Source organism: Erithacus rubecula (assembly GCF_903797595.1).
Source record: "Erithacus rubecula genome assembly, chromosome: 1".
NCBI lineage: Eukaryota > Metazoa > Chordata > Aves > Passeriformes > Muscicapidae > Erithacus > Erithacus rubecula.
Window position 1 is genome coordinate 109,697,169 of NC_136658.1, and position 72,089 is coordinate 109,769,257.

A 72,089-nucleotide genomic window follows, 5' to 3' on the forward strand; every position below is an offset into this window, starting at 1 on the left:
TGACTGATCAACCAGAAACTACTACTTGAAACCATGAAGAAGAAGGAAGAAAGATAAACAAAGAGACAACACCCGAAAACTTTCATGTTGTCCTTTACCTGTTACTATACTGTAAAAACATCTAGTTCAAAACCTATCACCTTGTGAAAGCACACACTTTTAATTCACTACACACCAGTGGTTTTTATTTTATCATTTATATTTAGAAGCCATCTCCAAGGCTTCAGGTGAAAAGCAGTGTTCTCTAGGGGGTCTGTGCCTGAAAGCACAGAAAGCTCAAAATCTCCTGGTTTCTGAGATCCAACAGAATGTCACCCAAACTATTGGAGTCAGTGAGTCAGGGATCCCTCTGGATTCTTCAGAGAGAAATCAGAGTGCAGGGATTGAATCAAAGCCTTTGGATGGATTGAAGTACATTAATCCACTCACATATAAAGCAGACATTTAAGTAGGTTAGTAAGTTTTAGGGTGAGTTCTAATGCTTTTAGTAAGTGAAAGGTTTCAAATGCCAGAGTAGCAGAGTGAGTTCTAGTGAAGGTTGAAACATACTGATACCTTCAATAGAGACTCCAGGCCCACAGTGGTAGACAGGATTTAGACATAATAGAGCTGTAGTAAGAATATTGCTGACATTTTTCAGGTAGAATAAGATAGGGTGTATGTGCAGCTCTCTATGTAACCTGCTGTGCTAAGAAACCAGAATTCTAATAGGTTAAGGAGTGGTGGTCTGAGTTTGCACCTTAGCTTGTTGAAAAAATCCTATATAAGAAAATGAATTGGGGAGAGTTGGTGCTTTTAGCCTTTGGCTTGTGCCAGGGCTTTTAGCCATTCACTTATTGCCACTGCATTTGCCATTACTGCTGCTTTGCCATTGCCTGTTGAGACTGATGTGCTCTGTAATAAATAGCCTTTTAAACTATTACCTGCTTTGCTTATTTAAAATAACCCAACAAATAGGAGCCAAGAGCTCAGGGTAGGAGCCAAGAGCTCTGGAGTTGGTGCCTAGAGCAGTAGAGGTCTGAGAACCTCACACCAAACTGCCCAAAATAGCTCCTCTCCACTCAAGAGTTTCCCAACGCCAGCTGTCCCCTGCCAGTGGCAGGAAATGCTTCCTCCTGAGGGACTGCGAGCTCCCAAACGTGCCATTGTGCAGAGCAGGGATTCAATACACAAAAGGCTAAAAACTGCACAGCATCCTGTGCTTGCTGTTCCACAGCAGAGCCCTTCTCTCCCTCTGGAGGTGCTGAGGGTGCAGGTGCCTGTGCCAGTCACATCCCTGAGGATGAGTCCTGCACCTGAGGTGGAGAACAGAGCAGCTCAGTGTGAATGAACAGGGAAAAATTCCTCCCTGCCCAGGAATGGGAAATGGGATATTGTGAGGTTCTCTGACCTCCAGTGCTCTAGGCACCTGCTTCATTGGGTTATCTTAAATAAGCAAGCAGCTAATAGTTGAAAAGGTTATTTATTACAAAGCACATCAGTCTCAACAGGCAATGGCAAAGCAGCAGCAATGGCAAATGCAGTGGCAATAAGGGAATGACTAAAAGCCCTGGCACAAGCCAAAGGCTAAAAGCACCAACTCTCCCCAATACAAACTCTTATATAGGATTTTTTCAACAAGCTAAGGTGCAAACTCAGACGACCACTCCTTAACCTAATAAAATTCTGGTTTCTTAACACACATAACAGGTTACATATAGAACTACACATACAACTTATCTTGTTCTATCTAAGAAATGTAAGCAGCATTCTTACTAGAGCTCTATTATGCCTAAATCCTGTCTACCACTGTGGGCCTGGAGTCTCTATTGAAGATATCAGTATGTTTCAACCTTCACTAGAACTCATACTGCCACCATGGCATTTGAAACCTTTCACTTAGTAAAAGTGTTAGAACTCACCCTAAAACTTACTAACTTACTTTTGCTTAAATGTCTATTTAATGTTTGAGTGGCTTAATGTACTTCAGTCCATCCAAAGGCTTTAATTCAACCCCTGCACTCTGATTTTTCTCTGAAGAATCCAGAGGGATCCCTGACTCACTGACTCCAGCAGGATGTTGGGTGATTTCCTCGCTGAGCTGAAGGGGAGAGAGATGCTGCTGATTTATGATAATGCCTCCCCAGCCTTCCAATAAAACCACACTGCCCTTCCCTGTGCAGGCTCTGCTGGCATCCTGCTCTAGGTTTGGTGTGGTTTTCAGTGTCCAGCCCTTTTGGAGGAAGGGGCAGAGGTGTGAGCTGCACAAACGCAGCGGAGTCACCGGGAGCGCGAGCGGTGAAAATGCCAGGAAACGTCCTGCTGCTGCTTATATTTAGTTACTGATAAGGCTGTGCCGACCCAGAGCCTGCTGTGCCCTCTCCTGTGCCTTTCCTGCCTGCTGAGCAGCCAGGGGAGGCTTGTGCAAAGGTTTCACTGATGAAAGAGGAAATCATTTCTTGCTGCACGCCAAGGTTATAATCCTTGGGGTGCGGGGATTTGCGCAACTGGGAAGAACCTAGAGTTTTCTTCATCTCTCCTGAGGAAATTGAGAAGCTCCATTGCCAAATATCTGTTGGGAGAATGGAGAGGAAGCAGAGGTGTTTATGCTCTGAGGAAGTGGGAGGGCTGGGGGGCTGCAGCAGTGACATTATCTCAGTGCAGGGCATGCCTGGGGCCGTGCTGGGACTCTCATCCTGTTGCCTTGGAGGAGCAGGAAGCTTCCATCCCTGAGTCCTCTCTCCTGCTGGTGCCCGTGGTGCACGGGGCCTCTGGGAGGTCAGAAACCCCGTGGGATCTTTTATTTTAACCTCTGCTTCAAAGCCCATGTGTTTAACTGTGAGTCTGTGTGTGTGACTTGCTTCTCAGCCATGCCCTCCGTGCCCCCCTCATTCAGCTTTTCCTGTTGACCAAAGGTTTGATTTCTCTCTGAATGAAAAAAAACTCAACAAAAACACCAACCCAGAAACACCTCTCTGTGTATCTCACCCAATCCTACTTCAGCTTAATGGAAATTACTCTGGATTTAGACAACAGTTCTGTTCAGGCTGTTCTGCTATCCATAGTTTGGGGATTATTCTTATTATCCTCCTTGTATCTGCTCAGGAGCCATATGTGGCTCCAGAAGAATATTATATCACATAATTAGCATTGGGGCATTGTGGTTTGGCAAACCTTTCCCAGAGGAAAAATGACTTGTGCGGTGTTGTGTGTTGATTTAGCACTTTTGGGGTTTTCAGGATTCACTTTGGGTTTTTTTAATAATCCTCATTCCTCTTGGTGTGTGTATTAGAGGGTGACAAGGGCCCACAGCTCCTGTGGGCAGATGATTTCATGGTGCAGGACCAGCTCCCAAAGTTCCATTTTCTGTTGAATAGAGGAATATTAAATTTATGGAGGAAGTTATTGGCAACAGTGAGGTTGTTCTTCACCTCAAAATTTGAGGTAGAATTCAGAAATGCTGGGCTAAGACCTGTGACAAGTCTGTGGTCCCCAAAATTGCAAAGCAGATCTGCCACAGCTTTCTCTTGCAGCATGGGCTTGATGGTTTTCACAGGATCACAGATTTCAGAGGTTTACACTGAGTGTTTTGTGTTGGAAGGGACCTTAAAAATCATCCAGTGTCACCCCTGCCATGGCAGGGACACCTTTCACTGTCCCAGGCTGCACCAACCCCAGTGTCCAGCCTGGAATTGAACATTCCAGGGATCCAGGGGCAGCCACAGCTGCTCTGGGAATCTGGGATCCAGGGTCTCACTGCCATCACAAGGAAGAATTCTCACCTTAGATCCAATCTAACCTTGCCCTCTGCCAGTTTGAAGCCATCTCCCCTTGCTCTGTCATTCCATCCTCTTGTAAATATCTGGAGCTTTGTCTGAAATCCCCACAAATGCCACAGACTGCCCCTGGAGGTGCTACAACCCCTTATGGGGCTTGGAACAATCTGGTTTAATGGAAGGTGTCCCTGCCCATGGCAGGGGATGGAATGGGATGATCTGTAAGGCCCCTTCCAACCCAAACCCTTCTGTGATGGGTCACAAACCTGTGCTCACTTTGCCCCCTGTCAGCTCTGCCAGCTCCTACAGAGCCTTTCTAGGGGAACTGAACAGGCTTTTAAAGCATCTGCCCATTTACACATAAAACCAAATTACATAATTGCAGCTCCTCTCAGAGTCCAGGGAACACATCCACAGAGCAGCACGATTTGGCCTTTAAACAGGAGCACTTTCACTAAATTGAACGATGCTGCAGTGGCAAAATCTGCTGTAAATAATTAATTTCACTTGTGTAAGCAGGAGAAAGCAGAGCAAGAAGGAAAGGGCACCTGCATTTGCAGCCAGCCAGATTGGCATCAGCCCTGGAAATGGATCTGGGCAGGGATCAGAATAAAACTGACAAAGCTTGTCCATTGTGTGTGACCTGCAATGACTGAAAACGGGTGTAAATGCCATCCAAAATAAACAGCAAAGCTTCTTCTCCCTTCAGAGGCAGCTCATGGTGAGGAGAGGGGCACTGGGGAAGCTCTGGGGCTGGGACAGGGCACAGGGTGGCAGGGACAGTGCTTTGGCCCATGACAACCATCCACAAGAGGAATATTTTCCAGCAGAGCCCCATTGCTGGCAGAGTTGGCAAATGACGAACCTCTCTGACCCAGGGAGATACAAACCCTCTCTGGATCCCTCTTGTACTCTGGTCCCCCCAGCTCCCTGTGCTGGGGGAGGCATCTTACAGCTCCCTCAGATCCCTCCAGCTCCCTCCAGCTCCTCTGGGTCCCCCCAGCTCCCCCATCTCCCCCATCTCCCCCATCTCCCCCAGCTCCCCCAGCTCCCCCATCTCCTCCAGCTCCCATCTCCCCCATCTCCCCCATCTCCCCCATCTCCCCCATCTCCTCCAGCTTCCCCATCTCCTCCAGCTCCCCCATCTCCCCCAGCTCCCAGCTCCCCCAGCTCATCCAGTTCATCCAGTTCCCCCAGCTCCTCCAGCTCCCCCAGCTCCCCCAGCTCCTCCAGCTCCCCCAGCTCATCCAGTTCATCCAGTTCCCCCAGCTCCTCCAGCTCCCCCAGGTTCCCTCAGGTTCCCCAGCTCCCTCCAGCTCCCCCAGCTCCTCCAGGTCCCCAGGCACTGCCAGCTGCAGCTCCAGGCATGTTCTGCATGTTCCCATCCCTGGACTCAGCTGGGAATGTTCTGTGCCAGCCACTCTGACCTCATCATCAGCAGGCACAGTCTTCAGAGACAACAACTTTTCCTTAAATCAAATCCAAGGAAAGAAACAGCAGGGACCCTAATTCTAGCCCCTTCCTAAAGCCTGACCCTTCCCTGCTGCTGGGGAGGCTCATCCCATGCTCTTGGCAAAATCAAACCCATTCCCTGCTTATGCTGGCCCATCCTCACCTCACAGCTGAAAGGTGTTTTGGTTCCATAATCCTTTGATCCCAAACTCCACTGATATCTAATTTTCAATGCACTGGAGGCAAGACCTCTGAACCCAACAGCATTGTTTATTATGTACTCTTAAATCCCCTTATCCAGAAAACTGGAAGGTTACTTCCCTCTTTTTATTTTCCCCAGAATAATTGAAATTAAAGGATGAAATACCTATCCCTGGAGTCAGATACAGTTTATACAGTTACTCCTAATAACCCTCATAAAATCATTATGTTCATTACCTGATAATATATAGTTGAGAGTAATAAAGTTTATTTGCATTTGATAGTTTGCAGGTGTGTGGAAAGCAGCTCAGTTCTGACAATCAAAAAAACACCTTAAAATTAAGGAACTTGATCAGCACACCGATATTTTTTTTTTAATATTTAATGATGTTTCTGCCAGGTCTGGGATATTTCTCTGTGCTCTGTTGACTTCCAGGAGCAGTGTACTTTGTTCCTTTGTTCCCTTCATGCTACAGTAAGCAAAGCCCTTGATGTTTTCTTTCCTCTTGGGCCAGAAGGAGCCACCTGAGAGCTGCCCATGGTTTGAGAGGAGGCTGGGGGTGACACACAGCACTGTTTGTATGTGCCAGGGGTGTCACAGGTGATGTGCCAGGGGCTGTGCTATCCTCCAGGGACATCCAGAGGGACCTGTCCTTGTCCCAGCAGGGTGTGACACGTCCCTGACACAGCCCTGGTGCTGTTGGGTCACCTCAGGCTGCTGATCCCATTGCTCTGGCTCTGGTTTGATGGGAAGGATTTGCAAATAAGGCAAAGCTGCCTGGAAATAGGCACCAGGGCTCTGTTCTGGGCTGTGCCACAGACTTCCTGAGGCAGTGTGGGAAAGGCAAATCCATCTCCTCTGCTGGCATGGGCAGCAGAGGGAATCTCTCAATTCTTCCTCCTTTTGTTCAGCTCATCCTTTAAGGCTTCTCAATGAATGAGTATCCTGAGTTTGGCCACAGCCCGTAGGTTTTACTCTAAAATAGACAATGAATAGTGATTAAAGTAGCCATGAAACTGCTATCACCAGATAGGAATAAAAAAGAAATGAAATAAATGGCATGCAGCTGAATTTTGGTAGCTCTCTAGGTTATGTGGAACTCTTATGGCAGGAAAAGTGTGGCAGGTTCTTGTAATGGCAATGAAAGTCTCACCAGTATTTGGGTTTTTTGAAAACTTCATGTCCCAGAGTCAGGTGGTTATAGCTGAGTCTCACTTCCACTGAAAAACAAGTTTTTCTGCTTTTAGTGGTCCAGAGAAAAGCTTTAGAATGTTATTCCTGGAGGAAGGGAGAGAGGTGGAGAATGAGAGGGAAAGGAAAGGAAGGCAGAGGAAGAGAGAGAAAAGAGGAAGAAAAGAAAGAAAGAAAGAAAGAAAGAAAGAAAGAAAGAAAGAAAGAAAGAAAGAAAGAAAGAAAGAAAGAAAGAAAGAAAGAAAAAGAAAGAAAGAAAGAAAGAAAGAAAGAAAGAAAGAAAGAAGAAAGAGAAATAAGAAAGAAAGAAAGAAGAGAAATGAGAAGAGATAGAAAAGAAAAGAAAAGAAAAGAAAGAAAAGAAAAGAAAAGAAAAAAAAAGAAAAGAACAGACAAGAAGAAAAAGAAGAGAAAGAAAGAAAAAGAAAAGAAAAGAAAGAAAGAGAAAAGAAAAGAAAAGAAAAGAAAAGAAAAGAAAGAAAGAAAAGAAAAAAAAGAAGAAGAAAAGAAAAGAAAAGAAAAGAAAAGAAAAGAAAAGAAAAGAAAAGAAAAGAAAAGAAAAGAAAAGAAAAGAAAAGAAAAGAAAAGAAAAGAAAAGAAAAATTGTTTTGTCAGGTCTCATGATGTTTATGCCAGCCCTGAGAAGTTCAGAGGGCTGATTTGTGGTTTCTCAATGGATATCTTTGGCAGCACAGGAATCTTACTTAAGACTCTGAACAATTATGTTCTCAGGGTCTCCAAATAAAACGCTTGGGCTTGAACAACAGTGGAAAAGTGAAAGGTTTGGCTTCTTTCCCTTTTGGATTAACAATGGCATGAATGGAAAACTGGTGCTGTGTGCTGCACTGATAAAAAGAGCAAACAGATTTGTTTCTTGCAGTGCTGGAGCTCATCAGCCACGAGGACCTGGGGCAGATTTCATCTGACCCTGCTGGCCTGGGGACAGCTTGTGCTGTTCTTGCCACCAAGTGTTTCTTCTCTAAGCTAAGACATGCCACCCTCATCAGTTTTGGAGACCTCCTCTCCTTTTAGAGTGTGTGCAGTGGAAGATCACTGTCCCCCAGCTAGACTGGGAAAAATCCCAGCCCAGGGCATAGTTTAGGTAACACAGAGGCAAAAAGTCACAATAACTGTTAAATACCCAGGGCTTTGCTCCCCACAAGCAAACCCACTCAGTGTGTCCTGTTCAGCATAAGAACGAGAAAATCAGAAGCCTCACACTGTTCTAAGGCTTAATCCAAGGTCTTCTGGCCATCCCATGGAATCAATGGATGTTGAGGGGATATTCCATGTCCTGCTCTGCTTCCCCTGTGCCCCAAATCTGAAGGGAGCAGCTCTTTCCCTAAGATCCCCCATCAGGCAAACCCACGAGTTCTCCACTCCTCAATTACAACCATGAACTCCAGTCTCAGGTCAGCTGCGAGCCACAAACCAAATCTAAACTTAATCTGGATGCAGCCCCAGCCCCTTCCCCCTGCTCAGAGCACGCAGGAATTCTGCAGGGGAGTTTTAGAATTTTCCATGGTCTCTGATTGTCCCTGTGGAGCAGCAGTGTGGGCAAAGCAAGCACGGCAGGAACGGGGGCTGTGGTCAGACCCTGGGAGCCCACCAGGCTGAAATTTAGGTAAAACAGGGGAAATCAGTGGTGGAATCTGTGTCTGATGTGGGGACAAAGGACTTTTGGGCAGCAAATTCATATGATTATGTAGAAGATGATTTGCTTTTAACTTTATTTGTACATTTTCAAGCTACTGTTAATTTTTTGACCAGTGCCTTTATTTTGTCCACATGTTTTGTAGGTAAGATGGATGGTTGCAGTTTAGAGCATCACTGCCCATTTTTATTTTGGTTTTTTTTTTTTTTTAACTTTGGTATTTTGTTTTTCAGCTTTTTCCTTTTTGATTTAGCACAGTTTATGTTTTAGCAGTTTTGAAGAGTTCTGGACAGTTTGACAGACTGCAGAAAAACACTCAAAAATGGCTCATTTAGTGCACTTGTTATAAACAATGGTCTAAACTAAAAAATACATAGAAAAACAGTTAAATATGTAGAAAAACCAGCTAAATACAGTTTGGCTGGTGCACTTTATACCTATTATGGCCTAGATTGTTCAGACACATTGCTACAGTCTGTGACATCCTGGGTTCAGCAAATGAGGCAGAGCTGGAAGGGAGCACCAGAGGGGCTGTGCTAAGACCCATAAATGTTCTGTTTTCTTCATGTTTGCAACCTTAGGGAGGAAAAAGAAAAGGGAATGCCAGCAGTTTCTGCCTCATGTTTCCATCTTTTGGATCGTCTGCCTCTGGGATATTCTGCCCTGTGAATATTTTAAGTGGAGCAAAATATTCCCAGTGTGTGGAAACTCAGCCCTGTCCAGAGCTTACACAAAAGGCTTTCCCCAGCTCCTGGAGCTCAGCAAATCCCTGTGCTGAGCCTTTCCAGGTGGGCTGAGTGACAGAAATGCCTCTTTTACCAGGAATTCTCAGCTCCTTGTAACCTAAATGGCCCTTGGAGTGTTTTTTCTGGACATATTTTGCAAACTTCAGATGTGGAAGCACATACAAAACCCAGTGGTGGGGTTGGTTTGGGAAGCCCTGGGTGACTCTGCCCAGACATATATTCCAATTAAACAGCACAAATGTTCAAATTCCTTGGCTGCTTTCTGGAGTCCTTACCTTGCCTTCAGATCTGGATCAGACCAGAACTGCCTGGGAGTGATTTTCCTTTATCAGCTCCTTTACATGTAATTTACCAGCAGTCCAAGCTGCATATTTACTCTGAAGAGAAGAAATTCCATCTTTCAGATAAGATTACTCTCCACCCAGTAAATATTGGGCAGAGCACGAGGAAGGGATAAAAACTGCAGACAAAATGGAAAGGAAATGGCTGATCAGGTTGTTAGAGAGTTAGTTCAGGATGAAGTACTTTTGGAACTGGTCAGAAAGGAGATTAGAGGGGAAAGCAGTTCATGTCTTTGTAGGACCAAGGGCAATGCTCTGCATTAGCCTGTGATCCTTTCACAGTGTTCACCTGCCAAGATTGGGAGATTCAGACACTGAGAGTTAATTTGGGAAGAGTCTGGAGAGCTGTAGAAATACTCTTGAGCTAAATGTGCCTGCTTGCTGTGGCATCCAAAGCCACCCCAACTGCTGAACAGAAAAATCAAAGCTTTGAAATCTTTTACTCTGTGGAGGGGATGCTGCTGTGCAGGGGGGCAGACACCAGGTTTGCCCACAGGGGAACTTTTGGAGGGGCAAACTCTCATTTTATCTTTTTTTTTGCCAGGGTTGGGATTAAATGCTTGAGATGGTATTTCTTGTTTGGACTCAGATGTTTATTAATTCTTATCTATATTACAAACTGTGAGTTCTACAGCACTTCAAGATAAACTAGAAATGGAGCTCTATCTCTCTCTCTACATGGCCTTTTAAGAGTAAATTGTCCAACTAAGAAATGCCACCTAAATTATTTCTACTTTTAACCCAATAACCAACCACCCATGGCATGAAATGTGGATTTTTCTATCCACTTAAACAAGATCCCACTTAGACTCATGAAGAAGAAGGTGAAGAAGGACAAAACCTGAACCCTCCATCTTGCTTTATATATTACTATATTCTAAAACCTTAAATTCTAAGTTTTCCACCCTGTGATATCACACACTTCTATTCAAACTGCACACCATGGTCCCAGTTCTATCATTCCATTTTGGAAGCTTCTCCACAGCCTCAGGTCAAATGCAGAGTTCTGCTGGGGGTCAGTGCCTGCCAGCACAGAAAGTCTCAAATTCTCAGTGACCAAGGGTCCAACAGCAAAGGTTTGTAACCTCCTCCTGTTTGGAGGAAGAACTCCAGGGCGTGGAACCTGTGAGAGACACAAAAGGCTGATGAGCTGCATCAGCTGCAAACCTGAGTGCTGCTTTTCCTTGAGCTGCTGGGCTCCCCTGGTGACAGACACGTTATAAATACCCCAAGACAGCCCCATTTCACAGGGGTGTCTGCAGCTGTGGGGGAGCTGCAGATTGGAAATTCCAGCTGACTTGTCATAGGCATGAAAAATATTTCCCAAAGCTGCTCTGTGCTCGGGGGGCTTTTCTTGAGCAGAGGCTGCACTGGTCTCATCACCCTGCTGTTGGAAAGGTTTGTGGGGGCTGCATTCAGCCCAAAAACTAATTAGTGCTGGAGACAAAGCCAGGGTGATGTGAGGCTTGCCCTTGGAGCAAAATAACCAGACTGGTGGAGAATTGATGGTGGTTAAAGAGGTGTTTGGTGCTATCATGGGAAATGGGGGTGAGTAGCACAGAATCACAGAATGTCCTGAGCTGGAACAAAACCCCAGTCCCACCCCTGTCCCCAACAATCCCAGCCTGCCCCTCTGTCCTGGTTTCAAGGACAGGTGTCTGCCAATAAAGGCAGGAGCTTCTCTTTGAAATGGAGAATGTAAACACCCTCCCTCCAAATTATTATCATTTTGAAATTAAGGGGCTTTCAGGCAAAGAGATGGGAATTAGCAATAACAATTCTTTACTAGGACAATTAAAATAGAAATGCAGCATTACACAGAACAATCCCAACCCTGCCAGAGTCAGAATCCAAGCTGGCACAGTCAGTCAGTCAGGGTGGTGGCACAGTCCCATTCCATGGTGCTGCATCCTCCTGCAGGGGCAGATGTGGCTCAGCTGGAGCAGTGCTCCTGGAGAAGGGGCAGTTTCTTCTGAAGCTCCAGGGATGATGTGGAAGGGTCTGGTTTTCCTCTGGAATCCAGTGGGAAGAAGGTCCTTTGGTGTCCAAATCTCAGTTTTTCTCTGGGTAGGAAAGGCTTGGCTCCTGCCCTGGCTGGAGCATCTCCCAGTGGGATGATGGAATTTTCTCAGCCATGCCCTGGGACTCAGTGGCCATGAACAGGAGATATCTCCTGGAGGGAGGATGGGCTGTGGGAAGATAAAGATGATTGCCCAGCTGGTTTAAAGATGGCCCATGAGCAGAGAATATGTGCCAGGAGATCAGGGTCAGCAGATGGGGACAGAACACACATTGTTGGTCATGTCCTGTATTGCAACCCAAGGCAGCATCCCTGGCAGCTCCTGGAGCTCTGGCAGCCTCAGGGCAGTGCCCAGCACCCTCTGGGGGAAGAACCTTTCCCTAAACCCCAACCTAAAGCTCCCCAGACACAGCTCCAGCTGCTCCCTCAGCTCCTGTCACTGTCACAGAGAGCAGATCAGTGCCTGCCCCTCCTCCTGCTGTCCTGAGGATGTTGTGGGATGTGATGAGCACCCTGTGCACTTCCCCAAATGTGTTTGTAGGACTGAATACACCCATGTGACAGCAGAACAGTGCAGGTGGACACTCCCTGGAGGTGCCCAAGGCCAGCTGGGATGTGGCTCTGAGCTGCCTGCTCTGTTGGAAGTTATCCCTACCCATGGCAGGGGAAGGAATTGGATTGTCCTTGAGGTTCCTTCCAACCCCAACCATTCTAGGACAGCAAGATTTTATCAGTTCCCCTATCCCAGCCTCTAATCAGGGAGAATTCCACCCTCAGTAGCATGATTTAGATCACACCCAGTGCCATGTCTGAACCATCCCCACACATTTGTTCCTGTGCTTTGTGCTCCTGAAGGAGTGACCATCCCCCCAAACCTGTCCATGTCCATCCCTGCCTCATGGGTGACAGAAATGTGAGACAGATTTCACCCTGAACTGTGACTCTCCCCACCCTAAAAACCTTTCTGGGGCACTCTGACATTACCACAAATGCAGCTGTGAAGGCTCATAACAGCCTGGAAGCATTTTCATTTTGGAGAGAGGAGGATTTATCACCCTGGTGTTCCAGCAAGCTCAGTTCCAGGCAGTGCAATACCCAGGACACCCTCAGAGGCTGATTGTGCAAACAATGGCAAGAAAAGGAAATGATGCTGCAGTTTGTGCCTTCCCCTGCATGAAGACATGAATGAGAAATTGCAAGGCTGAATCATTCCTTTCTGATAAACCACTCTGTATTAATTAAACCTAATCACTCTAGCATGGCTCCTGACACTGATGGTAAATTGTTACCAGCTTGCTGATGATGGTGTTTACGAAAGAGAAATCACATTTTTATTGGGGTTATCAGAGATTTCCACCCATCACTACCTTGTTCCTTCCTCCACCATGAATCCCTCTCATGTGCCAAGTGCCACATTAACTGTTTATGTTGCCTGATGGGGAAGAAATCTCAAAAAAAAAATCTGTATTGCTGGGTATTCAACCTTAACACAAAATTAGAAGTGCTTTAAAAATTATGTTGGAACTTTTGGGGAAGATATCTTTCTTTACAGAATTTAAAAATAACTTGTTTACAGAAGAAAGGAGGCTTAGTAAGTGTTTTTAACAGGGTTTTTCCTCCTAGTTGAGCACTGGTGGTGTTTATAAAAAACAAGAATGATATGGTGCAATATTCCTTTGCTTCCATTTTTCTGCACTACCACAGAATTCCTCCTGCCCAGACACACATTACCATAAGGTCTGCTAGTGCTCTTGGGGCCCTGATTACATTCACTGCCTGTTCTTGCCAAAATGTAAAGTAAATTATTTTCATATATATTTTATGTGTTCATAAAAAGCTATACTTTACTTGACATCTGTTGTCTGGATTAAGGCTTTTTATTCAGCTGGCCAAAAAGAGATGGAAGTCTGTGGAGCATTTGATTCACCACAATCCACAGATGATGGTCATTTGTTGGGATGCTAATCTGAAAAAAAAATCCAATAAAACAAGCAATCAGCCTTTGGACTTAAATAAAACAACAGAAAGAGGAAGAAATACCAGGCCCTCTTCCATAATGCTCTCCCATTTATTATTTTTATCTGTGTGGTCTTATGATCATAAATGTTGCCATTACAGTCTCCATTACTTTCTTGCATTTATCACTAAGAAAAAGCAAAGTAAAGAGAAAGCAAAATGCAGTTTTTTGAAGGTCCCCTCTGAATTCAAATGCCTGAACTGAAAATGAGCATTGAGCCAGCTCAGAATTGCTGCTACATTTACTAGAACCAGTAATGTCCAGAGTTATTTCCACCCTGCTCTTTTACAAGTCATGTGATCCCATTTCTCCTCCACCAACACTCTGGATAAATGAAAACCAGGCTCATAATCATACATTCAATTTTATTACCTTGCCACTGTGTGAACAGGAAGGCTTCAGAGATTAAATGGCATTTTAGATAAGGAGAGTGAGCAAACCATGACAGCTTCAACAGCACCAGCAAGGAAGAGGGAGCATTTAAATAAATGATTGATTGATACAGTCAGAACATAATTTGGTCCATACCATGGCTGATACACTGATGGCCATGAAAATTTAATTACTTAAGAGCCACTGAATGACTTATGCAGTCTCTGATGACTGCAGAATAAAGTTTATAGACCAGATTCACTGCTGGCACAAGTAAATGTATCTACATTGGCTTCCATGGAGTTGCCATCCTTTGTTCCAGCAGTGAGCTTGGCTCTCCATCATTCCAGCATGGATCCAGAGCCCCTTCAAGTCAGCAGCTGCATCAGTCCCAGCACAGATCACCATGTACACACACTCAGGGTGGTGGCACGTAGAGACCCAGGGCTGGGACTGGAAATGCATCCCCAGCAGCAATCACTCTATTTCTGTAACCCAAACCCACATTTGGAGCTGGTCTCCTCACATTTAGAACATTTCCACTCAGTGCCAGCCCCTCATTTGTTTGTAGTTTAAATCCTTGGAGAATGTTGTTCCATCATCCCCCTCAAATCTCTCAGTAGCTGCCTGGAAATTGAAACTATTTTGGATGGAGCTTCATCAGAAAAGATATGGTTATAAATGAACATATTCTTGCCCTGCACCAGCTGTCTGTTCCCTAAGCCTAAGTGGGAACACAATATTCCCAGGAAAGATCTCTGGCACAAGTTAGGAAGGAGAAGGATGATGGAGGAACAAGATCACACATTTTTATGGCTGGTTGGTAGAAGGAAGCTGCTGAGCTTGCTTGACTCAAACTGGACATCAAATTTCATCCTCAAATACTGTCCAGCCTTAGAGAGGATCCATCTGAGCAATGCAGTGCCTCCAGTCACCATTTAAGCAAAAAAATCCAAAGGAAATCCAACAAAGTGATGGTGAGGACCTGGCACAGGGTGCCCAGAGCAGCTGTGGCTGCCCCTGGATCCCAGGAATGTTCAGTTCCAGGTTAGACATTGGGGTTTGGAGCAGCCTGGGACAGGGAAAGGTGTCCCTGCCCAGGGGGTTGGGAACTAAATTATCTATGAGGCACCTGGAAGAGATAAAAGATCTCACACACACCTCTCAGGTAGCACCAAATATATTAAAAATGCCTAATTTGACCTAACTGTGACCTCACAGAACTAAAACTCAGCTTTGACACCTGGTGTGGACACCCCCAGCTTTGATCTGCTGAGTTACCCTGATGGGTTTTTTTGCTCTTGTGTGCCACAGCTTCCCAGCTATGAAGAGGAATGGCAATAAATCACCTTGACTGCCTTAATGAAGCACTAAAACCCTCCTGTTCCAAAGGGCAGCAAAAGCAAAACCAGGCAGAGCTGCTGTTGTTTAGCAGCTGTGCTCAGGTATGAGGTGACTCTTTGGTAATGGGACGGTGGTGTCACAATGCAGGTTTAAAAATAGACACTTCCAGAATATAAAAGTCCACAGACAAACTTGTGAAATACCAGTTCAATCACTGGCCATGGATTAGCAGTGAAGTCTAAGTTCAAATTCCAGCTAAAAAGCCAAATTTAGGGCTGTAAAATATAATGTTTAAGCAAACCTGATCTGATCATCACCAAACAGAATTAAAGCTGGCTGAAATTCTTCTGGGTTAGCATGAAACTACTGGAAGTTTAAAGCTTTTTCAGGTTTTTGGTTTTTTTGGTTTTTTTGGGTTTTTTTTGTTGGGTTTCTTTTTTTGGGTTTTTTTTGGGGGGGGGGGGGGTTGGGGTTTTTTTGTCACAATCTCGATAATGGGCTTATTAAGGGAGTAGTAAAATTTCATTGCAGCTCATTCGTCTCTTGAACAAAATGAAGCTCATTTTTCCAGTGGAAACAGCCTGGTCTTGATGAACCTTCCCTCTGTGCCAGAGAAAAGGTTCAGCTGGCTTTTTGGATCAGTTTTACAGCCTCTTTGCAAAGCCAGGATGCTGCAGAGAAGGGGAACCATGGAGCCAAGAATTTGGCCTCTGGATTTCAGTGACATTAACACCCAGAAAGAATTCCTGGGAAGGACCACTTCCATGAGGGAAGCTGGATCAGTTCCTCACAGTCTGGGGCTTGTCTGCACATGCAAATAAACGCATCTGGAATAAGAGCAGCCGTAAATTCAGAGTGTGAGAGTGGTAAAATGGAGCGAGCCATGTGGCAATGTGATTTTATTTCTTTTATTTCTGCTGGAATTGCTCAGTGAAGTTGAGGCAGGGAAAGGCAGCCACATTCCAACCCCCCAAAATCCATAGGCATTGCCACTGTGGGCTGAGTTAGAGTTGTTAAATGGTTGTGCTGGAATAACTCCATGTGAATACAAGCTCTCATTTTGCTGTTGAAGTGGGGAATGGAAGAAGCCTATCAGGGAATAAACTCAGCTTGGTTATTTCCTCTCACAGTGAAAGATTTGCCCAGGTTTGTGAGGTTTGTATAAATAGAATTGCCTGGGTAAAGCAATCAGTGTTTCATTAATGGGCATTTCACAGCTGAGTAAACTTTTTTTCCAATGTATCAGAAGGCTCAACCATTTCTGGGTTTGTAAACATTGGTTTGGAGTGTCTGTTCTGGCTTTCAAACACTCTGATTGCAGGAGAAAAGATCAGCTGTCCTATTTACCCAGGAAAAAAAAAAAAAAACAAAAACTTTAGGACAATTTTCTAGAAAGAAAACACAACTCCTTATATTTAGGTGCAGTTTGTATGGAGTGGAATGCAAGTCTCAGTTCTGAAGTGCTCCACACTTTGGGAAGATATTTATTTCTCCCCCTCTTCATTGTCTGTCTTTCGGAAATCATTTTCCTGACTTTTTCAGCCATAAACTCTCATATTATACACTCAAATCTGCAGTTTTAGAGATGTTTCATGCTCATGCAGAGCTCATGGGGCTCCCATTTGTTGTTCACTGCTTTTTCAGGCACTTGGGGCACAGAAGAGCTCTGAGTCCATGGAAAAGAGCAGAAGGGAGAGGGAGGGATGAAGAAATTGGGAATCTCTTTAGGAATTACACAACCTCCACTCTGACCTTCCCCAGAGCCCTGATGGTGCTGCACAGAAACCAGAGTGGCTCTGACACACAAATATCAGCTGGACACCCTTTGGGAAGCCAGCATTCCCCAAAACCTGTGCTCCTGACAGTGTTTGTCTGCAGCTCCCCACTGGAAAACCCTCCTGACTTCCAGCAAGCACCTTTTGGAGGCATTTATGGTTCCTGAGCTTTTTCTGCCATCAGGGCAGCATTTAGGATTTTTTTTTTTTTTTCTGAAAATAACCATCTGGGTCTTTTTTTTTTCAATAACTGGCAAGATCAGTCACTTAGCATGAATCACCTAATTCATCCCAGATTTTGGACTTTGGTATTTATTTTGAGATATTTCTTATTTTGGAGCACAGCAAAGGGTACATTTCTCAGACCATTTTACCCATTTCATCCTGTAAAGAATGAATAACAATTACCTAACTTGAAGATTGTTGCTTAACCACAGTTGTTGAGTGAAATCATACTCTGCTCATGGTTCAAGTATACATCTTTGAAAAGGAAATATAAATAAATTATGATCCTAACCAACATTGGATAATTAGATGCCGAATATGGGCAGGAGAAGAGAAAAAACATTGAAATTGGTCTATAGGAGTGAACAATTTGTACTGCAAAAACCAGTAGTGAGTCCTGGAGCCATCTAACCTGTGTTAAACCCTTTTTAATGCACAAAAACTCAACATTTTGGTCTGAGCTTGGTGTGTTCCCAACAGAGAGTAGATATCCAGGGAGGGTGGCCAACAAAACTTTCATATGGCTGCACCCATTGGACACTTTTTTTTTTTTTTTTTTTTCAGGAAAATCAGCAGATCATTTCCAGAGTGCAGGATCTCAGCACCAGCAAACCTCCATGAGCTGCTTTTGGTTCCTTCAGAGCCTTTCAGACACTTTTGGAGCTTTGGGAGTGCCAGGAATTGTCCCATTGTGATGCTGGTCCTGAGGATGCTGATCCTGAGCAGAGCAGAGCAGTCAGGTAGAGCAGGGATGGGTTTTTTCCACAGGGAATAATTGATGGCAAGATGTCTTTTGTGCTCATATTTCCCTAAAAACTTTCCTCCTCTCAGTGTAATTAGTGCCAGCCATCATGTCATAGTTTGTGTGGAGAAATGTTTTCAGGGAATGGCAAAGAAGGAATGAAATCCATTCTGTGATCTGGTGAAGGGCACATCCAGCACTGAGGAATTCAAAATTTCAGGGTGTGAAGAAATCCCATTTCCCTGTGTGTACAAGATCATGAATGTGCCTAAAAAGTGACAAGTAAAATGTTGAGAAGAGATGCAAAAACCCCCTGCAAGGAGATGCAAAAATCCCCTGCCTAAAAAGTGACAAATTAAATATTGGGAGGAGATGCAAAAACCCCCTGCAAGCTGGTGGAATTGCCTTCCCTCTGTGCCCTGGACAGAGCAGCCCTGGATGGGAATTTGTGACATCCTGGAAATGTCCCTTTCAGGCCACAGGGGTACAGGATGTTCAGGCAGCACCTGAAAGGACTCTGCTCTGGTAATTTAATATTTGCAGGGAGTTTCTGCTGAGCTGGTGAGGCAGGGGAAGATTCCTTTACTCACATAATCCCAGCAGCAGGACACAGCCCAGCAGGACAATGACAATGGAAAAGTGACAGCTGGAGCACACACTGAGCTTTTTAAAGCTCCTCCCCATCCTGGGTTTTCAGAGTCATCACAGAGTCTTACCTGTTCCCTCAGGAGCTCAGGCTGTCATCAGGCTGACACTGAGCAAACACACTCCCAAGGCATCAGGAACATTTGCTCAAATACAGGACTTGCAATTCACTTTTCCCAGAGCTTTGAGTCATCTCAGCAAATCTGGGAGTTGATTTTTCTTGGGTTTTTAATTTTTTTTTTTTTTTTTTTAACCTGGCATCCTATGGAAGCAGCAAATGTTCATTCATATGGACGTGTGTAAGTGTGTTTGGGGTTTTTTTTTTCCCTCTGTTTTTCCATCCCTCCCCAGTGTATTTTACACCTAATGGCTGTTTTGCATCCTAATTCTAGCCAGAAAAATAGAGAACCATCTTTTACTGGAAACCACTCTGTTCCCCTCTCAAATCCTTGGCTTCCCACAGACATTGTCACCCCTTTGGAAGATGAAACATCAGAGAGGGATGGTGGATCTGACTCTGGCACACTCATCTTCTGCAAGGAAGCAACACAAGTGAAACTATGCTTATTCAATCACCTACAGAGAAAAAGTAAATAAATTAAAAAAAAAAAAAAAAAAAAAAGAACAATGAATTATTGAAGCCAAAGCCAAAGCAAATAGTTCAGAGACAGACCATGAGGTGAAATAAGTTCTCACTCATTTGTGGGCTGTAAAGTCCAAACAAAACAGCTACTCTAAAAATGTTCTGCTCACTGATAGCTCATAAATAAAAGAAACATAAGTTTGTCATATTCCTCACTAAATTTTTAAAAAGTGACTTTTAAATAGTGTCTGGAATGGAAGATTTACTTTTTAGACACATTCATGCTTTTGTTCACACAAGGAAATGGGATTCCCCTGCTTTCTTTAGACCCTGAAATTTTAAATTCAGATTCAACAGTGCTCGTGACTGAGGCAGCTTTGGATTGCTCACCAAAGTTTTTCTTTTTTTTTATGTCCCCATCCTGCTCCCTCTCAGGCAAATCCCCAGAGCTGAGGTTGTCACAGGCAGTGAGAGGAGATGGTTTGCTGCTGGTTCCTATCAGATCCACGTGTCCTGACTTTTCCCACTGCTGCTGCCTGTCCTGCCCCCCTGCTGGGCTTGACCAGGGCAGTGCAAATTGCACCTGCACAACAGCAGGAGGCAAAATACCAGCTTGTTCCAGAGCAAGGCTCCTTTCTCAAGCTGAACTCAATAAATATTATTTTAATGTACTTATACAACACTGCTGTGTGGACTGTCACCACCCAATGAAGATTTGTCTTGATTTTTAAAAGATTTCCATTGTTTTCACAGGATTATCAACATTGGACCTTTCCTTTCCTTTCCTTTCCTTTCCTTTCCTTTCCTTTCCTTTCCTTTCCTTTCCTTTCCTTTCCTTTCCTTTCCTTTCCTTTCCTTTCCTTTCCTTTCCTTTCCTTTCCTTTCCTTTCCTTTCCTTTCCTTTCCTTTCCTTTCCTTTCCTTTCCTTTCCTTTCCTTTCCTTTCCTTTCCTTTCCTTTCCTTTCCTTTCCTTTCCTTTCCTTTCCTTTCCTTTTTCTCTTTCTTTCTTCTCTTTCTTTCTCTCTCTTTTTTCTTCCAGGATAATCTGATGACTGGAATGGCCTAGAGAACAGAGTGACTGAACTTTGGGATTGGAATACAAAGGGATCAGGTCATCACCAGATGTTTCTGGAGAAGAACCAGCTCATTTGCTCTTGGTGAAGCTGTTTTATAGTCAATACACAGCTGTGACAATTATTTTAGGAATTACCTGAGTCCTTATCTGGATTTAATAATAATAATAATAATAATAATAATAATAATATTATTAATAGGGGTGCTTGTTTGATTATCAAAACATGCATGTGATAAACAAGAAATCTGGAAAAGCAATGGAATATTTGAAATTAACAATCTGTAATTAAAACACTTATATCCTCTACATGGGATTACAAACCTGTGTTAAAGCACAGCATAAAACAAACTGGAAATTCTTTCCACAAATGCCAGGCAGACCCTGCCTACAGTGGTTTGAGGGAACTTGTTAAGTCTGTAGTGGATAGAGAAACTCTGTGGAGTGAAGTTTCTCCTTTCAAACAAGTACCTGGATGCTGCCAGAGCAGCTGTGGCTGCCCTGGATCCCTGGAAGAGTCCAAGGCAGCTTGGATGGGACCTGGAGCAACCTGGGACAGTGGAAGATGATCACTTCCAATCCAAACCATCCCACAATTCTATGATTTTATGTATCACTTGCCCCTCAGGGGAGCTAAAAATGTACATTAATGAGCAGTTGAGAGCCTCTCATGCCCCTCCTCACCACCACCATCCTGCCCCACTCACAGACACCCCACAGGTGTGCAGGGTGTGCTCCTTTCCTCCTGACATCCACTCCTGGTGCCCCCTCTGTGCTCAGCTTGCTGTCTGCCTCTTTAGGCTGCAAACTTTTTTGTTTCTTTTCACTTATTTATTTATTTATTTATTTATTTATTTATTTTAAATATATATTTTATTTGTTTGCTTTATAAAATATTGTGTGGCAGACTGCAGCACTGCATTCCACCAGGCCACATGGTGCTGGGAAATTCAGCACAGCACTGGCAAATAAATAAATAAATAAATAAATAAATAAATAGATAAATAAATAAATAAAGGGAAACTATACCAAAAGTCACAGAATCACAGAAAGCTTGAAAAGGACCTTAAAGATCATCTGGTTCCAACCCCCCCCCCCCCCAGCCCCTGACCCTCAAGCCAGACCCATTTAAAACATCTTTTCCTTGCCAAAGCTTCAGAGGACCAGAATTTCTAGAACTCAGAGAGCTGACAAAGTGACATGAGTAAGAAATAATTTCAAATTCCCTTAAAAAAAGAGGAATATATATATAACAGAGATGCTGTGTGGACACTACCTGGTTTGCTACCTGTCCTGTGGCCACTGCAGTGACCTGCAGCATTCCCAGGAATCTGTGCCAGAGCCCAATCCCTGCTCCAAGCACTCAGCTCTTCCAACATCTCTGCGATGCTTCACCCTCTCCCCATGCCACAAAGAGATCAGGAACTGCTCAAATTAAATTCATTTATTAATGGAATGGTTTTAGTAGACCAAAAATTGATTTGGATGAAAGGAATGCTTGTCCTTTACAGCTGCCAGAAAAAGTAAATGTTGCCTACAGACATTACACAGTTTCTTTCAACCAAAATTAAATACGGTCCGGAGCAAAGCAAGCAATCTGTAGAATTGTATTGTTATGCTGCTGTTACAAACTATTTACACTGGATAAAGAACAGGTGTCTCAAAGCCAGCTATAACCTCAGTTGATTATTGTTGTGATCCTGTGTGTGTCTCGCCCTCATCTCTGCTTTTTGTTATCAGATAGAAATCAGGCATTAGCAAGGTTAAAAAAGTGAGTGATCCTAAAACAACCACAAAACGAGCTGTGAGCAGCAGAGACAGAGAGTGAGTTCCCTTCCCCACCACCCAGCACTGCTCTGTCACACTCCCTGGAGATTTAGGAAGGAGTTTAACCCCTCCCTGAAGCTCTTCCCACATCCAACCATCTGTCTCTTCCATCAACTTACTTTCAGTGCCAGGAATCCCCACGCAGGTGATCCCTGGTACGAGAATATAAATTTTAAAGATACATATTTCAAAGGAGCACGTTTTCCTGCTGCAGTGCTGTGTGCTGTCCCTGCATGTTCACAGTAAAACCACGTCAAATAAATATCTGAGGGAATCAGCACAGTCCAGTTTCACTTTCCAAACGGAAAGCGCCTTGTCTGCTTTCAGTGGTGGCATAAGGCAGAGGTTTAACACAAACCCAATTTTGCTAAGTCATGATAAGGAACAAAGAAATCCTGCCTAATTACAAAATACTTGATTAACAACTCAGCCAAAGGGGTAGATTTACTGTATACCAAAGCTATATGTTGAAGTAGGACTGAAAAGGAAATAATCCTGAAAAGGACTTCACTTCTGGTTTCACAGCAGACAAACAGCACAGAAAATATGTTTGTTTTCAGTTTGCAGTAAAAGGATTATTCAGAATAGTTCGTCCATCCAATCAAACATTACTCTGCTGTAACAACATTGTTCTCAGTTCTCTGTCTCTTTGGTCCTCCTGCCTGTATTTCTCCTCCAGCTTTTGCTTCTCAGAGTCCATACTGTAAAAAGTAGAATCTGTGCTTCTCCTAATCTTCTCAAACTGACTGAAATCAGCCACGTACTTTCCATTTGGAGAGAGGGAAACCACAGGCACGAACTCATATCCCCAGTGGATCTCCTCAGGGATGTAGGAAGTCCTGCTCTGGCAGACAGCACTGGTGGACTCCACCGTGGCATTCAGGAGCACCACGAGCTCAAAGTCCTTCTCCTTGAGGTTCTGAGGTGTGAGGTCTCTCAGAGGGCTGCTTTCATCCAAAATGTGGTAGAATGTTAAAGGCAAAATGAGAAAGGGACTCTCCGAAGAGGAGTCGACGTTGAATTTGACGCTGGCTTGGTTCAGCAGAATCCTCTCCCCTTCCTTGGTTTCGTAGGTCTGAAGAAGCTTCCCAGACAGCTGGCACTGTATCAGGAGGCTCTTCCTCATGTTTGCCACTCTGATCACCAGGCAAAGCTCCCCGTTGTGTTTGGTGATGACAGCACAGTGGCTGAATTTAATCGTCTCTGCCCTTTTCTTGGGCCTGGCGATCTTGGCCAGGAAGGTCCCCGTGATGAAGATCTCGATCAGGGTGGTGATGACCAGCTGGGCCACGAGCAAGAAAATGGCATGGGGGCACTCCTCTGTGATGAAACGAAACCCATAGCCAATGGTTGTCTGGGACTCCAGGGAGAAGAGGAACGCCCCAGTCAGGGAATCCACGTTCTTCACGCACGGCTCCCGCTTTGGGGAGAACTTGCCCATCTCCAAGTCGCCGTGGAGGAAAGCGATGGCGTAGTAGATCACCCCGAAGAGGAACCAGGTCATGACAAAAGTAGCAGCAAACAGGGTGAGTTTGTACCTCCACTTCATGTCTATGACCGTGGTCCACAGGTCCTGCAGGTAGAGCAGGTAGATGCCATCGACCTTGTCGATCCTGACGTTGCTGTGGCCGCTCTTGGACATGACGCGGGGTTTGTGCGCCTTGAGCACGGCACTGTCCATGGCCCCGCTGACCAGGGGCACCCGGGACATGTTGATCTTGGTGGGCTCCATCCTCACTGCTTCAGTCCTGGGGAGAGAAGGGAAGAAAGCTGTTACTGCATGGAGCCGGCTCTGAGGAGTGTTTGAAGATGTTGATGGGGAGAGGCACAAACAAAATCTAAACAGCTGGAATATAAAGTTACTACCATAGAGTATCTGACATTACAAATAATTTGATATTCTTTTGTTTTCTTTCTTCCAGGAAAAAATAAAATCATTATTTGATTCTGGTTCCTGCCAAGTACGGAGAAGTAGGTTTCTTTTATGACAGCCTGCAAAAGAAATTTGTGAAAGCTGAAATTTTATATCGGCGCTTTATTTCTGTAAAAGGCATTAAATTTTTTTTTTCCTTACGTTTCTCTAGAGAAGAGGCTCTTTTTGATTAGTGAGCAGGTTTTCTTTAATGCCCTGAAGAGAGACATCTGATCAGAATTAGTTGCTGGGCTCAGAACGCAGATCCAGCTCACCACCTCTGTCCCTTCCTGCGACGGAGGCAGAATGAGCCAGACCAGCTTTCACTGGGAACAATTAACTTCCACAAGTGATTTACTCAGTCGGATCTGGCTCTTTGTGACGGACCTACAACTATCCTAGAGGGAAACAAAGCAGACCTGAGCACATCAAAGGCGAGGTCTGGGATATTTACACCTGGGTGCCACTCTCTGAAGCTGTCTGCACTGGACAGCACTCACACATTTTAAGCCCCTCTGAGGGAAAAAAAAAAAAAAAAAATTAAAATTAATTTTTTAAAAAAAGGAAGTAATACACTAAGTCAGCATTCTAAACGTGGGCCCTGACCTGTGCAACCCCAGCAATCATGGGAGGACCTGACTCCTGGGTTTGTTTACTGGGCATCAGTCTGGATGGAGAGGGCATCCAGGGCTGGGCAGAGCCCCGGGGTGAGGCAGAGCTGCCTGTGCCAGCTGGAGAGGCAGGACAGGACCCAGCTCCAGGGCCAGACAGCAATTACGTAGAGCAAGGACAGTGCATGTTATAGTCGTTCCCAACAACAAAACTTCCTGCTGACAAAAGCAACAAAGAAAAAAAACATCCCATGCATCCCTTGTGCTTTGGCAGGTCTCACAAAAAAGGCATTGTTTTGTCCCATTGTTTTCCTCAAAAAGAGCCTCCAAGTCAGTGATTAGTTCTCGCCAAATGCTGGAAAAAAAAAAAAAAAAAAAAAGGAAAAAAAATAATGTCTTCCTTATAGCTACTTAAAAGAATTTTGCAGGAAGTACAAGATATATTTGTGGGACACACATGTGCCAGCCCAGGACATCAGCATAATTGCTCACTGAAGTACCTTTCCTGTTATGTCAATTAAGGAGAATTTTTGTTTGTGACTGTACTCATCACACTGGTGCAGGTTTTCTGGAAAAGGGTAATTAAACTTAGCCCCCGTTAACAACTGTAACTCATTCCAATTTTGGTTTAATCACCAACATTTCTCTTCCACAGCTATGAGCCATTGCCACAGATATATATTTATAAAAGAAAGGAGTGCATCCATGATCCCAGTAGGAGATTCCTTATGTGACAGTCAAATCAACACACAGAGCGCAGCATGTCCGGATAATAAACAGGAAAAAACCTTCAAGTGATCTGAAAAAGAACAACGGGAGGAAATGTGGGGGCTGGGAGGGGTAGGGCTGGGAAGGACTGCACATGGAGCTGCTCCTCAGGCCAGCCCAAACCCCAGCACCACTGGCAGGGGAGGTCAATATGTGATGGGGAACCCTTCAGGCAAGTGCACAGTCCTTAGGGAAGAGGCTCCATGGATAGGACATGGATATAAAACATGCCCCAAATTCTGTCCTGAAATCAGTGCACCTCTCCCTCTCAAGCACACTTCCCCTTACCCAGTACTTCCACATCACCAGAGCAAGATTTCCAGCTGGGGTCTCTGCTCCAGTGTTGGTGGCATGTCCCCATCCCACCCTCTTGCTCAGCCCAGCTGGACACCAGGAGCCATTCCCAGGGCTGGCAGCTCCTCCTCCCCTGGAGGTCACAGGGATGGGGACAGCCAAGGCTCCACCTTCCCTCCTTGGAGCTCCAGCTGGTGGGTTTGGGCTTCCAGGGTGCCTGGAGCCCAGAGTTACCTGTGCAAGAGCAGGGATGGCCCAAGGACACTCAGCTCTCCACACTCACCATGGCTCTGCCATGCCCTGGATCCTGCACCAGGAATGTGTGGGATGCAGTGGGAATAACAACAGCTATAGAATCATGGAATGGTTTGGGTTGGAATGGAACTTAAAACCATCCTGGGACACCTCTCACTGTCCCAGGCTGCTCCAACCCCAGTGTCCAACCCTGCCTTGGGCACTGCCAGGGATGGAATATCCACAGCTGCTCTGGGCACCCTGTGCCAGAGCCTCACCACCTCACACAGAAGGAAAAAATCCATCCCTCCCAAGGGCCTGGTAAGAGTCCTTGCCCTCTCTCTGCTCTGCCCTGGAATAGGTTGTTCCCTCTCCAAAAGCCTCAAAAGAAAAGAATCCTGAAACTGCAGCCTGCCCAATTCCCAGACCTGCCAAAGGACAGCACCACAGACACGACACCAAAATGCCATGGCAGAGGAGATCCCCCCAAATGATGGGAGGCAGGAAGGAATTTTCAAGGCACAGTCCCTTCCCTGCACCAACAGAGAGAGGGACAGCTGTAAAATTTGCCATTTCAGGTTTTAAGCTGAGAAGTGAAGCTTTGGTGCAGCCCCGGCACACTCCAGCCCACAGCCAAGGCTGTTACTCACTGTCCATCTCCACTGTCCCCAGGTGTCCCCATTGATGCCACATGTGGCACAGCAGGAAATTTTGGAGCCTGCCATAGCTGCAAGAGGCTTTTCCAGAGCTCCCCCATCATCTTTTGTGCCTTCCCTTGATTTGTGACAAAGTTACTCAGCTTTACAGCCGCTTCCTGAAATGGATCCCAGCCAATTCCTGGTGCTTTTTTTGGTGGCAGGGTATTTTTTTTTTTTGTGTTGATTTGCTTCCTATTTTCTTTTTTTTTTTTCTTTTTTTTTTTTTTTTTCTCTCACATCACTCTTTCCTGTGTGATCCTGAATTCCTCTAGTGCTCTTTTCCTCCCCAGGGAAATTCCCCTTGGTTTCCTTTCCCTGCAGAAATACTTCCCTTCTCTGCCACACTGACATGGGAGGAAAAGCTGCCTCTGCTCCACTCCCTTAGCACTGGCAGCAATCACTTGGGGGAACAAACTGATTTAACCACCAGTAGAAAAAAGGAAAAAAGGGCTTCAGGTGAAGATTCTCTCCTGCCCCCACTTCCCCACTGCTTCCTGAGTGAAGTGACCACTATAATATCCCAAAACAAATTATTTATGGGCGTCTGTATGTGTAAAAACCACATTATAGCACCTGCATTGCTATTTCCCATCCTATAGAGGCACCTCACACTCTCTGCCCTGACAATCAACCCCAGCACCTCAGCCAAAATACTTTGGTTTGTTTGGTTTATGCTCACTCTAAACCACAAAGCACATCTACCACAGTAAGCTAATATGAGCAAACAAGCTTAAATAATAAGAGTAATATACATTTTACAATTAAAAGAACTTCTTCTGTCTGATCCCTGATTTTATGCTGATAAATTACTTTTTATTGCCGTAAATCAAAGTGGAGCTGCAATTAAAACTGAGCTGAAGTAGAGTTAAGGAAACACACTTCAAGAGGGAAGAAAATGAAATTGTCTCAGGCTTGCTTAGCATTCTAATGCCCTCTGAATCACCTCCTTTCCTCACCAGCCCTTTTGGAGCAGCCAGAGGAGACTCCCCCTCGGAGCATATGGAAGTTCAGAGCAGACAAAGCCAATAAAACACAGAGCTACATACCAAACCACCAAGCATGAACACCTTGACATTAAGGCAATTCCAGCAGCCAGGGCTCTAAGCAGCACATTGCCACTGCTTCCAGGGAGCACATTAGCAGGCAGCCAGCTCACACACACACAGAAATGCTCCTCTTGCATGGAGCCAGCCTTGCTTGTGCAAGATCTCTCTTGGCAGACACAAGTGATTAAAAGCGTACAGGAGCATGACTTGTTCCAAGGGCCTCAGCTGTTTTCCCTTTTTTTTTTTTTTTTTTTTTTCCCCAATCAGATATGGTTTTGCCACTGGAGCAAATCCTCACGCATGCTTCGCTGCCACTCCGATACGGGGCCAGAGCTTGAGCTGTTTTTTCAACCAGCAAAAAAATCATTAGCAGGCTTGGCATCAGAAAAATGAAAAGCCTGGGGTGAGGAAAGAAAACATTGAGGAGGGCTGCATAATCTTCAGATCTTTCCTAGGTCTGATGTGGTTCAGTAGGTTACAAAAGTGCCTCCTGAATTCTCAGTGCTCTGCCTAGCATGAACATCCTCCTCCCTCTGGGCTGTGCACAACTGTCAGCCTGCAAAACCCTCCACAGATTATGGAATTCCAGAGGGGCAGGAGAGGAGGGAGGCAGGGAAGGAGAGGCTGGAAAAGGGAGCTTTGCCTCTGGCACAGCCACAGAGCTGTACACCACTGCCCTGGGATCCAAAAAGAGCTAGGATCCACCAGGGTGTGGTGGCACACAGGCTTGAGAAGCTAAACTCACACATTTTGGGGTTTTATCATGAAAAGAATTAGGCATGAGAACCTTAAACACACCCTCGAGTCAAAATCAGCTCCCCAAGCTGTGCCTGCAGCTGCCATCCATCAGCACAGGGCAGCCCTGGGAATGGTCTCTCTTCCCAATTTGGGTACCAGGAGCAGCTGAAAGCACAGGGAGAGCTGAGGGGTGCACTGGTCAAGCCAGAGATGGGTTTTACATCACTCCCAGCAGGGCCAACAGCCATTCACAGAGCAGTGGTAAAGAAGAAAAACCCAAATCCATCTCTCTCTCTCCTAGGCTGCTGCCTGCTGGGCATGGAAGATGAATTAAAGCTGGAGAAGGATCATGTGTGTTGTTTCTGAGGGGGATTTGTCCAGGAATGTTGTTGTTCCCCAGGACAGGGTGCAAGGCTTTGCAGTAATTATGGATTTGCACAGAGGAGCCTTCACTGATGCAAAGAAATAGGAAAACAACCAAGAAGGCAGAATGGAGGCAAAAGATGACTCAAAGCTTATTAAATTAATGAAGAAGCTCCCAGTGATTCCCAAGGCCTCCAAGGGGAGAAAAAGCACATCCTGCAAGGGTGTGAGCAGGTAACACACTGCAAGAGAGCATCCACCCTTCCAAAATCCTCCCCTGGGCTCTGGGGATGAGCAGGGGCCTTGGCCATCACAACCTGCAAGTACACCAAAGTGTTCTTTCAGGAAGAAATCAATAAACTCCTCACATCACAAAATTCTCCTTCTTGTGCTTAGCAATATGGTTTATGCACAGCTGGAAAAAAAAAAAAAAAAAAAAAAAAAAAAAGTTCCCCAGAAATCTGTCTTGCTTTAATTTTTTTTTTTCTTTTTATGAATGGCTTTTCTTCAGCAGAGCAGTATAAAATACTTTAGAATGCTTTCCCTTGCTGGCACACTGTTGCTCCAAAATCCTTTCAAACACTGGGAGAGCAGTTAAGCATTTAGAACCTGCCCTGCTGTGATGCTCTTCCCACCCACAAACCCTTTCCTCATTCTTGCTGTGCAAACCATCCCTGGCTCTTTCCACACAGACAAGTCTGAACAGACTCCTGGGATCTTGCCCTCTCTGTTTCTGGGAAGTTGGGTGCCAGAGCTGCTCTGCAAGGCAGAAAGGGACATTTATTGCTGCATTTTGCAGATGGAGCTCATATCTTGTGCTTCCACTTTCAGTTACATCTTGGGCTGCTGAGGGAACATCAAATATCCCAGCACAGAGAAGGAACAAGCTGGGACAGAACAGGAGTGATGTCCTATCCCAGCTGAGCTTAGTAGCCAATATAAAGCCAGGACTAAACTTTTAGAGATCTTAACACCAAATGTTGTCCTGGTTTGCAGTCACTGCCAGAATTTCATCCCCTTCTAGGGTGACCATGGGGACTTCCAACAGATAAATCCTGACATTCTTCTCTCTGGAGGTATTTCTCTTTACCACAAGGGTGTCACTCACTATCCTGCTTTCCCTCATTTTGTTTTGTGTCCCATTCCTCTCCTCACCCGCTGTGAATCAAAAGATCCAAACCAGGAGTGCTTCCCTCACCCCCAGAGAGTGTGTGGCTGACTACATAATGCTTTATGTTCAGCAAAAATCTGCCTGTGGGTTTACACAACCTCTTCCTGACCTCTCCATCACATCAGGGAATCATGGAAACATGAAGGGTTTGGGTTGGAAAGGACCTTAAAGGTCATCCCATTCCAACCCCTGCCACTGCCAGCAACAACTCTGTTTCCAGACTTTGTAAAGCTTCACTTAGTGCAAGGTCTCCCCTCCCCAGCTCCTTATCAGTCAGAAATGTGGGAACAAAGCCTCAGCCTCAAGAGGAGTCTCACCTTCCCCTCCAAGGGTCAGATTTGGGAGCACAAGTGGCAGCAGCCACAAGGTTTGAGGAGCCTTGCAATGCAGGAGGGAGCTGGAGAAGGAGAGCAGGGGATGTGCTGGGAGAAGATTGAAGGCAAGCCAAGGAATGCCTCATTTTTTGGCTCCTGGTGCTTAGACAAAGATCAATTAATCCATGGGGTGCTCTGTGGCATGCCTGAGCACAGAGCTGCTGGGCATCCACAGGGTGAGGGTCAGGGATGGGGACACCTGTACACATTCCAGCACCAAGCAGGAGCTGGGAAGGGATTTTCTGCAAAAATAGTTTTTCACTCAGTCAATTCAGGCCTACCTAAGTCCTTCCTAAGGACTTAATTCCTTTTTTTGGGGAGCAGGCCCTGGGCCAGCCAGCTGCTCTGGCTGCTGGGGGAGTGTTTTCACACAGCTCCTGCTGCCTTCCCATCCCAGAGTGGGGACAGGACACCTCTCCAGAGCACAGCTTCAGGGAAAAGGCACACTGAGAGGCTGATTCTGCCTTTTTTGTCTAATTCCAGGGCTGGGGCTCAAGGTGGGGGAGGTGTTTGCCCCAAAGACATGTTTTCCCTTGAATTCTGTCTCTTTAGCAGAAATTACCTGACTGAAATCCACCTGTATGAGCTCATGTGCCAAGAGTTTCATGGGTTTGTACCCAAATGAGGGGCACCTGTATTTCCTTTCAGTATTCATCAGGCAACAAGATAGAAAATAATTAGTCTGAAGCCGTTTAGGTTGCATTGGAAAAATTCAATGGGAAGGGCAATCCCCCTCCTAGGTCAGCAAAAGAACAAAAGGATTGGACTGGACTGCTGTAAGAGAAACCCTACAGGAACCTTCCAGTTCCTAAAGGGGGCTGGAGAGGGACTTTTCACAAGGACAGGGCATGACAGGAATCTTGAGCTGAAGGAGGGAAGCTCTAGATGTGAGGAAAGGGTTGTTGCCTGTGAGGAACAGGGTGCCCAGAGCAGCTGTGGCTGCCCCTGGATCCCTGGAATGTTCAGTTCCAGGCTGGACATTGGGGCTGGAGCAGCCTGGGACAGTGGGAGGTGTCCCTGCCATGGCTGGAGTGGAATGGGATTATTTTAAATTCCATCCCAACCCAAACCATTCCATGATTCCATGAGAAGCTTGCTGGGACTGTCACTCCCTGCTCACCATAGGTTGGCTTTGTCCTTGCTTTCCCTTCTTTCACAGCAGATAAAGGACAACACCTTATTTTTAACCTTCCCAGTATTCATTCATCACTTTGAATAGTAGTAATAATAATAACAAAGTCAAGCTCAGAGCAGCTGATTTGCCAGTCTGCAGCTGGTTTGAAATTTGCTGCATCTGTTTCAGAGCTGGAGAGGGAATAGTGGAACAGAAAACTGCTCTGCTGTCTTTTCTTGTTTGTTTGCCTTTTTCCTCCAAATTCATTTCTTGGCCTAATAAAAATCTGGTTCTGTTTGAAAACAAGCAAGCAAACATACCCAAAACCAGACACTTCCTCTGGATTTTTAATTTCAATTGTCAGCAGGTGGTTGAAAATGAGGAGGAGCATGCCAAGTCATGGCAGGGAGGAAAGTTAGCACTGTGCTGGCCGTTCAAAATTTAGGATAAAACAGCTGCAGTTTGCCTTCCCCAGGGCAACTGAGTCTCAGCTGGGACAGGAGGAACATTTATCAGGCAGCACTGGGGCATTTCAGATCAGTTAGAACAATTTACAGTGGTTTGTGCCCTTTTTATTTTTTTCTTTTTTTTTTCCATGACACATCCCCTGGTGCCCCAAACCCAGCACCAGCACCACAAGAGCATCACCTCCTCCCTGAGCCCCAACCCTGCAGGGAAAGCAGCACATCCTGGGCTCAGCAGCTCTCTGTTTAATTCCAATTTGTGGTGCCAGCTCTTTGCAGTGTCCCAGTCAAGTTGGGGTTTGTTTTTAATTAGTCACTGCACACCAGGGCTGTCTCAGAGCTGGGTGGAGGTGTGGCCGTGGGGGTGAGGCTCCCTGCAGGGTGCTGGGCCAGAGTTTTTACTTTATTTTCTCCCCATAAATCACAATTCCAGTAAATCACAGCTCTCCTTTAGCCCACAATAAGAGCTCACTAATAATTGCTTTAATACCCCCATGAATACATCACAAATATTATGTACATATACTCTGCAGAGATAACATAATTTTCCATCTCTGTGCAGCCACTAAATCTCAACACTGAAATTTCAGGCTATAAGAAGAGTTTTCCACCAAAAAATAATAGAATTCCTGTTCCTTTTAAATATCTGAAGACCTCAATAATATTGAAAGTAATGGTAGGGTGCAAAAGCTGGTAAAGGGAAAAAAACAATATTTAAAGCTCTATATTTATTGGTAACCTTTTTTCATCTATTCCTAATGTGGACAAAATCAAATCTAACTGGGAAAACAGCACACCTTGACCCAGCAGGAAGGTGGATGCTGTTAGTGGAGTAAAATAATATAAAATAATTCCTGGATCATTTTAATCTGTTTGTTGATGTTGATTTGTGCTTCTTCATGTAGGCAGAGCAGCGATAAATACAGATTAACCTGCTAAATAATCCATCTCTGCATGGCCAGGACACACCAGAGAATTTGTGTGTTTGCCATCCAACCAAGCACATTTCCAAGAAAGAAGGATGGGTTTGTCAGGGTTTCATCTTAAAACTTGTTGCAAGCTGATTTTCTCAGGAAGTTATTTGGTTATGAAGAATTGCTCTGCCTGTGTGAACAAGTTCACACTGTGGAAAGTGTTTTCAGAAAGAGACTCTTCTCTCATGCTGACAAAATGCAGCCTGGGAGACAAAGTACCCACTTCTCTCATCCAAACCTAAATTATTTTTATATTGGATGTCTTTCTCTCCTAGGCAAAGCACAGATGATGATGCTGGCACATATAACTGACTTTTTAAAAATATAATTAATTACTTTACAGTGAATTACAGCAATTGTGGACAATATTCTCTTCAAGGGGCACAGCATCCTCAAAAATGTTCATTCCTACCCCATTTTCTCTGCACTATAAGGATTTCAAATTGCACAAAGCACCCACTTCCCTTGATTGTCCAGGTGTGATAAATGGAGAGCAAGCTCTGGTTCATCTCAAACAAATGTTTGGAAACTACTTTACCTAAACAAGACTGGAAAAATTGTAAATTCTGGAAAGAAAATTCAATAGTGTCCAATAGATTCAGGATGTGATATTTCCTGGGAAAACATTTGTGTGCATTTGCATAGAAGTCAGAGATTTATTCTTACTATTTAAAATATCATTCCATGGTGTGTGAGCTGGTTGGAGCCTGGTGCTAAAATCACCAAGGTTGGGGCTTCAATCCCTCTATGAGACATTCCCTTAAAAACTGGATTTTATGGTTCTTGTGGGACCCTTCCAACACAGAAGATTCTGTGATTCCCAGTTCTCTAAAGCACAAGAAGTTTCAAATCTGAGACACTGATGTGGGAGTTTTTGTTCTGTCTAAAGTCAGCTGTGGACGCATCTTCCTTCACACACGTCCACTTTTGGGCCATATAAAGTCTTTAGATCTCAAAATAAAATAATTTCCTCAAATGTCCAGCCTTGGACACATCCACAAGGAGCAGGAGCCACCACCTGGGGCTGTGGTCTCAGAGCAAAGCCCTTTGTTTAAACACCTCCCAGAGGTGCTGGGGTCACCCTGGGGCTCACACACCCTGTCCTCATCCCTGTCCCCATCCCTGTCCCCATCCCTATCCCACCCCTGCTGCCCCTCACCAGCTCCCAGAGGGCACAGAAGTGCTCATGGGTGTCCTGTAAACCACTGAAATTCTGGGCTGTACAAAATTCTGATGTATAAACCTTTCACCTGCCTCCCTGAGGTGGTCAGGTAAGAATTAAAGATATCAGTGACCCTTCCCCATTGGTGTAGGGCTGCTAATCCTCAGCACTGCCCAAATTTATTTTTTTTCAGGGCAGCTTTCTCTCTCCTTTTTGGTTTTTTTTTTTGGGGTTTTTTTTTTTTTTTTTTTTTTTTGGTTTTTTGTTCCTGACCAATCCATGGATGTGGTTAATTTAAGGTTTAAAAGGCTTTTGCTCACACATACACACACACCCATATATGTTTTCCACTGAAGTCTGTGCTTTTTCCTAGACCCACCCAAATTCCAGTACATAGCTCACTCTTGTGCCAAACTTCCCTACTCTCCTTGCAATGAGTGGAAAAATGCCCTTTTTTTCCACTCCTGCACATTTTAGAGGGAGAACCATGTAGAGGAGAAGGAAGAATTTAGTTGTACCTGCATTTTCAGAGCAGAATTAGGAAAGAACCTCAGTGTTGTCCATGGGAATGCTTTGCTCCTAAGGTTTATGAGGTTCTGAGCCCCAGTGTTTGCTTGGGACTCTGAGCTGGAACTGTGGAGTGCCAAGGAGATTTAAAAATTAATAAAAGTGAAGCAAAAATAGCTGTTGGTTGATAAAACTCCATTTTTGTTCATATGAGGTACTTAACATTCCTGATTGTTCTGGTATTTTAGGTGAGGGCTGAGAGAAAAATCAAAGATTATTGGTGAGAAACACTGGGGAGTTTCAGGTGGAAATGGCTTCAGCTGTGTCATTCTCTGCCCCCTTTCATGGGGCATTTTGGGCTACCAGCAAATTCATGGAATCCCAGAATTATTTGGGTGGGGAGGGACCTTAAAGCTCATCCAATTCCAACCCTCAGCCATGGGCAGGGACACCTTCCACTCTCCCAGGTTGTTCTAAACCCTGGATTTGAACTTGGGGAAGTGTAAACCAAGGGCTGTAACAACACACAAGCTCCATCCCAAGCCTTTCCCATTTCTCTGGGCTCCATGGGGATTCCCTGATGCCTGGTTAAGGCTGGTCCCCCTGATTTCCTCTTCTCAGGGAAGGCATTAATTAATTATTTCTGCCTTGCAGAGCTCCCTGTTTTCATGGAGCTTGTTGGAACATAATTTCTGAAGCCTCTGTTCATCTGCCAAGCCAAGCTGAAATTAGCCCATGGATTTAAAGATGTGGGTTGGTTTGTATCCCTGCACTCTTAGGTGATGGAAATTAAAATAGGCCAGGTTAATTATTTATCCTTTCCATCAGCAACATGCTAACATTCTAGAGGAGCTTATTGTCACTCATATATCTGCAAAAGTTGGAATAAAAATAGATATATTTTTAGGAAAAAGCTGTCTCCTGAGTTTTTTGACTGGGAGGTTACACAGCCCTGCTCTGTTGTGTCTTCCAGATAAACTCCCAAGGAATCAGAGGGAAAAGAATCTTTGTTTTCCTCCTTGCTTTCCCAAATTGCTTGATCCCTGCCAATTTCCATGACACAGACCCCTCAGTCTGCTGCAGAGACTGTGGCTTCTGAAAGGGAGGAAATAGCATGAAAGTACTGGTGCACATCAATGTTTTTGGATTTTCTTGCCAAACCAGAGATATCAAAACAAAATTAAAAATTAAAAAAAAAAAAAAGGCAAAAAAATCTTCAACTTTTCTGGCAAAATTTAAAAAAAAAAACCCAAGCAACAGAACATAAAAGGTCATTCTGGTTGTTGGTTCAAACTAAAAGTAAACCTTTCCTTCTGAGGTTTGCACAGAAATGTGTGTGAGCGTGTGTCATTTAAATCAGGCGAGGAACAAAACATTGCTTGGAGTGACAGATTGTGACCTCTCGCTTCCACAAAGCCAAAATAAATTTTTTTTACTGATCAAAATTCTGGGTGGCTTTTTTTTTTTCACCTAAACCTGCATTTTCAGCCCATGAGACTTGTGGTTGAAAAGCTTCAGCCAACCGTAGGGACCACACGGGTTGGTTTGGTGACAGGTGACACTTGGAGGGACACAGACTGTCCAGGTTTTTGGGATCTGGGAACACAGCTACCATCACAATTCCCTCCTCATTTTCCTTGTCCTCACAGCTTCTTAGGAACCTCCATAAAAGCAGTGATAATGTGCCCAAACAAGAGAAAAAAAATCTCACGCTGCTTTTCAAAGCGTTTCCTTACCGTCAAAGGAGCTGGTTTATTTACACACCCCTTATCTTTATGGCTGCTCCTTTATGATCCCATGTCATCTCCAAAGCTCCTGCAATCTTTTACAGTTTGGGAGCTGGGGAAGGTCCAGCTTTGATCACTGGAGTCATCAGGCTGAATAGAACATTGTTCCTGCTCCGCCGAGAATTTTTTCCGACTGCGCTCAGGACACCGCAAACTTATTTTTAAAACCCTCAGCAGCTCCTCTACCTTGTTTTTCTGTGATTTTTACAGATGCCGTGGGTTTCAGGAGGCACTTTGATGTTTTCCAAGCTGCCTGATTTATGAGAACAAAAAATACCACCGTTCCCCAATTATTTTCTGTCGCCTTGTAATAAGGCTCGATGCATCAATGGAAATTCAGTCTAGGCACAAAGAGTAACTGGGGAATGAGGAAATCAACTGCATGTCCCACAAGAGATCATTCTTCCAGTGGAAAAATCAACCTTTTTGATCTCTAACCCTCTGTACTTTTCCTGTAATATTTAATAAAGCCTCCATTTTCATTGGAAAACACACTTGATGGGAAATGTGTAACTGGTAGACATTTCTGTTATTTTAGTGCTGTTTATATTCCATTTTAGTGCTGTTTGGACAGAATTTGTATTTTGGAGGTGAGTGTTGAAGATAAGTGGTGGCAAAAAGCAGCTGAGCAGGGCTGTGAATATCTCAAATAGCAGCAATTTCAGATGGGGTGAAGATCATGGCATTGCTGGAAGCCCAGGGACTGTCACTCCACCAGCCAGGTGGCAGCTCAGTGCCAGAGCAGAAAACTCCTCCATTCACTGTTCTGGTGACACCCTGTCAAAGCCAGCCCTTCCTGAAGTAAAAACCTTTTATGATAACTGCTCCCTTGCTCAAACTTCTGCTCTGCAGGCAGATTGGTGCCACAGCATCTCCCAAATCCACCTTGTCTTCCAGTCCAGAGTTTCAGTTTATTAATTAACATTTCCCAGGGCTCCTCCTGCTCACAGCCTTTCTCATCTGTCCCACTCAAAAATTCAGGAATAAAAATAATCTTGTTTATTTTCTGCTATTTTGACCATTTTAATTTGTCCTTCATTAATTCAAACACATCTTTCATTTCTTTATACCCCTCAAGGTCACAGTCTAACCTTTCCACAGCTGCTGCCCTGACCCCATGGCTCTGCTTTCTTCTGCTCTTTGTTGGCATCTCATTCCTCTTTGTCCTCTAATCAGTCCCTGGGGGTTTCTTTCCTCATTTAGACTTCTCCCATCCCACAATAGCTTCCCATGTGACATAAATAAAATTCCCCTCTTCCCCATATCCTGAAAATCCACCTGTTTTGAGATACAATTTCCACAAACTTCTCCCCATCATTGTATTCACCAACAAAGTTCCTCCTGTGTGTCCCTCACTGTTAGATCTGAAATTATTTACAGCAGACCCAAAGTTTTCCTTTTTGTTTGTCCAACTGCAAAGTGTGTAAGGACCTGCTTTGCTCTGAGAAATAATTTGTTCTGACTGCAGGCTATGGTCAGCATCTGAATGGATAGTAAGTGATTTATTTCCTTGAAAGCATGCATTTTTCCAGGATGGGAACCTGAGATACTTTGAGGGATGGATGTTTCCATCTCCCTGCAGTGCCTGATGGTCTGAGATCACACCTTGAACTTTTAGACAGCTGAAATTGTCTTTTTCTCTATAGCAAGGTGAGAGCTTTTGAAAGCTGCCAAGTTAATTTATTCCATGAAAATCAGCTGTTCCAGTGTATGTGAAGGTACCCCTCTCCTCCTGAAAGGATGAGAATTACACATGTTAATTACCTGGTACAGGGGTGCATTTTAAATTACAATATCCCAAATAAATACAGGTCAGTCTGAGCTGTACTGCTGAAGGCTTTCAGGTGAAATCCCATGGGAAATGCTGTGCTCTGTGGGATCCCAGGTGAGATTACACACCATGATGTGCCTTTCCAACACACATGCAGTTTAGTTGTTGTAAAACATGCAAATTATGCACTGAAGATTATGAATGAGTTTCTTATATAAGAACAACCCAGCTAGGAATCTAAAATCAAATGTAGGGTATCTGTTCTATTTTCAAGTTTCTTGCCTGTGACATTCCCTGCCACAGGTCAGCTTGGTTTCAACATGCTAATATGGAAATTGTCACAACAACCTTCACCAAAATAGGGATTCATCAAACCTGAAGGTTTAAAAGGCTCCCTCATCCATGATCACAGAATCCCAGAATCATCAAGGTGGGAAGAAAGCTTCAAACTCAAGCCCAAGCTTCCAGCTCATCCAGTGCCACCCCAGTGCCACCAGCATCACCCCAAGCCCTATCCCCAAGGGCCACATCTAGACTGTCACTAAAGCTCAACTTAACTTCATCTGATCCCTTTGGCTTTGTAGGAACCTGACCTTTGGGTGGGAGGGACCATCCTGGAGACTCCTCACAGCCCTCCAGGTGCTGGGGCTGGCAGCAGATGAGTTGTAAGTTGGAGCACCCTGAATGTTTGCTGGATGTGCAGGTGCCTTTTGCTTTTATTTCATGGGATCACCAAGGTGGGCAGAGCCCCTGAGGATCCCCCAGTGCCACCCCAGTGCCACCAGCATCACCCCAGCCCTGTCCCCAAGGGCCACATCCAGCCTGTGCTGAGCACTGCCCCAGACAGTGACTGCAAACCTCCCTGGGCAGCTCATCCCAATCCTGACCACTCTGCCAGGGGAATTTTCTTTCCCAATCTCCACCCTGAGCCTGCCCTGCTGCAATTTGAGGCCATTTCCTCTGCTCCTGTCCCTGCCCCTCCTGTCAGGGAGCTGTGCAGAGCCACAAGGTCCCCCCTGAAACTCTTCTCTCCTTCTCACCACGCTTCACCTGCCATTTATTTAGCAAGATGGGAGCCAGTGATGAGTTGCTAAAGAGCAAAAAGCTAAATCAGAATTATTTGGTGGCCTGTAGTGCCTCAAGCTGAGCAAAGCTGAAGATCAGGAGCAATTTCTGTTAACAACACCTGGAGTTTTAAGAACTCAGCAAATTCTGTTTGGTTTTGAGGGGAATGAGGATCTGGTTGTTCTTCCAGCTTTTTTTGCAGATTTCACTCTAAATATTTCAGCTATATAGAAAAGTGCTTAAATCAAAGCTTCTTGTGCGAGCAGAAATGTTGTTATTGTTATTATTGATTTCTAAGGCATTTTCAATCTTTATGTAACATCATGGGTGGTTGACTAATTTTTTGTATTTCTCTTCATCTCTTGTAATTCTAAAGCAGTCACAGACAAAAGCTTTTCATTGATGATATAATCATTATTTAAAAGATCTAAACAAGCACATTTAGAAGCATGGTGTCCTCTCATACCTTTTCACTGTTAATCAACCAGAAATACACCTGCAAAGCCAGAACCCTCCACTGAGGTTCAGCAGGAGGATAAATCACTGGGGCTGCCCCACTGAAATGTGTTTTTCTGCATTTCTGCACCAAAAAACCCAAAGATATTTTCTTAAAATAAGATTTTATGCTCCCAGTCTGAGACCTTAAAAGAGCAGAGAGATTTATTACCAATAAGTATTTTTTGGGTGATGATCAACTCACAGCTTTGGACATTTCAGTCTGACAAGAAAAAACATCAATGCTAAATTTTGTACATTTTTGTTCATAAAATACAGTTAAAGTTAAATTTTATCAATTTTTGTTTAAAAATTTTATATTTAAGGTAAAGTGCTCTTTTGTTGTTGTTGTTTGGAGTTTCTTTGGATAATTTTTTAGGATTTTTTAGAATGCAACAACAGAACAGAGTGGGAAAATATGTACAGGACCAGGAATCCCAATGGACTCCCTTACAACAGATAATTTTCTGCCTATTCTTAGGAAAAAAGGAGTTTTAATCTAAAAATATTAAGCTGAGGACAGTCCAGAGATCAACTACCAAGAGGCAAAAATTGTGCCAGTCAACCAAACTCAATGTGGGGCTAAAATAAAATGTTGCCTTGAAATTGTTTTTGCTTTTCATCCTAATTTTGTGAGAAAATTTTGCCATTTGCATAAGAAAATGAATCAGGATTGTAACTCCAACACCTCCTCCCAGATGCTGAGACACTTTTGGTCTCCTCTGAAAATTATTTTTTTTTGCTTGGGTGAGAGGCTGGAGGAATTCAGGAAAAAAAAACAGCTGGCATGGGAGTTTCCAGGGTGGGCAGCTTGGAATGGATCATTGCTGAGCAGAAAACAAGGGGAAATTTGGGGGAATTTCACAGACAAGGGCAGAAAATTATATTTATCTGGTTGCCATTTTCCTTGGGAAATTAAGAATGAAATTAAAATCATTTAACCAGAAGAATTTATTCACTGGTCAAAATGTAAACCTCTATTTTATCCTATTTATTCTGGTTACTTTATTTTATTTGTATCTGTTTTATTATATGGTTTTTTCAGGCTGTGCATTTCTAGAGAGGAGAAGGGAAATTTTGATTTGACATATTTTACCCTTTTCACCAGTTCATGCTAATATAACTTTTAAAGTCATCTAAGTAGGTGCATTGTTATATATTATATATTATCTATTATTATATATTATCTGTTCCCTACAGATAATGATAATATATTAAACAGATAACCATTTTTATCATATATTCTCAGTGCAAAAGTGCTAGTTTAGATAAGGAAAAGTTAATGATGTGAAACCACATTGAACCAACAGTGAAACTCCTCAGTTAAAACAATGGAGATTAATCTGATCAGGTTATACTCTTGTCCCAAAGTTTATTTTACTTTATGATTTTTGAGTCTGACAAAGCACAGACAAATCCAGCTGAGGATCTCCATAAGAAAAACCAAGCAGAAAGGAGCCAAATATGATTTTAATTGGGACCAACCCTTGTCCCAGCACTTTCCTCTCACCAGAGGCAGCAGAAATTTTGCAGAAGGTTCTGCTGGGAGAGGAAATTTCCAAACACCTTTCTGCCCAGTGGGTGTAAAGAGCTGCAGGGGTGTTGTCCCAAAGTCCCTCTCCATGTCCAAGCCATGTTTGTCCAGTGAAGGGTGACAATACCTCAGCCCTCACTCCTGTCACACCTTGTTCCCTTCCTGCCTGAGCTCTGCCTTGCTGTGACCCTCAGGCTGGGCTGGGCACACAATTCCCTGCCCTGGCCATGCAGGATAATTTCCTGCTCTTGGCAGGGGGCAGGGATGCTCTGCTTTGTGATGGGTTTGTGCATTTCACAGCACTCAGCAGGCAGAGACTGAGCAGCAGATTCATTTCATGCACAGCCAGTCCTTGGGAGCTGCTTTTCCCCTGTTGGCTCCAGAACATGCACGTGATTTTTGCCAAATTCTTTTCCATATTAGCACCAAACTCTTTATCCTATTACCACCAAGTTATTTGCCATATTGCCACCAAGTTCTTCTCCACATTACCACCAAGTTCTTTTCCATATTAATACCAAGCCCTTTGCCATATTAACACCAAGTTCTTTACCATATTAACATTAAGCCCTTTCCCATATTAACATCAATTTCTTTACCATATCAACATCAAGCCCTTTACCATATTAACACCAAGTTCTTTACCATATTAACACCAAGCTCTTCACCATATTAACATCAACTTCTTTACCATATTAACATGAAGTTATTTGTCATATTAACATCAAGTTCTTTGCCATATTAACTCCAAGCCCTTTGCCATATTAACAAACACATCCATTCACACTGAATGCTGAAATGATGCTCAAGTCTGTAATAACTCACTCGAGTCATTCATAACTTCTCTCATTCCAAGGGGTTAAGGACAGCTCAGCTTTCAGATATTTATCATTTAGTGAATTCCTTCCTAGTAAATTGACAAAGGTGATTTTAACTGTTTCATACAATAATCAATAATCTTTAAAATATTCATACACATATAAAGTTCCTCTAAAAGTAAAGAGTTTTCACTCCATCAAGCAAACAAACCAAAGAGGCATCACCCCAAAACCTGCCTTGTTTTTCCTTGAAGAAGAGTGAATCAAAATTAATTTCAAAATGCTCTGAGGTTCAGCATGTAAAACAGTAACATTTCTGTTTTTCTTGGTCCTTCCCAGCCTTGGTCTCCACCTGTTCCCAAAGAACACAGCCTGTCTCTGTGCACTGTGTCTGAGGAGAGGGAAACAGCACAGGAGGCAGAAATAATATTCCAGACTGCTTTAATGAAATCTGGATAAATCAATAAAAAAATTCAGCTGCAATCAGGGCTGTGGGCTAATGACTTGTTTGCTTCATTGCATGAGGAGCCAGGATAAAAAAGAACTACTTGTTTTCATTTGAAATTCTATAAAAAGTAACAGACTGAATTATTGTATGTACGTTGGAAGGCTGAAGCCCAAGTCATCTGCTGCTGTTTTTGTCTCTAGGCCATGCCTCATTTACTGGGATGAAATTCCTGGGGAAGTTTTTGGTCTGGTCTATAACTCTGCTTTGTAAAAGTGATGCCAGTTTGTACTGTGCAATAGCACCATGTCACAGTCCAGGTTTTCTTCCTCCCTCCTGTTAGCTGGTTATTAAAGAGAGCAGAGAGCATTGTGACATTTTACAGCCAGGAAAATAAAGAAGATATTTCTTCAGCAGCAAATCTCCTTCCCCCTCAATTAAAAAAAAAATCACAAGAAAACATAGACTTGGTAGGTAAATATACAAACACTGTGATCAGAAAAACCCTGGAAATGCTTCTAAATACAGCATGGGAGGGAACAAGGTTAGTTAAAAAGTGCTTGGATACTCCTGGTTCACAAAGGAAAGCCAGCTTTGTTCCTCTTCACAACCTGCACCTCATGGAGAAAAAGAGATTTTATCTGTGACTCTCCTGCAGCACAACCCCAGTGTGAAAATAAAAAGGGAGGAGTAGAAAAGTGGAGGGGAATTTGCACCACGAGTGCAAATTGTGATTGAGGAAAAGCCAGACCTGTCGAAAACAAGTTGTGTGAAGACACAGGCAAAAGTTGGAAGACAATGCCTGAAGTTCTCCAACTCAGACATGTTTACATTCTCTACACCTTCCACAGAAAACTGACATTCTCTTTTCTTATACACAAAGGTAACAGGGGCAGGATAAAGCTCCAGGTTTTCCCACCATGCCAATGAAAACTGATTTATGCATTGGAAAAAAGAGCAAGAGCTGGCTGAAAGTTCTGATTCCAACACTCTAAACAGCACTCAGGATTTATACAGGAAAAAAAATCCCTGGCAGGCAAACAGTGACAAAGACAGGTTCAGCATCTGTCCCCTTCCCCAAATATAAAAACCTCAGCCCCATGCATTACAAACCCACATTAAGTGCTTTACATCAGTGGAAAGACCAAACCATCACAGCTTTTGCTTAATTGCTGAGCTGCCTCTATGTCAAAAAAGGCACAATTTTATAAACATTTTTTTTTCTTTTACACACAGTTTCTAAATCCTTAAACTACCAAAATATAGAATAATAGGAAAAGCACCTACTCCTTAGCTTCCAGTTCCACACAGCTCCCAAAGCACTGCTAAGCATGTATGGATTTTTGACAAATACCTCTTACCTGTAAAAGTGCAACGTTCAGATTCCTTACTAGATGTTATCGTCATGACAAGTCAAACAATCTTTTTTTATAGAAGGTTGGGCAGCTTTTCAATGTGTGCATTTAAAAAAAAAAAAAAAGGAAAAAGGAGAAAAATTCCAACATAAAACAAACCCCTCAGAGAGTCTCCCTTCCCTCGCTGTCAGTCAAAAACAAGTTGAAATAAGCCTGAGTTGGAATTACCTGAATAAAGAAACTGGAGAGAGGGAGGGAGGAGAGGGAGGGAGGGAGAAAGAGAGGAGGAAAAAAAAAAGAAAAAGAGTCCAAGAGGAGACTCAGTGATGTCAGCAGTGTGTGTTAAGGAAATCTACAGCTGAGCCCAGCAAACTTTTTAAGTGCAGAGCTCTCAACACCCAGTTCTGTGGTAAGCAAATACCTGCTTCAGAGGAAACTGATTTACTTCTGAAGAAGTCAGTTAATCTTTGAAAAAACTTCAGCCAGGCGGATCAAAGTCCCTGAAAGGCCTTATTTCCTAAATAAATAAGGTTATGGGTGGTTGCATAATGCTGAGAAAAGAGGAAGAAGGATAAAAAGCCAACATTATCAATTATCCCTTTCCTGTTGGTAAAAGGGAGATTGAAATTCATCTGAAATAAATTCAGGTTAAGATTGTCACACACTGAGCAGCTGGAATCCCTGACCACCAGGTTTTCCAGTGTTATTAATCCACAAAACTCCTTTCCTTTGGTGGCTTTTTCTGAGTTTGCCTGGGTGACTTTCTACTTTTGTTTCCCAGCTGCAGAGAGCACAGGCAGGGATGATTTGGGCAGGATTAAATCAGGTGTCTTGAAAATAGGGTTTAAAGTCTGTGCACTGCCATTGGTACCATGCTGGGATTTGGTGAGATTCCTGGGAATGCAAACTGCAGCAGGGAAAGGGAAGAACTAGAAAGGCTCATGGGATGCCCTTGGATATCATTATACTGTAATTCCTGGGAATGCCATATCCCAGCAAGCTGCTCCAGCACAGGATAGCTCAGCATCACCTGCAGGCACATCCCACAGTGCCTGGATAACTTCCTTTGCCCTTCCTTCCATTTCCCATCAAACATTCACCACCCAAACCATCCATTTCACCACCCAAACCCGTCCCGCCCCAAATTCCCAGGGAACACACCAGCCAGAGCCAAATCCCTGCTAAACAGGGATGAAAATGCCATTAACAGATATTAATAATGCCATGATATGTGACCAGAGGGAAGCAGGAGCTGGAATTCTGCTGTCAAGTGCAGCATTCAGGCAGTGCCAGTAGGCAGCAGCTGTTTTGCATTTAAAAGGGCAACACTTAGAGGTGATTTTTTTTTTTTTTCCACTTTGCCACAGACTAAAGAATTTCACACGACTTGGATTGTTCCCCGAATCCATGAACCTGTTGCACTGGTGTCTCTTTCTCTATATTTACAATGAGGGAGATGGCAACAGCTATAAATATATTTATATTTATATATAAAAATGCTTGTGAAGGTCTTTTTCTGCTTTCAGATGAGCTGTTCTGTTTGCAGAGCTTTGTCATGGGGTGAAGCACCTATGAATTGTCTTTCACTATCCAATTAAATTATGTTTAGCTGAGATTATGCATTATAAAAATTCCCAATTAAACCTTTGCCCTTCTTTACTCTGGATAAAGTTTGACAAACTTCCCTAATCATAAATGAATAATGTGCTGTTCCCACACATCCCCAAATCAGGATTTGTGGCAACATGGTGACCATGAAATCCACTGTAGTGTGAGGAGTCCTTGTGAGATCATAATATGAGAATATGCTCTGAAAGATGCACAACAGTTCAGTTTTTAATCTTCTAAAAAAAGATTTTTTTTTTTTTTTCCTAATGCTCTGTGGATTCTTATACCATTCTGGAAAACAGGGCAGCAGAGCAGAGAGTAGAATTTGAGTTGCAAGGGTATTTCCCAGCTTTATGTACTTGATTTAAATATGTAAATACCTTTCTTTGAACAGTTTTCCACCTTAAACAAGTGTCACTTCCTTGTGGGTCCCCACAAGCTCTGGGGCTGTTCCCACACTGCTGCTGAGGTGGACCAGAAGGAGAAATTAATTTGTCAGTTCATTCCCTCCAAAATGCATAAATTCACTTTTTTTTCCTGCAGATTTACCTCAGTACCAGGGTTTATAAATCTCTTTCCTTGCAGCAACCACAGGTTGAGTTAAAAAATGTGGTCTGGAGATGTTGAAATACTGATCCAAACTTCTGCATTCAATGAAGCTGAGCAATAAACCCCATGGTGATAAGGGGCTTGCTCAGGGCATTTTCAGATTTTCTGTGGATTCTGGATAAAGTTAAGTAAGAAAAAGAAGCAATAAAACTGGATCCCTGGCAGAAAAGTTAGCCTCACTCATCAAATCTGCACCTGCACCTTGATCCAAAAATCAGGTTTTTTTACTGAAAAAGTGCTTTGGGCTTCTCATGTGGAACGTGGTGCAGCTCAGAAGGATGTGTGCAGTGTGGAAGGGGAAAATCCACAGCCACTCTTCAAAGCCTTATCTCTTTTTCTCTGTTCCTGGGAATCCCCAAATGCTGAGATAAAAATCAGAGCCAGGACATAAAGAAATTGGCATTGTTATAAAAAACAGAGAAATGGTTCTTGCACAAAACAAGTTCAGGCAGGGGTGTCACCTGAGAACTGCTAAACACCTATTTGTGCTTTTACACAACTAAATCCACATGTGAAGTGAGCCTTGTCTTGTTAAACAGAGATATTTGTGCTTTGTGTACTCTATGTTTTCTTCAATTTTTGAAGACAGTCCTCTAGTTTTTGCATTTTTCCCACATGCTTCAGAGTATTCATCTATTCATCAAACATTTCACCTGATTCTTACTGATTAAGTTCTTGTCAAGAGCAGGATTGAAAGGGTTAAAATTCATTATGGAGATTCCCATGAAATAAAGGTAAAGCATTGTGCCTGAAGGTGCTGCAGGAAATGCAAGTCATGGAATTGTACAATAGTTTGAGTTGGAAGGGACCTTAAAAATCATCCAGTGCCATGGCAGGGACACCATCCACAATTCCAGGTTGTTCCAAACCCCAACTGGAATTGAACATTTCAGGGATCCAGGGGCAGCCACAGCTGCTCTGGCAATTCCATCCCACCCCCTCCCCACCCTGCCAATTCCTAATTCCCAATGTCTCATCTAGCCCTGCCCTCTGGCAGTGGGAGCCATTCCCTGTGTCTGTCCCTCCATTCCCTGTGTCTGTCCCTCCATTCCCTGTGTCCTGTCCCTCCATTCCCTGTGTCCTGTCCCTCCATTCCCTGTGTCTGTCCCTCCATTCCCTGTGTCCTGTCCCTCCATCCCTTGGGAATTGTCTCTCTCCATGTTTCCTGCAGCTCCTTCAGGCCCTGCAAGGCCACACTGAGCTCAGCCAAAGCTTCTCCTGTGCAGGTGAACAATCCCAGCTGTGCCAGCCTTTCCTGCCAGCAGAGCTGCTCCATCCTCTGCTCATCCTGCTGCCTCCTCTGGGCTCTGCAGCAGCTCCAGCTCCTCCCTGGACTGTCCTGTGGACACCAACAGGGACAGGAATCTTCACACTTCAGAAAACCAGACACCACACTTACATGTGCTCTTAGCATGCCTGACACACATTTTTCTATCTTTTTTCCCTTGTCACATCTTTGGCACTGGAGCAATGGCCACCTTGAGGAATTCACAGCCCATTTTCCCAGCCTGGTTTAGTACAAGCCCTTCACAATGTGTTCTTTGCATTGTGAGAGGTTGTGGCTGACACTGCAGCTCCTGGGGGAGGTTTGTGCACATGGAAAGCACATAATTGGAACAGGATTTTATTCTGCCTGACAAGCTTCACACAGAAGGATCTGGCTGAGGAGAGCCCAGCTCTGTTCTCAATGAAGTGAGCAGTGACCTCTGTGGAAACCCTGTTACCACAGCTTTCCAAAACTTCATCCCAAGGAATCTGGACATGAGAAGGCTGCACTTGCTGAGATGTGTCTTATCTGTTCACATCAGGGAAGGTGATTGTTCTTCATCCAGCTGGCTCAGGGTTTCAGACCCCCAGCTCCACTGCCGTCCTGTGAGGGATGGAAGGACTTTGACAGCTTCTAAATATAAGTTTCTGCCCAGAATTTTAACTTCTTGATGACAGAAATACTCACATATTGCCACCCAAGATAGCAAGAGGATTTCCAGGTAGCAGAAAGCTCTGGAGGAAAAGCAGCCTCTGAGAAAAGCCACTCATTCCCAGGCACATTTGGCTGCCTTCTCCCTGGCTGTGGAAATGAGCATCTTCTGGGTTTGGTTCTTTCCCAGAGATGGGGAAGATTCACAAGCAGAAATTCAGATCCAAGCTGGCTTTCCACACCAGAGTGAAAATGACAATGGGCTTCAGCTCCAAGAGGGATTTTAATTTCCCCTCCCCTGCCAATCTGGTCAAAATGTCCAAAGCAGCAAAAATTCACCTCAGATTCCTGGAACTGCTCCTCGTGTCTTTGCTTTGTGGCACTCTGTGGTGGGTGCATGCTTGGTTTGCCACATCATGAGCCAGCAGCATGCCTGAACATCCCCATGGAAGTTCAGCTCACATCACTGGGAGCTGCCCAGCAGGCAAAGCTGTTTCCTGCAGCACTTCCAAGGGCAGACAATTCTCCAGGTCCCTCAGGTCAGAGCTGTAGCATGAGGTTGGATTTGTTGAGGATTGAATCCAAGCTCGTGGAAAACTGTGTTCTGCAAGACATAATCCTGAGTATTGTTCTCAGCTGCAAGCAGGATGTCTGGCCCAAGAATGAGCCAGGGTTATGGTCTAGAGGAGCTGCTCCAGGGGACACAGGGCTGGAAACATCCAGCTGACCACGAGAAACAGAGGCAGCTTTGCCTGGGCTATCATTTCTCTCCCCTTGTCCCATGGTGATCTCTCTCTTGGGTGTTCTATTGTTGTTGGATGCTACTGGGAACCAGGAAGAAAGCAGCCTTGAAGCCTTGAGTTTCTCAGGCTGCACAAGGACAAGGAATTATAACAATGATTATGCACCTGCAGGGTGTGTGAGAGCCATGTGAGTGTCTCGTGATGTTTTGCAGAAAGCATGATTTCAAAGAGGTATTGCCTTCTTGGACCTTGAGTCTTTTCTACTCTGTCTTTCACATACTACCCTATAAAGTGTAGTGTTTCTCTAAATAAAGCTCTCTCCCTCTTTTGCTTCTCCATTTCACCAGGAACTATGTTGCATTATCCTTTCTGTCACTCTCCTATAGCCACAAACACAGCATTCTGTGGTTTTTCCTCAAGTGTGAATTTCCCTAGTTAAGAGCTGCCCTGATCCCAGGAATCCTCCTGGGAGCTGCTGGAAAACCTCATCTCCTCAACCTCCTGTTGATGTGGCACAAGGAGCATTCCTCTATCAAAGAGAAACTTTCATCTCCAATTTCATGTGTCTTCAGTAGCACACTTTGGAGGAGAACAGTGGGAAGGGAAATATCTCCTAATCACATTTCAGTTTGTTTGGATCACTAAATCTGCAAAATCCACTCTGTATTTTCCAACCATGGGGTACAATATCTAATTCTCTAGCATGTTTCTCAGCAGTGTCCAGCAGGTAGATTGGGGTTTTTTTTCCTTACCTTTAAAACTTCTGGGATATTTTAATGGAGCTTTGCTTTGGAATAATTTGAGAAATAATGGTTTATTTTACTTGAAAACTTCTTTTCATGAGCACCAATGAGATCCCTGTGAAAATATCTGTTTGGAATTTTCTTTACTGAATTTCTTTGAGCTGTGACTATTTGGGACAAAAATGTGGCTACTGGTTTCAGATAGCCAGACTAGATGGCCTCTCAGGAAGCAGCAGTAAAAAGGCAGAGCAAATTAAATGAGTACCTTTGTGCATTTTTAAATGTGTCTTCCTGGAAAAATAACTCTACTGGCTTGAATGAAAGGACCTGAAGTGTGTGCTTTTGCCAAACTTTATCCAAGAGGATTAAGAAGTGAGCCTACAGACAAGTCTTGAGGTTGACAAAGCACAGAACTACAGAAAGTGCACAAAAAGAGGGTCATACAGGGAAGGGCACAGAGTTTTTAGTACAGGGTGTGTGTACTAATACTGTCCTGAAGTTTGCAATCACCAACAGAGATTGTGGCACAAGATCACATGGAAAGTGATCTCCCAAACACCAAGGGCAAACATTTGCCCAGACAGGGATGAAAAGGCTCAACTTCAAATTTTTGCATTAAGCACAGTTGTCATTGTTGATCTGCAGAGCTCAGCTTTCAGAGGAAGTAAAATCCAGTCCATGATGTGGCAGGGGAAGCAAGTGGTGGCTCCACAACAGGAGGATGGACAGGGGTGCTGGCTGCACCCATTGTCACCAGGATTGCACCACAGTCTCCATCACAACCTCCTATTTCCATGTGCCATGAGCATTGCAAAATGCTGACCTTTGGGGCTGCATTTTTCCATGCTTGCTCCCTGCCCCAAAGGTGAATTCTTTCAGAATTTCTGAGCAGAATCTTTTCAGGGACCATGGCTATTATTTTTGGCTGTTGCCAGGGCAGCTTGCCTGGGGTAGATTGAATAACAACTGGTTTGTTCCTCTGAGCTACAATAAATCCCACCATCCATCATGTGAAGGAGAAAATGAAAAGCATGAAAAACAAATCAGAGCTCTCCTGATTTTAATGTTTGCAAGGATTGTTTGGGCTTGCAAATGGCAGCAGGTGAAGAAAAGAGAGATTTAACTGGGAGATACTGCCCCGACCAAGATTCTCCTTTAATGTCAATTAACTCCACCATATTTATAGCAGTAGTTGGTTTCAGGCACAACTGTTGAAAAGTAGTGTTAAATACAATCTTAAAGATACCAGGAGTGGAGACTGGGTCTGATTTGTCCCTCTGAGTGTCTCTAACATGGGACACTTGCTTTTCTCAAGCAGTTAATTAAGAATTGAAGGCTTGCACATTCCCATCCATTGCCACAGGCTGGGTCACTCAGTGTCAAGGACATTAAATATTTTCAATTTCTCAAAAAACAAGACACTTGAAAGAGCCTTAAAACATGGATGTAGATGCTGAATTAAAGGTACTCATGGATGAAAATGCTCTCTAGGGGCTTTCCAGACCACAGACAATGCACTAGGATTGAGATGCTGAGCAGCACTCAAAGCCACAAACAACCCCAGAACAAAACCCCACGTCTGCTATTAGGAAATCACACCCAGGTGGCCTCATATACCCCCACACATTCTCCTGATTTTATCATCCACAGAAAATATGTCTGAAAGTTACTGTACAGACAGGAAAAGCCAGTCTCCCTACAGGCCCCAGTAAAGACTAGAGCTGTCCAAAGGTCCCTGGGAGTACAAATGTATTTATTCTGGTCTGGTCTGTGAGGCTGCACACCCTCCAGACAATGGGTCTGTCTGGGGACACGGTGCTGGAGCAGGGTCATCCCAGAGCACAGGGCTGTGTCCAGGTGGAATATTCTGGAACATCCCCAGGGAGGAGACTCCAGCCCCTCTCTGGGCTCTGCTCAGGGCTGGTCCCTGCCCAGGGCAGAAGTTGTGCCTCCTGTGCAGGGGAATTGCTGGGCTCAGCCCCTGCCCGTGGCTCTGGGGCCATTGCTGGGCCCTGGAGCAGAGCCTGGGGCTGCTCTGCCCTCCCTGCACACAGGGACAGACAGACAGACAGACAGACAGACAGGCACAGGCAGGCCCAGGCAGGGCTGAGCCCTCTCTCTGTCTCTCTCCAGGCTGAGCAGCCCCAGCTCCCTCAGCCTTTCCTGGGCAGGGAGATGCTCCAGGCCCTTGCTCAGCCCCAGCAGCTCCTGTCCCTGCTGTGCTGAGCAGCCAGAGCTGGGCTCAGCAGCCAGAGGAGCCTCCAGGGCTGGGCACAGGACAGGGTCACCCCTGCCTGGGGGGTCTCACCCCAATGCCCCCAGGACAGTCCTGGACACTCTGCTGGCTCAGGGACAGCTCGGTGTCCCCCAGCTCCTTCTCCTCAGAGCTGCTTTCCAGCATTTTTCTTTCCAAATGATTGTATTTTGCACCCAATATTGTTCCAACTTCAGCATTTAAGTGCCTGATTATCTGCTGATAATCACATGTCATTCAGCCCACCAAAACACACTGTTCATGCTCTGCCCTGATTCATATTTGACATTAAATACAACATTTCAATGCCACACTTTTAACCTCAAGCACCACAAAACACCCAGGTAAGACAAAGCTTACAGGGTTCACATAACAATCTGCTTGTTTTATAACTTCCTTTCTCTAGCTGCAACTAATTCATCCACATGCCAATTATTGCTAAATCATTCCTCCAGGTTTATTTCCAACCTAAGAGTGTCTGCCAGATCTGCAATTGCACCTGCACGTGGACCTTAACAGCAGACTTGCAGTGGCTTTGTTCTGTAATACATCCAGCTTTTATAATGCCTGATAAAAACCCAAAAGGATGATGGTGAAATCAGACTGCTTTGTCATTCACTAAATTTAGAATTTTTTTTAAATATATGAAGCAATTGCTTAACCCCATAAATCCTCACGGCTCTGTGGTGTAAGAGTTCAAGCAGAGCTTTCATCAGGGCATTAAACACCTTCAGACTGAAAGAGAGCAGGTTGAGATGGGATATTGGGAATTAGGAATTGTTCTCTGGGAGAGGCTGGGATGGGATTCCCAGAGCAGCTGTGGCTGCCCCTGGATCCCTGGAATGTTCAGCTCCAGGTTGGACATTGGGGTTGGAGCAGCCTGGGACAGTGGGAGGGGTCCCTGCCACGGATGGGGTGGAATATGATAATCTTTAAGGTCCCCTCCAACCCAAACCATTCTACAATTCCATGTTTTTCCCTATGTTTCTCCTGCTTCCCACAGCACATCTCAGCTGAATCACTGACAATGGACTCACAGGGAGTGCCTGCACTCTCCACACTTTTCCACTTATTCCTCAGCTTCTGAATCCTTGGCCACTGCAACACTCCCTGATTTGAAGCCACTCTGTCTCTTCCCCCTGTTCTGAGTCTTGAGTGCAGCCTGCTGACAATTGATTTCATCAGGACAATGAATTATACCTCTGGATTGCTTGGAATGAAAGGAACTCTTTTCCTCAGGGTTCATTCCACTATTTTCTTTACTCAGCTACCTCAAACCTCCACTTGCTCCAATACACCTTTTCAGATTTCTGTGTCCCCCCAAGGCCAGGAGTGTTATTTATCTCTTTTTGGAGGACTTCTTTTAACTCCTTCTTGGAGCAGAGTTTTCTGCTGGAGGAACTAAGCCCTTTAAACCTGGAACTGCAATCTCCTAAAGCTGGCTGAGGCAGGCTTCAAAAAATTTCACCTTTGGGCTATGTGATTCACCACTTTTTTTTTTTTTTCCACCCTAATTGTCGGTATTATTGGCCCAACTGCATTTCCAGAGAAGTTAACCCTTAGGACATTGCTCTGCTCCTTGCTTTCCTGCTCTTCCCTCAGATCTCTCCCTGCTTGTCCAGTCTCACAGTGATTTTCTCAGTGCTCTGCAAGATACTTTTACTTCTTTTGTTTCCCTTCAGCCCTGGCTTGTTTACATTTTCCACATATTGCCCATCTAGACCGTCATTAACTATGTGTACTTTTCAATAACTTCCTTCACTTGGTTTTTTATCACTTCCTTGAATATATCCCAGCAGATCTGCAGGGAGATTTCTTCATCCTTGCCAATCAGTGGCCTGAAAATCCCCCAAACCCACCTTGGCAGGAGTTGTCCCTTAGCACAGCCCTGCACTTGGACACAGGAGGTTTGAGGTGCTTTCCACAGGTGAATCAAAGCAGGAAAAACCTCCACTGTGACCACAGCTAAAAGATTTCCAGTGAATATCATGGAAAAGATTCTACTGAGCCAGTTGAGGCAGGGGATGACAACTCAAGAGAGCCATACAGGTGAGTCTGTCTCAAAAAACACCCAAAATTCCCACCTGTGTGTGGAGATAGGCTGGGTTTGCACAGCAAGATGAAACACCTTGGGCTCTGATGTGACTTTTCCTCCTGCTGCCCAAAAAGGCACCACCCTGTCCAAAAGAACTCACTGAGACACACTGATTTTCTCCTGGAGCTTGTCCATCAGGCCAAGGCCATGGAAAGGGCTCTGGATTTCCAATAAGTTGAACCTCCAGGAATCCAGAGCTATCAAAACTGAGAGAGACAATTCCTTTCCAGCGTTGGCAAGGCAGCCTCTGGATGCAGCACAATTACAAGATGTCCTGCCAGCTCTGGGCCTGGGAGCAGGCTCCAAAGCAGGTGAATCCTTCCTAAGCTGGAGTTCCACAGCAAGGAAAGCATTCCACAGAACAAAGATGAAACCAGCTGGCTGATGGAGAGGGCTGAGAGAAGTGCTCCTCTCTGAGGAGCTGCCAGCAGTTCCTGAAATGATGGTCGATTAAATGAAAGCAATTGCAGTCTGTACCTGCATTGACACGGGCACCTGTGTGTGAGTAAAACCTGAATTTGTACCCACACACTGGTAATCAATGGCAAAGAGAACAGAGGCACTTTGTAGAAGGCAGCTTTTCACACATTCCTTGGCAGACTGGAGCACTTTCACCTCCTGTGATCCCAGTGCTGGACAAGGGTGCTCTGCTTCTCTCGGGTTTCTGGAACAGCCTCACACAGATTCCCATTTTTCTATCTCTGTTCCTGACACATTTGCCAATCAAAGTACCTCTCTGTCTCCCTCGCTCTTCTTATCTCCAGAGCTTTGTTATAAAATAAAGGAAGTTGGGCTGGATGGTGTTGCCAAACTTTGAAAAGCTTCTGTAAAACTCTACATTTTCCTATAGTGCTGCAAAGCCCATATTTACCTAATAGACTGTCCAGAGTCCAAAAGAGCTTCTACAAAATTTCTGGTAAAGAGTATTTGTTTTAAGAATTGATATGCATGCCAAAAACAATGTACTGCATTTATCAGCCTGGAACTGTTACAATCTTTTCAGCAAATAACATCCCAGTTTCTGAAAAAGCCTAAAATGTGTATCTAATCCAATTGTGTCACCTCTCATTTCCTTCAAAGAAGGGGGGAAAATGCAAAGCTAAGCCTGAAATTCTGGTTTGAATTATCTGCTACTTTATCTCTAAGTGACCTCTTTGTGCAAAGCTATTACTGCAAACACAGTTTCTGAATCATTCAGTCCTCTCCAAGCCTGAAACACTGAGCTACAAGGTAGTTAATGCTATCAGCACTATCATCTTGCATTTGTGTGGGGCTTCTCATCCAAAATGTTCCAGCTCCTGGCAGGGTGATCCTTTCCCTGGGTGGGCTCTAATGTGGGTGCTGAATTCAGCACTGTAAAGGGTAAGGGGGCAAAAGAAGGGATTTACACTTTAATTCCAGTGCCACTGTTACAGAAAAAACCCTTCCATGAGGGGCAAACCAGCAACCAGAGCTCTACAGTGCCACACAACCATGGAGAAAAGGAAATTAAGAATATTCCAGGTATTGTTCTCAAATCCACTCTGTTCTCTCTGGCAGCATGGAGGGACTTAAGTGTTAGAAAGGTTCAGACCCTCTGGGAGAAAACAGAGGGCTAGAAAAGGTATTTAAACAGAGAGCCCTGGTTATTCAAGTTATGATGGAGCCCTCCTTCCAGGACAATCTGGTGTGGTAGAAGCTTTAATTGGGATGATTAAGAGCCCAGTTAATTTTCTTCATTATAATAAAGGCAGTTTAAACTAATTCCACTATTCCTCGTGGCCAGCTGTGCCAGCCCTTCACTCTTGCCATGCACCCGCCCAGAAATACCTTTCTGTCCATTTATTCCTGGTGCTTCCTCAGCAGCCAGGGGCTCCTCACTCCCCAGGGTGCTGGCAGTCAGCTCCTGAAGTTTGGGAAGTTCATCTCACCCCTGTCCTGCCCTGCTGCTCCTCAGGCTCCGTCCGTCCGTCCGTCCTTCCAGCCCTGACTGGAGCAGGTTGAGGTGGTGAGCCCAAAGGGCTGGAGAGCAAAGAAGAAAGAAGAGAATTTATACTTTGGTATTTTGGAAGCTGGAATCCAAGGAGAAGCTTAAGAACGTGACTTGAGGCCAAAATGTTTGGCTCTCCAGTTGCAGCACGGAGAGGGGCAGGTTTGTTCCTATTGCAACACCGTGGCCCGTGTCCTGCAGGAATTTTCCAACATCATGGATGTGTGGTGGGTCCAGAGGAAGCTCTCCTCCACTGCTCTGCTTCCTGATAACAGAGGAATCAGCAGCACTGCAAGAAACTCGTGTGAGATGGAGAGCCTGGGAGTCATTCCTGGGACATCCCGAGGTTACAGCTCCTCCTGCACTGTCCTCCTCAGCTGTCCTTCCATGCCCTTGTTCCAGCAGAATCATTCCCTCCAACTGTTCATTTGGCTGCTATTTCATTTATTCCAGCTGCTGACTTCGAGAAATAAAATTTTTAAAAAGCAGCATCTCACTGAAAACAGATGCTGCCTCTGTACTAAGCAAATAAATTAAATGCATAAAGCATCGCTTGTTTACGGTGCTGATTCTTTGTAAAGTTTTGCTGGTTTTATCCTTGATATTAAAATTCCAAGTATATTATATCACTATTTTTGATGCATCTGGATTAGGGAAATAGCCCATTGGCATTTTTCAGGAATACTGTAAATAAAAGGGACTAACAATTTACCACAGAAATACAGTACAGAGGAAAAAAAAACAAAAAAACAACTGAGAGCAGCTTTTACTCCTATAGAACAGACACAACTTTTCTGGCTTCCATTTCTCCACAGTCACAATTCTGTGCAATTTTTCTCTATATCCAACATGTACAAATTGAATACATTTGAGTAAATCATGGACTTCCAGCATGGATCTGCTTGTGCACACACAGGGATCCAACTGCAGGGAGAGATCACAGAACACAAGAATCATCAAGGGGGGGGATCATTCAGTGCCATCCCAGCAGCAGCATCACCCCAACCCCTGTCCCCAAGGGCCACATCCAGCCTGTCCTGAGCACTCCCCCAGACAGTGGCTGCAAACCTCCCTGGGCAATGCATTTCAATGCCTGACCACTCTTGTAGAGATTATTTTTTTTCTCATATCTAATATGACCCTCCCCTGCTGCAATTTGAGGCCATTTCTTCTGCTCCTTTCCCTGCCCCTCCTGTCAGGGAGCTGTGCAGAGCCACAAGGTCCCCCCTGAGCCTCCTTTTCTCCAGGCTCAGCCCCTTCCCAGCTCCCTCAGCCCCTCCTGGGGCTCCAGCCCCTTCCCCAGCTCCGTTCCCTGCCCTGGACACCTCCAGCCCCTCCAGGGCTCTGCAGGAGCCACAGCTGGACACAGCCTGAGGGGCTCTCAGTGCCAGCACAGAGGGACAATCCCTGCCCTGCTCCTGCTGGACACACAATTCCTGAGCCAGCCAAGGATGGACCAAAGCTGAGCCAGCTCTCTGTATCAGAGCTCACTGGCTCCCCACCAAACTGTGATGTTTTTGCTCTCTGGTTGGAAGAATTAAAACAAACACATTTGTTTTAGCACAGTGCAACAGGCAAACTTGAGCCCACATCCTCTGAGGTGAAAACTGATCTTTCCTTGGAATCACCTTATCAGTGTTTACAGTTCAATGAAAATAAAACAATGCACATAGTCCACTAACCTTGAAAACTCAAATGAGAAGTGATTTTCAGGTGTTAAAGTAAACCAAGGGATGGTCTTTTCAATTTTTCAGATCTGTTGAAGCAGTCTTCTCTTAGGAAAGACAGACAGAGAGTTTGTGGTCTGTCAGGGCCAGCAGGATTTAGAATTTCTTCAAGTTTCAGGATTTTGTGCCTCAAGTTATGTTAAACAAAAACTGTATATGGAAGAGTGTCAATGTCTGCCTTCATGCATGCTGATTTTCAGCTCAGGAATATGAAAAAAAAAATAAATTACAGCAAAAATGGCTTGGCAACAAGTCCATTTTCAAACATTGTCAGGGAGATGTGATCAGGAAAGAGCTATGGTCAAAGTCAGAGCATGGCAAGTGCAGAATTTCATGTTCTATGTGTTTATATAGATTTTCATCTCCTTCTCCAGATATCCTGGCAATCACTCCATCTGGGGGTCACTGCAGTTTTGGGGTGGTGGTGGGTTTGGGGAGGGGGTGGTGGCAGATCTTCACAGCTCAGGACAGCCCAAACACTCATCCTCATGGTCTAATTTTGTTTTTCTGCACAGGACTGAGATGGCTCAGTGATTTTGCCTGATTTCTGTGCAAACTGAGATGTGAAAAGGAAAATCTCTCACTTTTCTCACCACACAAGATGAGGCAAGATTTACCTTTGCACAGTTCTCCTTGGAAAACTTGCAAACATATTCCCCAAGCAGGAGATTTGGCAGGTTTCAATTTAAATAAATATAGGTACCTGCTTTCCTGTGTGCTGCACAACTCTGAGATCATGCTTTTCACTGATGTTTAAGAATTCAGGAAAGCCTCTACAAGCAGTTTTGTGCCCTCTCTGGTAATCCAGGAGTAAAGAAGCAGGGGAAAGTAGGAAGCCCTGATCTTTTGGGCTCCTCTAAGGCAAATCACCAAAATTCTGGAAGTAGATCTTTCACTGCAGCCTCAGAAATTGCTGTGGCCTGGTTGGAGATGTCAGGGCTTCCTACTCAGTCCTGTTGCTTCATCCCTGGTTTATGAACAGCTTGCAAGGATGTGCTTGTGGGGGCACCCAAAATTTAACCCTTGGGATCACAGGAATCCAGGAGAATCCTTCAGCAGATTCTGTTCAGCACATTCCCACTCCTTTGGTGGGAGCCAGGCTTTTGCAGTGGTACCCATGGTTTATATCACTCTGGCTGATTTATATTCTCCCCCAGAAAATGGGATCCTGAATGGTTCTCTTCCTGAATGGTTCTCTTCAGCCACAGAAGGATTTCCCTAGGAGTAAACCCAGGCAGAAGCAGAGCTGTGAGGCTGAGCTCTTCCAAACTGACTGGAATTACAAGCCCCCCTGAGATTATGGATCACCAAACCAATGTTTGCATCACTTCAAAAAATTACTTCTCTGCTTGGTTCACACAGAGGAAAGGAAATGGATTGCCACTAAAATGATTTCCTGAAGTTTACTCTCAATGCTCTGACTTGTGAGTGGTTAATGAGGTTTGGTTGATCAATACTGATTTTCCTCGTGAAGAAATTAATTCTTTCCTATTTGTGTTGGAACAACTGGCATTGCATTTCCCATAGATCACTTGGATATAAAATCAATTATTTAGCCCACTCCTGTAAGAAATAAAACTTTTTATTTGCTAGTGTTCTCCTTGTCACTGTCACTGGGCAATTGTTTTCAGCTGAAAGTGCACTTAATGAGGCTGTAGTGTAAAGATTCTGACAGATCCATTAACTGCAGGGCTTGTTATAAAGTCCCTTTTCCTGCTTCTTGTGAAAGCCAAAACCCAGTCCCAGTGTGGCATCCCAGCAGACAAACCCAAGAATCCAAAGAAAACTTCAGTAAAAAAATGAAATCTTGTCTTTTTACTGACCAAACCACACCATGCTTTCCAAAGAGAAAAAAATACCACTTTGATTTTCTATAAAACACCATGCCAGTGGTAAACCTTGTGATTGAGAGCACATGACAAATCACTGCTGATATCACAAGGGTCAGGATTCAGCACTCATTTGTCAGCAAACCTCGAGTCTTCAAGCACAAAACTTGTCTGTGATGTGAAGGGAACCACTGTGGTATGAAATCCTTGGTTCATCTTCCACAAGGTTTAACACCTCATTGAGACTCTGATTAGGATGAACTGTATTCTGGCTACTTTTTAACCATTCCTGGTGAGAAAAAAATCTTGAAAATGTGCACAGGGTCAATTGTTTTGTAATCACAGGGCAAATTCCTACCCTTGAGTAATTGCCCTCAGAGTTCCTGCATCTTTCTGCAGCAAGGACAGGTCCAGAGGGCAACTGAGGGTGCCAGCAGCTCCTTAGAGGTGCAAGGGGACAATTCCTGCTTGGTGGCCCTGGCCATGGCACTGCTGTGGGACAGGGTGCTGCTATGGGACCTGGGAGCTGGGGAATTCCATCACCAGTTTAAAATCGTGGAATCGGGGAATAATTTGGGTTGGAAGGGACCTTAAAATTCATCCAGTGCTACCCTCTGCCATGGCAGGGACACTTTCCACTGTCCCAGGCTGCTCCAGCCCCAGTGTCCAGCCTGGGCACTGCCAGGGATCCAGGGGCAGCCACAGCTGCTCTGGGAATTTCATCCCAGCCCCTTCCCACCCTCACAGGGAGGAATTCTTTCCCAATATCTCATCTCAGCCTGCTCTCTTGCCATTTTAAGCCATTCCTCCATGCTCTGTCACTCTGTCCTGTCCTGGTTTGGAGGACAGGTGTCTGCCAATAAAGGCAGAAGCTTCTCTTTGAAATGGAGAATGTAAACCCCCTCCCTCAAAATTATTATTATAATTTTGAAATTAAGGGGCTCTCAGGCAAAGATAGAGGAATTAGGAATAACAGTTCTTTCCTTGGACAATTAAAATAGCAATGCAGCATTACACAGAACAATGCCAACCCTGCCAGAGTCAGAATCCAAGCTGGCACAGTCAGTCAGTCAGGGTGGTGGCACAGTCCCATTCCATGGTGCTGCATCCTCCTGCAGGGGCAGATGTGGCTCAACTGGAGCAGTGCTCCTGGAGAAGGTGCAGTTTCCTCTGAAGCTCCAGGGATGATGTGCAAGGCTCTGGTTTTCCTCTGGAATGCAGTGGGAAGAAGGTTCCTTGGTGTCCAAATGTCAGTTTTTCTCTGGGTAGGAAAGGCTTGGCTCCTGCCCTGGCTGGAGCATCTCCCAGTGGGATGATGGAATTTTATCAGCCATGCCCTGGGACTCAGTGGCCATGAACAGGAGATATCTCCTGGAGGGAGGATGGGCTGTGGGAAGATAAAGATGATTGCCCAGCTGGTTTAAAGATGGCCCATGAGCAGAGAATATGTGCCAGGAGATCAGGAGCACTGCCCCACCTGGTTTAAGAGATGGGACAGAGCACACATTGCTGGACACACCAACCCAACACATGTCCCTTGTCCCCAGTCCCTCTCCTGCTCTCCTGGAACCCCTTTGGGCACTGGAAGGGGCTCTGAGCTCTCCCTGGAGCTTCTCCTCTCCAGGCTGAACAATTCCAACTCTCCCAGCCTGGCTCCAGCACAGAGGTGTTCCAGCCTGTAGCAGTGGTGGTGTTTGCACCACTTAATCAGTGGTTTGTCTGGAGTCTCTTCTGTCTTCACTCAGAGCCATGATTAAAAAATATATGAAGAATTTTTTTTTGTGTGTGTGTTCAGGTTGGCTGTTTATTAAATCTTATCTAAAGTACAGAAAGTCCAGCAGCACTTCTAGCTACCTTCTAAAAGTGAGCAAAATGGAGACAGATCCAACTGCTCCAAGGTCTCTTAAAGCTAAACTGTCCAATGGAGAATTAACACCTACATTATTTATACTTTTAACCCAATAACCAAACACCTGTGACCATCAGTGTGACACTGGCTGACCAACCAGAAACTGCCTGAAACCATGAACAAGAAGGAAGATGAACATCAAAAGAGACACCAGCCAAAATCCTCCATCTTGTCCCATACCTATTACTGTATTATAAAAACCCCAAATTCCAAACCCTTCACCATGTGAAATCACACACTTCTATTTAACTACACACCAGTGATTTTAACTCCATCACCCAAATTTGGAAACTTCTCCAAGGTCTGAGGTCCAAAGCAGTGTTCTCCAGGGGTCAGTGCCAGAAAGCACAGAAAGCTCAAAAATTCCCAGGTTTCTGGGATCCAACACCCGCCCTCTGATCCTATTAGTGGCCCCCCTGTAACTGCAGTGGACTGATTATTTAATTTGACAGTTTTCAAACTGTACATCCTGTAACCTTTAGCAAAAAAACACCAAGACCCAACTGTCATGCTGAGGTCCTGGAAATGTCTCTCAAATAACATCAGAAATAATTGGAAAGTTGCAGAATTATAGTTTGCACAAAGAAAAAAAAATGAATTAGGGTATAGTGATCAGATTTTCTCAGTGTCAACATGAAGATCGAGGTCAAGAACCTGAGCCAAACATCCTCAGCTATCTTTTAATACAAGAGTCTTTTTTTCTTGTAGTGCTGCCACAGCAAAACAGATGCTAGAAATTCTCACTCCAAAACTCTTTGCTTTTCATCCAGTTTTAAAGCTGTGGTGAGGTTCCAAGTTAAACTCACAAAGGAGAAAGAAATATGCTGGTGTTTGCATTGTAATATGAATTTTCCATTGAAGATGTGGTTGAATTAGCAGTTCGTTTTTTAACTATTGCTTTAATTTGCTCCTTGTGGTCAAACTCTTTTTATTTTCCCCTCTCTATAAAAGTCATGGCTGGGTCCCCGTGCCTTTTGAGACAACTCGATGTAAAATTTTTTTAAAGGGAAAGGAATTGTCTAATTAAACGTCTGTAAAGTGTCTGTTGAGCTTCATTTGTGTGGAGTAAAAACAAATAAGAGAAAATGTGCAGGAATGTGCTGCTGATTGAAAGTGGACATACCCACCTTGTTCTGACCCATGGGTAGGAATTTTAAGGTGTTGGAATAGACTCCAAGTCTAGACATCCATTATAGGGTTTGTATTTCCAGCCCCTCTTTTTTAACTTGTGTCTGGAGTGACTGGTGAATTCACACACTGGGACATTTAAAGCACAGCAGAAGGAAACATTTTTTCCTCCCTTCTTTCCTCCTAAGCACATGGAAAATAAAGAGAATTGTGTGTTTTTTCATTATAAACTTGCCCATGTTTTAGTTACCTCCCAGGGGCTGTGTTTTAGGGCTTCTGCTGTGGGCTTTCAAATCCTGGGAAGCACAAACCCATTTGGATATTTTGAACTGTGGATCTTTTTCTAGGAGTTTATCCATAAGGAATTCGAGGCTGATGAGTTCTCTTAAACTGGACAATCACTGCTGAATTTTAACCCTAATGCCAGCCTTGGCCACTTGGAATTTGTGAGAGAGATAAATGCAAGTCATGATCCCATTTTTTAATGGAAGTTGGTGGAAAACAAGAGAGGTTTAAGTATTCTGGAAAGAAGGGAAGCTGGCAGGAGGAAACAGAGAGGAGGCAGCAGGCTGAGACTCTTGAAGTTGAGCAGAAAAAATGGAATAAAGCTCCAAGGCAAAGCTGGATTTGGGAAAGCTGGGAGCAAAGCTGTTTTTTCCCTCCGCTTGCAATAGTAGTTGTCTGCCTCTATAAAACAGGAGAGAAACTTCCAAACCTGCCCTGTCCCAGGAAAAGCTGCCACAGACATCCTGAGTGCCAAGGGAAAGTGGAGAAACCCCAGGTGCTCTGTGCAGACCAGGGGAAATGAAACCTCCAGCTTCATTCAGTGAGGATGAGACTCTTTAGAAACAGCAGCAGTTGTTGGAGACTCACTGAAAACTCCAGCAAACCTTAAAAAAAAAAAAAAAAAAAAATCCCAAAACATCCAGATGATGCTTTCCCAAGCTGTGGGAATGATGCTAGACAGGAACTCACGAAACAACTCTTCAGTGATGCCTGGATAAAGTTGCCTGGGGGTTCTGTTTTTCTTGCCTGAGGCAGCACCAGAGGGAGCCCAGATAAAGTTGTCTGGGTGGTTTGACTGGCTGTTTTCACAGGTTTGGGCTCTTTTCAGCTCCACTTACAGCCTGCATTTCGCAGATGTTTGAAGTTTCCTGCAATCTGCAGTGCTGCTTCGGTAGCTTTCTTCCCCAAAAAATAGCTGTGCACCCTCAGAAAGCTTTCCTTAACTCGATTGAACTGGAGATTTTAAAGGATTCCTGAATTAGATTGTGCTTGAATATTTTTCCCCTTTCTCAGTGTGCAATTGCCAAAGAGGAGGGTGAAGAAAGAGCCAGACTGCCCCTATATCATGAGCACAGAAGTTAACAGACTTTTAACACCCTTTAACAATTTTTTTTTTAGCCACTCCTGCCACAACATTTAACTTGAGAAGAAGCAAAACAATGCTTTAAAAATGTATGAAAACAGCACACAGTGCAGCAACTTGTGAGGTGAAAAATATCATTGCCAGGTTAAAAGTAGGTTTTTTCAAAAGAAACATCTGCTACATTTTCTACCATCTGTTCTAAGGGATGAAAGTTTCTGCATTTATAACTGTATAAATAGCTGTTCATGGCCCTTACAAAATACAGTGTCTTTGCTTTCAAAACTTAATCCATGTTTCTGATTCATTTGAATAATATCCAAATCAATTACATCTTAATTTAAATTAGGTCAATTATACTTCCCTAAACAAAATAAAAACTGGTATAAAAAATGTCAGATATCCCTGAATGCCATTCAGAACCATCTCAGACCCTCTGATTCTGCATCCTCCTTTTAAGTGTCAGTCCATTCCTTCTCAATAGTTAGAAAGGAGATTTTCAAGAGCTTTTTCTGATGGATATCCCTGATTTCAGGGACTGGAGAGGTGTTGAAGGCTGGTCACCCTCCTGGCAATGCCTCTTCAGCTGAATTTCCTACAGGAATCATCCTCTGGCCCTTGTAGTCCATAGGTTCAGCTCCCAGCCCTCCCATATTTTTTTTTCCCCTTTAAAAAGCTGAACTCGATTATGTTTTGTTTCAGTGCCCATTTACAACTATTTCTGCTTTTACCAGAAGCAAACTGTGCTCTCCTGCCTGGTGATTTTGACATTGTAGGACTGCAAATAAGCAGAGCTGCTCTCAGGGACTCCAGGCAAAGTGGAGAGAAAAGCTCAAGGCAGAGCTGGAGATTTTCTGCCAATTATTCCTGATTCAGCATCCAATTTGAGCAGGTATTTCATGTACAATTTATGCATCTCTTTGTTGAACAAGAGGAAAAGTTTGTGACCCTTTCCACTGAGAGTCCACTGAAAATCACACAGATATCAATTTGAAGCTTTTTTTTGGGGGGTAACTATTAGATCTGGACTAGTCATGATTATGTTGTTAATATTTTAGTGAATTCATGGTTTATTGCTATATGAGGAGCACTTTCCCTTTGCCATAAAGAGGATTTTTAGAGCAACTTTGTCAGTTTTGCAGATCTTAGTCTTTTACAGTCACCATTTAAGTCAAGAGAAAAGAGAGATGTGAATTTAAATGTGTATTTCAAGTTTAATGGAAACTAAATAGACATATATATATATATATAAATACTTGTCTGGGGGTAAGTGTTTCCCTAGAAAGGTCAAGTTAGAGACCCAGTGGTGCATGAAGTGGGGCAGGGTTCATCTCCTGAATGGTTCTCTGTGCACTGAACCCACTCACAGGAACTTGTTTTCACCAGATTTTCCTCCCCACATCTTTTATATAACTGAAAACTTGCTCTGTCTAAACTCAGTGTTCTTTTCATTAACACAAACATCTAATTCACACAAATTCTCTCTCATTTTTATCTCCCTGATATTTTTAAGCACTCTTTGACTTGTTCTGTCCTTCCTGAAGTTGCAGTACCTCGGGTAGAAAGGAATAGATTAGTTATTCTTGGTGGACTTCGAGGAATTTTCCAGGTAACGACAAAAAAAGGGCAAAATCAAAGTTTGTTCTAGGGTTTGAAGATAGATAGATAGATAGATAGATAGATAGATAGATAGATAGATAGATAGATAGATAGATAGATAGATGTAGAATTAGATAGAGGAGAGTTATTTTTCCCATGAAAATCAGCAAGTAAAATAAAAAGTGACCTATTGAACAAATAAATTAATTAAATTATGAATAAGCAAAGAAAGACATGCAGTTTCTGACAATGCATTCAGTGAGTTTTACTCCAAACCATCCCGGGGTAGTTGCTTTGCTGTTCCAACCTTTCCTGTTGAAAAGGCTGAATTTTGGTGATTCCTCCTCTATTTAGAAATGGAGAGTCATCAATTTGATTTATAACAATAAATTACTTCAAAGGGTGAGCAGCATTCCACTTGCTGTGGAGTATGTGCAGCATTCTGGCAAGGAGTAAATACAGAATTCTTATGTTTTTCCAAAGTTTAAAACATATCAAGAATGAAGTGATTGGAAAGATGTTTGTTCTTTAAAACTCTGTGTCAAGTTATTGTTTTAATCTTACAGGCTGCTTGAGGAGGAGGTGGTGTTTAAATTCCAGGCAGGTTAAAATTCAGAGCCTATGTTTGAGGAGAAATCAGCATTACAATTTCTGTATGGGCTGCTCACTGGTTAAATCTGACAAGAAATGGGAAATTTGAAACATGAGCCAAAAGAGGAGGCTTATGAGACAAGGGAGCTCTCAAAGTGTCACTTCAGCCAGAACAGCCAAGTCTCCACAAGGCAGAACGCCAAAATTAGGAGCTTTGTTAATATTAATAAAACAATCAGTCTGATTTGTGATTAACTAACTGAGCATTGAGGCCCCTGAGTTCAGCAAAGAGAGATGAGCTTACGAAACACTTATCTTTTGGCACAGTTATTTTTGATTTCACAAGGCTGATGGAGAGGTGGGAGAATTATTTGCTGCACAAAGCGCTGGCTAAGCTTCTGCAAGCTCACCCTGACAGCTCCAGGAGCCAGCATGGCACAGGCAATTAATGCCTGGAAAAATCAACCTGATGGAAACCCTCAGTGCCATGGTGAGACTTCAGAGGGATGTGGAGCTCTCAGCTCCCTTCTTGTGTGTCCTGGTTTGAAGGACAGATGTTTGCCAATAAAGGCAGAAGCTTCTCTTTGAAATGGAGAATGTAAACCTCCTCCCTCCAAATTATTATCATTTTGAAATTAAGGGCCTCTCAGGCAAAAATATGAGAATTAGAAATAACAGTTCTTTACTAGGAAAATTAAAATAGAAATACAGTATTGCAAAGAACAATCCCAACCCTGCCAGAGTCAGAATCCAAGCTGGCACAGTCAGTCAGTCAGGGTGGTGGCACAGTCCCATTCCATGGTGCTGCATCCTCCTGCAGGGGCAGATGTGGCTCAGCTGGAGCAGTGCTCCTGGAGAAGGTGCAGTTTCCTCTGAAGCTCCAGGGATGATGTGCAAGGCTCTGGTTTTCCTCTGGAATCCAGTGGAAAGAAGGTCCTTTGGTGTCCAAATGTCAGTTTTTCTCTGGGTAGGAAAGGCTTGGCTCCTGCCCTGGCTGGAGCATCTCCCAGTGGGATGATGGAATTTTCTCAGCCATGCCCTGGGACTCAGTGGCCATGAACAGGAGATATCTCCTGGAGGGAGAATGGGCTGTGGGAAGATAAAGATGATTGCCCAGCTGGTTTAAAGATGGCCCATGAGCAGAGAATATGTGCCAGGAGATCAGGGGCACTGCCCCACCTGGTTTCAGCAGATGGTGATAGAATACACATTTCTGGTTATATCCTTTATTACAACCCAAGACATTGCCCCAAATGTAACTGGGACAGAATTCTCAAAACCTTCCTGGATCCCTGGAAGTGTGGAAGGGCAGGTTGGACACTGGGGCAGTGGGACAGTGGAAGGTGTCCCTGTCCATGGCAGTGGATGATTTTTAAGGTCTCTTCAACCCCAAACCATTCCATGATTCCATGAGGGAGAGCTGCTCCTCTCCTAACCAAACTGAACCCCAAAGTGAACACACAGCACTTGCTCTAAGTGCCAGGGAATGTTGTAGATAAGCCTGAGATGTTTATTACATTTCATGGAATATACATGGAATATTACATTTATTACATTACATGGAAGAAACTGTATGGGTTTTCTGGAACATGGCCATTCGTCAAGTTTTATTTCATAATTATATTTTTAAACAAACCAACTGGCATTTCTTTTTCTGCTAGTTCCAAGATAACAAATAGAAGATTCTTTTAAGCATAAGAATTCTGGACAAAGCAAGAATTTCAATGTAATCTCAGAATTAGAAGGATTTTTTTCCATAAAGTCATGGTTAAATATATCCAGCACTGTCAACCTGTTGGACAAAGAAGTTGAAATTTATTTCCTCTTCCATGAATCAAACATGGCATTTTTGTCTCCTTAATACAAAACCAGGTTTTACAGCCCTAATTATTACCAATTCTTTATCCTCACAATCTCACAATCTAGAACACATTCAGTAACAAAAAATAGACAGATCCCATACTGAAAGTTTACATATTCATGGTGGGTCAGGACAGTTGGATTTTTGGATGGGGAGTCTGGTATCCTACCCTGAAAATGAAACTGTGCTTTGTGGAAGGCACTCCTACTGTCATTCTTTAAGAGGATGTAGAAACCACCAAGCAGGAAATAATATTTTAGAGCAATAGGTTTGCTGCTAAAATAGGAGAAGACACTGTCTGCTTTCTCCTTTTTTTCTTAATTCTTCACAGAAATTGTGTTTTTCACCTCAAACTAGACTGGCTCCTCTTCCACCAATCAGTGTTTTTAATTATTTATCATAGAAAGTGCTACAGGTCAATCAAAGATTGGGATCTAAGTGTCTTTGACACCATGTACCAGGAGAGCTGGTTGGGAATTGTCTACTGAGATCATATTTTATGGGGAAAGCTTAATTTGCCCAGTGTTTTTTGATTTTCCAAATGACCATTCCAAATAAAATATTTCATTGTGGTTGACTTTGAGATATTTGTTACAATAATTTTTTAAATAGTGTTTAAATTATTATACTTATGCTATTAATAACTATATAATATATAGTTATTTAGCTTTTGTATTGCTTATATTTATAGCATTTATGTTATTATAGTTACATTATTTCATTATTAAATAGCATTTTGATTATTTTTGTAATTACAAAGACTAGAGACACTAAAACCATACTTGTTCCACCTCCTTGCCAATCCAAGGCAGATAATAGCAGCACACTTATTAATATCAACTTAATAATACCCATTATTAACACCTAATAAAAACAATATTACAGTTATCCACATTCATAGCATCTCAATAACCTTCCCTTTCCAAGTGCATCAGGAGCTATTGACAGTGAGAGGAATGTTGGATTTGTCTTTACAATCAAGCTGTGGGTCTGCTGGTACATAAGACCAGCACTGAGAGATAAAAGAAAAATTGGGATGGACTCCAGTGATCGATGAATGGAAAAAGATATTTGCCTTTACAAACAAACTGTAGGTTTGCTAATAAAGGAAATTGGATATTGGAAGATGAAAGAAGCAATGGGGAACCTCTATGAATTCTATAAGAATTAAAAATTAAAAGGGAGGGTTGTACATTAGAGGGGATCTCAGGTGTCAGGTGTTTGGTAAGTCTGTGCCTTTTAAGCACCTCAGCCCATGGGGAGAGGGAAATGTGGCTGGGAAAATGGGATAAAAGGAGGCTGCATCCTCCAAAAATTTGAGAGATCCCAGGGGAATGTCCCATGGCCTCTCCCTTTATTCAAATAAAGCAAAAAGGACTCTTCTGTCTCCTTTTAGGACATAAACCTCAGGTGTTTGTAGGTTAATTTTCCTGACAACAGGCTTCTCCCACCATGTTTTCCTTACAGATATCCAAAATTTTGGTTCTGCCTCTCCACTCCTGCAGCCCCTCTCTCTCTCTCTCTGGGTTTTTTGTAGTTCCCAGCCTTTCCAAGAGGCTCCATCCCCTCTGTCCCTGCTCAGAGCTCTGCAAGTCCAGCTCCTCACACTTTTCCTCAAAAACTGGTTACTCCATTTTTTTTGTCCATGTATTGATATTTCCTGGAGTAGCCCAGTGAAGATTTGTAAAGTTTTTTCCTTTTTTTCTATTTTCCCCCCTCCTTCTTTCCCCACACCAGGCTTGCTGCATCTATGCCATCTTCTGGATGTTCTGTGAATGTTTCTTATCCCTGAGTTTTATGTGCAAATCTCTTTAGCAAACACTCCCATTTCCTGGCTGCTGATAGCAAGAGAGGGACAAGGTTTCAGGGCCAGGGTCACAGCTTCAGATGCATTTCCTTTGTTTACTTCCTGCACACCAGGAAAAGGGATTGCTCTGTGAACTGTCCATTCTCTGCTAAGAATAGTTATGGAATGTGGCAAAAAATTCCCCTTCAAGAGGGAAGTGACTTTCACTCAGTTAAGAATTTATTAATACACTTATTTTTATACACTGAAGAGCTGTTTACAAAATTTTCCTTTTTTTTTTTTCCCCCTGTTACAGAACATTGAAGTAATAATTTCCTTTCCAATATTTTTGCACTTTTTTGCCTGGGTTTCATGCCACTGTTTCATCAGGATCTACAAATAACTTTCTTTCAGCTGTTGCACAACAATTGTCCCTGAATGATGCACAATCTATGATTTCTCTAGGTGATGAAGAAACATCCTAATTTTTAGCAAATTTTCTACTATTATTTACACATAAATTCAAATTAAAATAATATATTAGGAGTGTTTGAGGAAAGTTAGAATTCTCCAACAGTCCCCCTTGTATAGAGCCCAAAATTAGTGAGGACTTCAATCACAAAACTAATTCTTATTAGTTTTAGGTATTTACAATGCTTATATGTCTTAGATATTTAAATGTTAGCAACATGCTTCAATGACTTGTGAAATCACAGCCTGGATAGCAAAGACTCAGGGAGATAATCTCATCTTTAATCAGAGAGACAATAGAGAATACTCATTACTTAAGATTTCCAGCTAATCTCCATTGCCAAAAGAAATGCAAATAATTCACTGGAAAGCCAGAGAAACAGTGGGATGATTCGTTATTTTAAATGCTGCTTTAACCAGGCAATTCTGGACTAATCAGTGAGGCTGGGCTGCTGGGTAATAATTGCTTGATTTTAAAGGCAAACACTAAATTTTTTTTTTCCTATAAATCAGTATCACAGTTACCACAAGGCAAGATTTCTTATGAAAGTCAGATATCCCAGATATTCAAGAATGAACATATTAAGAATTCAAGCTTTTGTTGCCAGAAAGCAATTACAGCAATTTAGTATTCAATGGTACTTTCATAGACTGATAATTCTTACAGTCAGTTGGAAAATCATCATTTTTGCTCCATCACTGATTCAGATTATGTCCAGGAATGAAAATGTTGAAATTTCTTACTGAGGGTTGTGCTTTTCCACAGATTGGTGAAAGTGGGAAACATTGAGATGTTCCATTTCCATCCCCCCTGAGCCATCCCAGACCCAAAGAGATGAGAGAATGAAGATGAAAGTTCCTGGCTGTAGTAGACACGTTCAGGATTTCAAACACCCTGAAAAACACCAATTTAACTGCCTGAAAACTGTAGATGGGGAGAACAGACTGAGGTTACGGCCAACATTTCTAAAGCATCTCCTTCTTTTTTAAATTTTCATTATTCTTACAGCTCGTATTTGGGGTCACACACAAAGGATGTGGAGAGAAAAGTAGAATTCAGTAATTTTTAATTCAGTAATTTTGAATTCAGCCTTCCTTTACAGATCCCTGTTTCCATCTCTGGAGATCAGGCAGCTCCATGGGTGTTTTGGAAAGGTGAAGCATGAGCCATCCTAGCAAAGTGCCAGGAAGGTGAGCTGGAAATTCCCCCTCACAGGACATACCTGGGTGGGATTTATCTTACCTAAAATATCCAATTACCTGCCTAAATGAGTGATCTTTGCTTTCTCCAAAGACAACGTGGACAGGGAGCTCCAAGGGGCAATTAACTCCACCTAATTAAGACTCCAGAGGGAGTTCACCAGCCTGGTCTAGAAATTTATTTGGTGTTTGGCAAAAATTGGGTGGAATGGGACCTACCTTGTGCAAATTTCAGCTGGAGATTTTAATGGTTTGCAAAGATTAAATTGAGAAGTGGATAAATGTTGGTGCAGAGCAGGAAATTTGTTGCTTGTACAGGGAAGTCTGGAGATCTCAAAGAGAATGAACTCCCACCTTCTTCCCTGTGAGACAGAAATGGGAAAGGGGGCAGAAGATTCATAAAAACAAGCTTAGTGTAACTCTTAAAAATGCTAATGCCTCTGCTTTTACAAACAAAATTGTATATTATCTTTACCTAAAGGTAAACAATCTCAATTAGCAATTCACTATTAAGATCTAAGAATAAGAACAATTCACCACACTCAAAAATGAGTCATAAACTTCCATAAACTTCCCCTGCAACATCCACCCCTCTGCACTGTTCTGTAAAGAACCCTCTCTAATCTGATGATCTGGACCAGATATTTATGGTGCTGCTCCCAAATCTACTTTGTGCTGCTAACAGATTATTTCTAAGTATTGGGGCTGTCTCTTGTTTGCTGCTCACTCATTATTCTCCAGTAATTAATGTTAAACCCACAGGCTTCTGAGTGGTAGATTTGCTCCAGGTTTGCAGACAAGTGTTATAATCCCCTGAATGCCCTGTTATTTCCAGTCTCCATTACAAAGCTGTGCAACTATCTCGAGCATGGTCCATGTTTTTAAGATCCATGCAGCAGGGATCAGCTTGGTCTGACACAGAAATTTGGGTTTCTTGCCCAGGTTCCCACACCAAGGGCTGGATCCTGTGAGGATTTAGGCATGTCCTCACAGGCACTGCAGTCACATAAAGCAGCAGCT

General features: G+C 43.8%; 1 protein-coding gene across 5 annotated transcripts; it reads right to left on the reverse strand.

The window, feature by feature from the left end:
* Positions 1–21,565: 21,565 nt before the first annotated feature.
* Positions 21,566–55,582, reverse strand: KCNJ15 (potassium inwardly rectifying channel subfamily J member 15; the record flags this gene model as incomplete). Of its 5 annotated transcripts, none has more annotated exons than XM_079312614.1 (2): positions 21,566–23,711; positions 55,443–55,582. In XM_079312614.1, the coding sequence occupies one exon, from the start codon at positions 23,693–23,695 to the stop codon at positions 22,565–22,567; it is 1,131 nt and encodes a 376-aa protein (XP_079168740.1). In that variant the 3' UTR covers positions 21,566–22,564. The 5 variants fall into 5 exon arrangements, with proteins under 5 accessions (XP_079168740.1, XP_079168738.1, XP_079168736.1 ...); XM_079312612.1 differs by lacking the exon at positions 55,443–55,582 and adding an exon at positions 43,670–44,029; XM_079312610.1 differs by lacking the exon at positions 55,443–55,582 and adding an exon at positions 27,527–27,663.
* Positions 55,583–72,089: the final 16,507 nt, after the last annotated feature.